The sequence below is a fragment of the Amblyraja radiata genome, chromosome 39, assembly GCF_010909765.2.
Source record: "Amblyraja radiata isolate CabotCenter1 chromosome 39, sAmbRad1.1.pri, whole genome shotgun sequence".
In the NCBI taxonomy this organism is placed as follows: domain Eukaryota; kingdom Metazoa; phylum Chordata; class Chondrichthyes; order Rajiformes; family Rajidae; genus Amblyraja; species Amblyraja radiata.
The window spans coordinates 8,239,808-8,311,309 of record NC_045994.1 but is presented as its reverse complement, the minus strand read 5'-3'; the positions used below and the strand labels follow the sequence as shown (position 1 = coordinate 8,311,309).

The 71,502-nt window shown below is 44.4% G+C and overlaps 3 protein-coding genes across 5 annotated transcripts in view; 1 reads left to right on the top strand and 2 right to left on the bottom strand.

The window, feature by feature from the left end:
- The window catches only part of LOC116967361 (nodal homolog), a 12,910-nt gene extending 6,870 nt beyond the window's left edge, over positions 1-6,040 (bottom strand). Inside the window, exon 1 of the mRNA XM_033013869.1 lies at positions 5,716-6,040. Coding sequence (XP_032869760.1) covers positions 5,716-6,001 — 286 coding nt within the window. The 5' untranslated portion in view covers positions 6,002-6,040. The remainder of the gene's footprint in view (positions 1-5,715) is intronic.
- Positions 6,041-15,184: 9,144 nt separating this feature from the next.
- ash2l (ASH2 like, histone lysine methyltransferase complex subunit) lies at positions 15,185-45,912 on the top strand. Of its 3 annotated transcripts, XM_033014000.1 has the most exons (18): positions 15,189-15,259; positions 16,510-16,573; positions 17,994-18,142; positions 20,850-20,938; positions 22,563-22,657; positions 24,450-24,545; positions 26,193-26,288; positions 27,466-27,541; positions 29,734-29,751; positions 31,090-31,152; positions 34,056-34,143; positions 36,461-36,678; positions 38,098-38,265; positions 39,030-39,223; positions 40,925-41,017; positions 41,696-41,794; positions 42,930-42,989; positions 44,145-45,912. In XM_033014000.1, exons 1-18 carry the CDS (start codon positions 15,204-15,206, stop codon positions 44,250-44,252), a joined length of 1,830 nt encoding a protein of 609 aa, XP_032869891.1. In that variant the 5' UTR covers positions 15,189-15,203; the 3' UTR covers positions 44,253-45,912. The 3 variants fall into 3 exon arrangements, with proteins under 3 accessions (XP_032869892.1, XP_032869891.1, XP_032869893.1); XM_033014001.1 differs by lacking the exon at positions 29,734-29,751 and having other exon boundaries at positions 15,185-15,259; XM_033014002.1 differs by lacking the exons at positions 29,734-29,751; positions 31,090-31,152.
- A 3,051-nt stretch (positions 45,913-48,963) lies between these two features.
- star (steroidogenic acute regulatory protein) lies at positions 48,964-61,111 on the bottom strand. Its single transcript, XM_033013816.1, has 7 exons — positions 61,012-61,111; positions 58,586-58,699; positions 56,612-56,739; positions 53,813-53,971; positions 52,717-52,901; positions 50,608-50,701; positions 48,964-49,074 (listed from the first exon to the last, which is right to left on the bottom strand). Exons 1-7 carry the CDS (start codon positions 61,073-61,075, stop codon positions 48,964-48,966), a joined length of 855 nt encoding a protein of 284 aa, XP_032869707.1. The 5' UTR covers positions 61,076-61,111.
- Positions 61,112-71,502: the final 10,391 nt, after the last annotated feature.

Sequence of the window (71,502 nt, the reverse complement as noted above, 5' to 3'; positions counted from 1 at the left end):
TCAATTCAATTCAACTTTAATGTCATTGCACAAATACTGAGTATGGGTACAACGAAATGCAGTTTTGCGTCAGTCTGTAGTAGTTCAATATAGAAATTTAAAAAAAAAGAGGATACAGAATAATAAAAAAATACAGAATAATTAAACAATGGGGACGGAGGGACCGGAGGAATCTATCGGCGGGACTCCGAGTTCAGCAATGCGACGGTATGATTGTAGAAGCTGTTCCTCATCCTACTGGTACGAGACCTGAGGCTCCTGTACCGCCTCCCTGATGGGAGGAGGGCAAACAGTCCATGGTTGGGGTGGGAGGGGTCTTTAATGATCTTCCCAGCCCGTTTCAGACACCGTTTTCGGTGGAGGGCATCCATGGCAGGGAGCGGGGCACCGATGATGTGCCCACTTCCTCCATGCCAACTTATGTGGCGTTTTAGGCAAAATTTGCCCACATTTTGGCACATGTCTCTGTTGCAAACCCTTCCCATCCACATTGCTGTCCAAATGTCTTTAGACATTTGAAGTACAGGCCCTTCGGCCCACCAAGTCCATGCCGATCAGCGATCACCCCATACATTCGCACTATCCCACACACAGGGTTACAATTTACAATTTTACCAAAGCCAATTAACCAACAAATCTTTAGCGTGTGAGAGAAAGCCGGAGCACCCGGAGAAAACCCACGTGGTCACAGGGAAAAGGTACAAACTCCATACAGACAGCACCCATAGTGAGGATTGAACCCGGGCCTGTGGTGCTGTGAGGCACCAACTCTACCACTACGCCACCCTTGTCTTTTTGAAATCGGAATTGTATCTACTTCTATAGCTTCCTCTAGCAGGTTATTCTAGGTTTGGAATGAAAAGGGTCTGTCTTAAGTCTCTCCCGTATCACTTTAAGCCATAGAGGGAGTACAGAGAAGGTTCACCAGATTGATTCCTGGGATGTCAGGACTTTCATATGAAGAAAGACTGGATAGACTCGACGTACTCGATAGAATTTAGAAGATTGAGGGGGGATCTTATAGAAACTTACAAAATTCTTAAAGGGTTGGACAGGCTAGATGCAGGAAGATTGTTCCCGATGTTGGGGAAGTCCAGAACAAGGGGTCACAGTTTAAGGATAAGGGGGAAATCTTTTGGGACCGAGATGAGAAAAACATTTTTCACACAGAGAATGGTGAATCTCTGGAATTCTCTGCCACAGAAGGTAGTTGAGGCCAGTTCATTGGCTATATTTAAGAGGGAGTTAGATGTGGCCCTTGTGGCTAAAGCGATCATGGGGTATAGAGAGAAGGCAGGTACAGGATACTGAGTTGGATGATCATATTGAATGGCGGTGCAGGCTCGAAGGGCCGAATGGCCTACACCTGCACCTATTTTCTATGTTTCTATGTAAGCCTATCCTCTTTAATTTTACAATACACTACACTGGGGAAAAGACTGTGAGCATTCACTTTATCAGCCAAGTGACATAATCTACATCACCTCGTCCTCACCACACCTGCAATGACAATACACTACATTTACTAAAACCATCATCATTCAGGACAAGAGATTTGGGGAAGATTTGGACATAAACTATAAATCCATGAGGTCATTTATCATTGTGTTTAAGAAGGAACTGCAGATGCTGGAAAATCGAAGGTAGACAAAAGTGCTGAAGAAACTCAGCGGGTGCATCAGCATCTATTGAGCGAAGGAAATAGGCGACGTTTTGGGCCGAAACCCTTATCATGATCAGAGGGAGTTAGATGTGGCCTTTGTGGCTAAAGGGATCAGGGGGTATGGAGAGAAGGCAGGTACAGGATACTGAGTTGGATGATCAGCCATGATCATATTGAATGACGATGCAGGCTCGAAGGGCTGAATGGCCTACTCCTGCACCTATTTTCAATGTTTCTATGAGGCCAGGTGTAGTGAGCTGTGCCTCACAGTGACCGGTACCAGGGCCTCTTTACAATTTATATGATGACTTGGCCGAGAATAACATAGTTAATTAATTTGTTGATGATAGAAGAATAGGTAAGGACAAAGGTGGGTGGGAAAGCAATAATGATGATGATACAAGAAATGATGGTAGATTAGATCAGTGGGTAGCGATCTGGCCTGTTTCATTGATCATTTGAGGGAAAGCATGGAAACAGGCCCTTCAGCCCATCAAGTCCATGCTGACCATCGATCAACTAAAATTGTCCATTTTGGCATGAGTTTTTTAACGCATATAGTCAGGCAATAAACAAAACCAGACAGGATTTTTGAAGCTCAGAGCGGAGGGAAGAACTGCGGATGCTGGTTTAAACCGAAGATAGACACAAAAAGCTGGAGTAACTCAGCACCTCTGGACTTTTTTTTGCATATCTTTCATTCATTTTGTTCCATATCTCTCTTTATCACCGTCTACACCTCTCGTTTCCCTTTCCCCTGACTCTCAGTCTGAAGAAGGGTCTCGACATATTCATTTTCTCCAGAGATGTGGTCTGACCCGCTGAGTTACGCCAGCTTTTTTTTTGTCTATCTTTCCTTTTTTTTAAACTCAGTCTGCTTCCTAATAATACTCGGCCCATGGACACAGCCGTCTGGGCTGAGGGGGAGAGGTGGGCGAAATTTCCCACTCTGATCACTCTGTTACAACCAGCTCTCGATACAAGAACAGGGTCGCCGTGCGGCGGGTGTTGTGGGTCATTCGCAGGCTGCTGGGGGTGTTTCAACTGTTTATTCGTCCCTCTCGTCTTTGTCCCCACCTCTCCCAGCAAATACGCTCAGACATGCCCAAAGATCTTCGAGCAGAGCTCTGCTCTAAGATCTTTGGACATGCCCACCCTCCGGTTTTCTTCGGGGGAGAGTGGCTCTACGGATTTTAACGGCATGTCTCTCCCTCTTCTTGGAACCAAACTTTTTGTTGTCCCCGCTCCCTCTCATCCCGAGGAGGACTCGATCAGGGACTGATGTCTGTCCTGTGAAATCTTGTTCCCATGAATGAAAACTAGTGTAAAACTTGGGGGTGACTCAGCGGGTCAGGCAGCATCTGTGAAGGGAAATTGAAAGGCGAGCGTTTCCAGCCCCTGCCCTTCTTCAGACCCCCCCCCCCCACCCCCCACATATGCTGCCTGACCCAGCCGAGTTCCTCCAGCACTTTGTACTTTTTACTCAAAATTCCAACACCTGCAGTTCACTGGGAACACTGAATGAAAATTGTTGCGTTTCATTCAAGATCTCGCCAGCCAATTGTATACATCGATATATTTATAATTATTCAATATATATTTGTTGTCTACACACATACATAGATTTAGCAATTTGTACCCGAACTCCCGTGGGGATGAGAGTCCAGTTAGAAACAGAAAATAGGTGCAGGAGTATGCCATTCGACCCCTCGAGCCAGCAACCGCCATTCAATATGATCACGGCTGATCATCCAAAATCAGTACCCCGTTCCTGCTTTCTCCCCATATCCCTTGATTCCGTTAGCCCTTTGAGTTATATCTAACTCTCTCTTGAAACCATCCAGTGAAGTGGCCTCCACTGCCTTCTGTGGCAGATAATTCCACAGATTTACAACTCTCTGGGTGAAAAGGTTTTTACTCATCTCAGTCCTAAATGACCTGCCCCTTATTCTTAAACTTGTTCTGGACTCCCCCAACATTGGGAACATTTAGCCTGTCCAATCCCTTAAGTACAAGACTTTACCCTCGTCCCTTATGAGTAAGTTTGTGTACTTCGTTAAAAGGACGCACATAGCACCGAGAGCGTTGATCTCACCTCAAACTGGATCCGGATTTCAAGCCGCCTAATCATGGGTCAGAGGGAATATTAAAATAAACCTTCTCAAGAGGGATCAAAATGCGTCCCAAACTTTAGCGCGGGTGTCAATAGCTATGGGGAGAAGGCAGGAGAATGGGGTTGAGCGGGAAAGATAGATCAGACACGATTGAATGGCGGAGTAGACTCGATGGGCAGAAATGGGCTAATTCTTCTCCTATGATTTATGAACTTTTAAGCCCATTTCTCTGTGCAGATGCTGCCTGTCCCGCTCTATTATTCCCTTGAAGACATGTTCTGAAGCAGGGTCCCGGCCCGAAATGTCACGTATCCATGTTCTCCAGAGACGCTGCCTGATCCGCTGAGTTACTCCAGCATTTTGTGTCTTACTTGGAAGAGGTACGTGGATAGGGACCAAACGCGGGCAAATTAGATGATCTAGGATGGGGCATCATGGATTGGGTGGGCAGAAGGGCCTGTTTCCGTGCTGTATAGACTATGCGAACCGATGGAAGAGTCCAGACCCGAAACGTCATCTATCCATTCCCTCCACAGATGCTGCCTGACCCGCTGCGTTCCTCCAGCACTTTGTGTTTTGCTGAATACACCAGCATCTGCAGTTTCTCGTCCTAGAGTCATACAGCGTGAAAACAGGCCATTCGGCTTCAATGCCGACCTGCATGCCTCACCTACACTAATCCCACCCGCCTGTGTTTGGCATATATCCCTTTAAACTTCACCTACGATCTTCTCCAGAGACGCTGTCTGGCCCGCTGAGTCACTCCAGCTTTTTGCCTCTATCTTCCCTTTAAACCTATCCTATCCCTCCATGTAACTTGTCGAATTTCTCTCTCCCCCCGCTTAAACCTATGCCCTCTGGTTCTTGATTCTTCTATTGTGGGTAAAAGACTCGGTGTATCTACCCTGTCTATTCCCCTCATGGTCTTATACACCTCTATAAGACCACCCCGCATTCTCCTGCATTCCAAGAAATAGTCCCAGCCTACTCAAACTCTCCGTTCAGCTCAAGCTCTCGAGTCCTGGCAAAATCCTCGTAAATCTTCTCTGCACACTTCCCCAACATTAACTGAGTTTGTTACCGGCTTCCAGCAACTGCAGGGTTTATTATATCGAGTTTCAGAAAGGGAAGTACTGAAAAAGACAGACACAAAATGCTGGAGTAACTCGGTGGGACAGGCAGCATCTCTGGAGAGAAGGAATGGGTGACGTTTCAGGTCGAGGCCCTTCTTCAGACCTGACATGCCTTACTTAGCTCGAGAGATGCTGCCTGACCCGTTGAGTTACTCCAGCATTTTGTGCCTATTTTTGGTATAAACCAGCATCTGCAGTTCTTTGTTTCTACGCTTGACCTGTTGCTGTTTGCAGGTGGTAACAATGCACTAATGTGACCACAGTTTAACAAGCCAGCTTCTGCAGTAGGGGATCCTATAGAAACATACAATATTCTGAAGGTACACAAAAATGCTGGAGAAACTCAGCTGGTGCAGCAGCATCTATGGGGCGAAGGAAATAGGCAACGTTTCGGGCCGAAACCCTTCTTCAGACTGCTGAATATTCTGAAGGGATTGGACAGGCTAGATGCAAGAAAAATGGTCCCGATGTTGGGGCAGTCCTGAACCAGGGGCCAGTTTAAGAGTACGGGGTCGGCCATTTAGGACTGAGATGAGGAAAGACTTTTTCACCCAGAGAGTAGTGAATCTGTGGAATTATCTGCCACAGAAGGCAGTGGAGGCCAATTCACTGGATGTTTTCAAGAGTTAGATTTAACTCTTAGGGCTAATGCAATCAAGGGATATGGGGAAAAAGCAGGAACGGGGTACTGATTTTGGATGATCATATTGAATGGCGGTGCTGGTTCGAAGGGCCGAATGGCCTACCCCAGCACATATTTTCTATGTTTTTCCCTACCCATTTAAAATGAGAAGTTTACACTCACCCTTGGCCACCAGACTGATCACCTCGTCTGCTTCTTGAACCGCCGTTTGGTCCTGGGCAGATAGGTCTCTGCCGCCTCTGCCCGTCACCGCCTTGTACAGTTGGATCATGTAGAAGGGATAGAGGGGTCTGATGGCCGGGCTCGCTGGCCCTCGCTCAGCGGGGACGGCCTGAGCTCTGTCCAGGAAGCGGCGGAGGGTGTCCCGCTCCTGCCCCGGCACCCCGGGCCAAACGGCGGCCTCAAGAAGTGGGGCGGAGATCAGGAGGAGGACGAGGAGGGAAACCATCTGGAACGGATCGTGGAGCCGCTGTCAGTGCCGGCTGCTGGGGAGTTGGAGAAACTGGCGACTCAGAGTATCCGCCCGCCTCTTATAGCCCGGCACGGGGAGTTTGATCTCGCCGCCTCTGTCAATGACAGACTTAAGATCCTTCACCCCCAATACACAAGGTTCACAGCTCAACCCAGCCTGAAGGGGCGACTACTCGCCTCTACATTGAACCACAAGCAACACTATCTCTGCAATAAATACCGAAGTTGGGGGAAATGTGAATGAGTGAAAATTAATCAGTGTGTGTGTGTGTGTGTGTGTGTGTGTGTGTGTGTGTGTGTGTGTGTGTGTGTGTGTGTGTGTGTGTGTGTGTGTGTGTGTGTGTGTGTGTGTGTGCGTGTGCGTGTGCGTGTGTGTGTAACTGCAGATGCTGATTTAAACCGAAGATAGATACAGAATGCTGGAGTAACTCAGCGGGTCAGGCAGCATCTCTGGAGAGGAGGAATGGGTGACGTTTCGGGTCGAGACCTTTCTTCAGTAGAAGTCACCCATTCCTTCTCTCTAGAGATGCTGCCTGTCCCGCTGAATTACTCCAGCATTTTGTGTGTCTGTCTATATATATGTGTGTGTGTGTGTGTGTGTGTGTGTGGGTGTGTGGGTGTGTGGGTGTGTGTGTGTGTGTGTGTGTGTGTGTGTGTGTGTGTGTGTGTGTGTGTGTGTGTGTGTGTGTGTGTGTGTGTGTGTGTGTGTGTGTGTGACTGCAGATGCTGATTTAAACCGAAGATAGATACAGAATGCTGGAGTAACTCAGCGGGTCAGGCAGCATCTCTGGAGAGGAGGAATGGGTGACGTTTCGGGTCGAGACGGTGTGTGTGTGTGTGTGTGTGTGTGTGTGTGTGTGTGTGTGTGTGTGTGTGTGTGTGTGTGTGTGTGTGTGTGGGTGTGTGCATATATTTACATACACACACACACATATAAACACACACACACAGATAAATAAATTAATATATTGATTATTTGTCTGCCTAGTTATATATGTGTGTATAAAAATAAATATATATACAGTATATACATATCATTAAAAAGCCAAAATCTGTAGCCTCCCTTTGATCTGGTATTTTGTTGGTTCACATGCTTGATCAATGGTGTTTTATTATTATTAATGTTTAGTGTTTTCTGAGTCATTCGTAAGTCACTATATGTCATGTTGTTACTTGCGGGCGGAGCACCAAGGCAAATTCCTTGTATGTGAATACTTGGCCAATAAACTGACTTACTTACTCACATTATACATGTACTATATGCATATGCAGAATGCTAAATAGATGGATGAATAAATGGATAAATCTATGTATACGTTATATAACGGTTTATTATGCGTAATTGTGCATATACATTTATTAATGTACACATATACCTGTGCATTCATATACATATATAATATATTGATTTAAGATATGAACACGATGTGATTTGGGGGAGAGATTTAGAGTTTTAAAGAAGGAATGCGCCGTCTATCCATTCCCCCCACCGATGCTGCCTGACTCCAAAAACTCTTCGGTTTAGACCAGCATCTGCAGTTCCTTCCTACACCAAAAACTCACTTCGTGTTTTGCTCCAGATTCCGGGTCGGTGACTACTTGTGACCCTGGAAAGTAGTTGTGACTCTGGAAAGCCTTTTTGGAAACTGTTTCGTGCTGCTTTTGGGGGGTGGGGTTAGGAGTTGGAGTTGAATGCCCATGTCTCAAAACCCCTCAATAATCAGCCGACCAGACAGACCCCTTGGACACAAGAGCATTGGCGAGTAGCGACCCCCATCTCTCTCTATCCCTCTCTCTCGGGTTCAGTGTTGGAATGATCACATCACCTTGCCACAAACGAGATCAGCTTTTCAGAAATAAAAGCCTATTCAATTGCCAATCCCGCCTTTAATCCATCTCAATTTACTCACCTCTCTCTAATCCCGATATAACCCGTCTGATTGTGTGCTTTTGTGACAATGTATCTAACCCACGCACAGGGCTGAAAGAGACATGACTCAAACCTTTCTCTCCTGAATAATGGAGTTATTTACAAATCTATCCATGCAAACTGTGTGGTGGAAATAACTCTATAAAGTGAAATCTACAAGGAGGCAGGAGGGGTTTCGGGGCTAGTTTCAGTCGGCGAGGTGTGAGCTGCCGGCTTCTTTGAATGTGTGTGCGACAACGAGTTGCTAATGGACCAGGTATGGGAATAGATCATTTAATTATCCGCTCATTTCTCTCCCTTACTGCAGAGCTCACCGCGTTATCGGATCCAAGAGCTCAGATCTCAGGCACACAATGCGGTGGAGGGTCTTGTTTAGATTTAGTTTGGACTTGTCCATCGTTCAGGGAACATTTCGCCAGCGAGTTACCGCGCTCCCCGGGGTCTGTGTTATTGCTTCAGTTGTGACCAATCTCTCGGGGGGGTTAATTCCTGGTTCTCAATCTGCCGAACCCCCCCCCCCTCCCCCTCACCCACCTACTAGCCCCACCCTCTCCCCATTCCCCTTCATCCTCACCCACTTCACCCTTCCTCTCCCTCTCCTTGCAACTCTCCCCCACCCTCCCTCTCCATGCAATCCCTCTCTCTCCAACTCACTCCCCTTCCTCTCCAACTCCTCCCCTCCCTCACCAACCCCTCCCCTCCCCCCCCCCCCCCCCCCCCCCCCCCCCTCTCCTTGCAACTCTCTCCTCCCCACTCTCTCCTTGTGGGGAGGAGAGAGTGGTGAGTCTGTGGAATTCTCTGCCTCAGAGGGCGGTGGAGGCAGGTTCTCTGGATACTTTCAAGAGAGAGCTAGATAGGGCTCTTAAAGATAGCGGAGTCAGGGGCTATGGGGAGAAGGCAGGAACGGGATACTGATTGGGGATGATCAGCCATGATCACATTGAATGGTAGTGCTGGCTCGAAGGGCCGAATGGTCTACTCCTGCACTTATTGTCTATTGTCTATTGTCTCTCTTCCTCAGCCACCCCCGCTGACCCTCTTGGCTTAGCCCACCAGCCCGAGACTCTGCCTGTTTCCCCACCGCCCACTTTTTTGCCCCCCCTCTGCCCACTGTCCAGACCCTCCCCCTGCTGACCACGGTCTTTATTTGCCCAACCCACATTGATCACATTGAATGGCGGTGCTGGCTCGAAGGGCCGAATGGACAACTCCTGCACCTATTGTCTATTATCTATTGTCACCCACCAACCTCTCCCTGCTCTTCACTCCCTTTCCATCCCACTCCATGTAGAATCGGTACAGGCCACTCGGCCCCTCTGGTCCCTGCTGGTGTTTCTGCTCCTTGTGCTCCCTCACATCCCTCTAACAACACCCTCTGACCCCTCTCTTACTGACAACCTCCCCATGGCTCAAACAGTTTCTCCTCAACACACAGTTGTCATTTGCCCCACCATCCTGTTGGGCTGGGATCCACTTTCAGGTTGAAATAGTTCCTCCTGAATCTCTACTAAATTTAACAGCGACTCAGTAACACCAGTGGACCCTCTAACTTTGTAGGAAGGAACTGCAGATGCTGGTTTAAACCGAAGATAGACACAAAATGCTGGAGTAACTCAGCGGGTCAGGCAGCATCTCTGGAGAGAAGGACTGGTGACGTTTCGGGTGGTGACCTTCCTTCAGACTGGAGAAGGGTCTGAAGAAGGGTCTCGACCTGAAATGTCACCTATTCCTTTTCTCCAGGGATGCTGCCTGTCCCGCTGAGTTACTGCAGCATTTTGTGGCTATATTCAACCCTCTAACTTTTATTTCTCCTTTGGCCTTGACCTGTCTAACTGAGATTGTTTCTAAATTTAGGAATGGACAAACACCTGATGCAAGAATTTATTCCCAAAAACTGGAATAGCTCAGTGGTTTACAGAAACGATGGAATTCTGTGTCGCCACAGAAGTAATAAAAATCATGTAGGGACTGGAAAATTACTAAGTAATACTAATTATTATTTTAATTTATGATTACTTATTAAATCCCCCAGCCTTGTAATATAAATTTGGAGATGGGCAGTCTGAAGAAGGGTCCCAACCCCAAGGGTCACCCATCCAAGTTCTCCTGAGATGCTGCCTGACCTGTAGAGTTACTCCAGCACTTTGTTCAAAAGGGAACTGCAGATGCTGGAACATCGAAGGTACACAAAATTGCTGGGGAAACTCAGCGGGTGCAGCAGCATCCATGGAACGAAGGAAACAGGTGACGTTTCGGGCCGAAACCCTTCTTCTGAAGAAGGGTTTCGGCCCGAAACGTCGCCTGTTTCCTTCGCTCCATGGATGCTGCTGCACCCGCTGAGTTTCCCCAGCAATTTTGTGTACTCCAGCACTTTGTTCCTTTTGTGTAAGAAGGAACTGCAGATGCTGGTTTACACTGAAGAGAGACAAAAAATGCTGTATAACTCAGTGGGTTAGGCAGCATCTCTGGAGAAAAGGGATAGGTGACGTTTCGGATTGAGACCCTACATCAGACTTTGTCCCTTTTGTTGTAAACCAGCATCTGCAGTTCCTTGTTTCCACCGAGGTTTAGTCTTTGGTTTTAGTTTCTAATGACCTTTCATCTGGAGGTCAGAGAGGGCGAGGACAGGATGGGAGGGCGTGGATTTAATCTATGCAGTCGGGCCTGGGCTGGATGTGGCTCAGTTCTTTTCCCCAGAGAGTAATGCGTTCCTTCAATCATTGCTGGCTGATGCAGACAATGCTGACTGTTTGTACTGGCTTCAGAAGCAAGCTGGGATTTGAACTGAGGTAGCGATCGTCTGCTGAACTTAGGTGGATGAATTTAACATGGTGATCTCTGAGGATAGTGTTTGATTATCTCAGTGGGAGGGCCAGTACATTTCACCCTCATTGAATCTGTGCCTTTTTATCTCCACCCCCCTCCACTGCCCCACCCCAAACATCCTCAGACAAGATAAGGGCACTAGGATGTATGGAAGGTGTTGGGATATTTCCTGATCTTATCTTGTTCCTGAGTTCCACCTACTATCAATCATCTTCCGAATATAGACACAAAAAGCTGGAGTAAACCACGTTTTGGGTTGAGACCATTCAGTCTCTGCAGAGATGCTGCCTGACCCACTGAGTTACTCCAGCTTTTTGTGTCTATCTTCGGTTTAAACAGCATCTGTAGAAACAGGCAGTGATGAAAGCAAATGGTATGTTAGCATTCATAGCAAAAGGATTTGAGTATACATAGAAAATAGGTGCAGGAGTAGGCCATTCGGCCCTTGATCATCCAACTCAGTATCCCGTACCTGCCTTCTCTCCATACCCCCTGATCCCTTTAGCCACAAGGGCCACATCTAACTCCCTCTTAAATATAGCCAATGAACTGGCCTCAACTACACTCTGTGGCAGAGAGTTCCAGAGATTCACCACTCTCTGTGTGAAAAAGTTTCTTCTCATCTCGGTCCTAAAGGATTTCCCCCTTATCCTTAAGCTGTGACCCCTTGTCCTGGACATATAAGCTGTGACCCCTTGTCCTGGAGTATAAGAGCAGGGAGGTTCTACTGCAGTTGTACAGGGTCTTGGTGAGACCACACCTGGAGTATTGCGTACAGTTTTGGTCTCCTAATCTGAGGAAGGACATTCTTGCCATAGAGGGAGTACACAGAAGGTTCACCAGACTGATTCCTGGGATGGCAGGACTTTCATATGAAGAAAGACTGGATAGACTCGGCTTGTACACGCTGGAATTCAGAAGATTGAGGGGGGATCTTATAGAAACTTACAAAATTCTTAAGGGGTTGGACAGGCTAGATGCAGGAAGATTATTCCCGATGTTGGGGAAGTCCAGAACTAGGGGTCACAGTTTAAGGATAAGAGGGAAGTCTTTTAGGACCGAGATGAGAAAATCATTTTTTACACAGAGAGTGGTGAATCTGTGGAATTCTCTGTCACAGAAGGTAGTTGAGGCCAGTTCATTGGCTATATTTAAGAGGGTTAGATGTGGCCCTTGTGGCTAAAGGGATCAGGGGGAATGGAGATAAGGCAGGTACAGGATACTGAGTTGGATGATCAGCCATGATCATATTGAATGGCGGTGCAGGCTCGAAGGGCCGAGGCCTACTCCTGCACCTATTTTCTATGTTTCTATCTGCAATTCCTTCCTACATCAATCATCTTCCCACCCATCTCCTTGCCACACTTCCTCTCTGCCTTGTTAGCTTATCTTGTGAATGATTCCCTCTTTTGTGAGATGGTTTCACCTTCCAAACCCACCAAAGAGCAAAGATCCTATAGCAAGCAAGATAGACCACTCCTTCTTAATGCAATGGGCTGACGTGCAGTACGCAACGGAGCAGAACGTGGGCCTTTTTTCATTCCATTTCAGTAACCCGACCCGACTCGCAGTGTAATCAACGTTGCGGGGGAACAGTTTGTGTTAATAAATTATAATTCTGAAAATGAGGAGAAGATTTTTTCCAAATAACTTTTATTTTTACGAGGATGTTTCCGTAACCGATTTCCGTCTCCGCACTAGTATCCTATGGGATCTTTGGTGCGGAGACGGAAGCCGGTTACGGAAATGGGGCCAAAAATTACCCATGAATCTGCCCATGACCGCACTACATCTTTTTCGTCGAGTGATCTATCTTGCTCGCTATAGGATCTTTGCCAAAGACTATCTACGTCTCAAAGAAGGCTGATCTGTGATCCCTCTGACCACTGTTTATGCCCCCAGCCTTTCCTCAAAGTTGTAGAAATAAATGAAAATAAAACACTCTTGACTCTTGAGGGATGGAGAGAAAACGATGTCGTGAGTCGCAGTCCTGTTGGCGCAGTGGTGGAAGGAGCCGATGGCATCGCGCTGGGCCAGTTTGACCAGCACTACTTTGATCCAGTGCTGCCAGGACTCCAGGCCTTCATGTGAGAAATATAAGAAACTGCACATCTCCTTGGAGGTTCCAGAGACTTGGAAGTTGTAAGATGGCGTCAGAACACAGCGAATCTGTACATGCTGTTCCAGAAAAAGATCTATTGTAGTCATATATATTATAGAATCTGATGGATAGCATGCAGAGCAAGCTTTTTCACTGTGACTATACACATTGAAATAAATAAATATTAAATCAATGATATATTGCAATGTACCTTTGGATGCTGCTGCCATCGTGTGGAGAGTGGAATGTTGACATGAACTGTTCAATGGGATCTGCTACTGCATTGTTCCAAGGCTCTTGGTATTTGGAGAAAAGGAATTGGTGGTTTGCGGTCGAGAACGTTTGAAGAAGGGTCCAGATCCGACATGTCATTTACTCCTTTTCATCAGAGATGCTGTCTGACCTGCTGAATTACTCCAGCTGTTTGTGGTATGTGCAGTATATATATATATAATGCATATATATATATATATATATATATAGGGAGGTTTCACGGTAGTTGGGTCACGACCCATGACCCATGACCCGTACTGTTGCTACGCTACTCCAAGTGGAGTACACGCGATGAACTGCAGGTAAACACTTACCATTGTTTCCAGCGTAGCGGGCCCGTTACAACCCGCCGAAATTGTCAATTTTTGTGCTGTAAATAATTATGGAAATCAGGATAAGCGTGAGAGACATTTAGCCTACTTCAGAATTCCAAAAGTGAGGAGAAATGATGGTCGATAGAAGCGAGAGCTGAAGGGACAACAACAGCCAGAGTGCTTGGCGAACATTGGCCGTTTGCTCACTGCATTTCATCAACTAAGGCATTATTTGTGTTTTTTTCTTGATTCCTTTTGCATCTAGAAAGTTTCAGAAGTGATAAATCTGGCTGTAAAATTTTAAAATCGCCAATGGTCCTCAAGTGGGTTTTTACATACAAAAAGAAAATGCCTCTGAAGCAAAATTTACAGCCAGATTTATCACTTCTGAGACTTTTTAGATACCAAAGGAATCAAGAAAAACCACAATAATGCCTTATGGTTGATGAAATGCAGTGAGAAAACGCGATAATTCACAATATTTCCAATTCCGATATCTGCACGGCCAATGTTCGCCAAGCATTTTAGCTGTTTTTGTCCCTTCAGTTATGCTTCTCTTTACCTTCATTTCGCTTCACTTTTGGAATTCTGAAGTTGGGTACATGTCTCTCACACTTACCCCAACTTCCACAATTTTTTTCAGCGCAAAAATTCAACATTTTGGCGGTTTTTAACAGGTAGGAAAGTACGCGTTTCTTGCATTAATAACATATACCTGAAGTTACGGATGTCCTCCAGATGGATTTAGCGGCTCCGTGCGTCAAGCCCTATGACCCAGTGACCTTACGTGCAACCCCCCTATATATAGACTGACTCAACCAAGATGTAGGACAATACGATAGAACTTTACTTATCGCAGGAGGGCAATTAATCTGCCAACAGTCATAAAACCACGAAATACATGAAACATGAAATTAGAGTGATGAGTAGAAAGGCTTTGGGGATGTGCAAAGATTGAGGAAGTGGGGGGGGGGGGTCAGTCTACCCCACGACAGAAGGGGGAGGAGTTGTACAGTTTGATAGACACAGGGAAGAAGGATCACCTTATGTCCTACATCGTGGTGGAACCAGTCTGTGGCTGAAGGGACTCCTCAGGTTGACCAGAGTGTCATGGAGGGGGTGAGCTGTATTGTACAGGGTGCTCCGCAGTTTGAGGAGCATCCTCCCCTCCAAGACCAACCTCCCAAGTGTATATGTGTGTCTGAAGAAGGGTTTCGACCCGATACGTCACCCTTCTCTCCAGAGCCTGTCCCGCTGAGTTACTCCTGCATTTTGTGTCTACCTTCGATTTAAACCAGCATCTGCAGTTCTTTCCTACACGCCTATGTATTTGTGAGGTGCACAAAAAAGCTGGAGTAACTCAGCGGGTGCAGCAGCATCTATGGAGCGAAGGAAATAGGCAACGTTTTGGGCCGAAACCCTTCTTCATACCCTTCTATGTATTTGTGAGTATGTGTATATATATATATTTATACATACACACACTGAACTTTTGTTTCTCATTTATTATATTGTTTACAGTGTGCTATGTTTACATATTCTGTTGTGCTGCTGCAAGTAAGAATGTCATTGTTCTGTCTGGGACACATGACAATAAAACACTCTTGACAATCGAAGGGGGTCATTTCGATTTAAGATCGGCTCACTCTCTCCCCCCCTTCCCCCCTTTAAGAGTCAGCGCGCCTTTAAGAAGCCGGGGCGGGAGCGGTCACGTGATAGTGGGGCGGACGGCAAGATGGCGGCGGTGGCAGAGGCACCCTCTGGGCCCGGCACACCCGCGGCCTGCGGCAGGTAAACACATGGAGATGGAGATGGGGGAGAGGGAGAGGGGGGGAGAGGGGAGAGGGAGAGGGAGAGGGAGAGGGAGAGAGGAGGGAGGAGGGGAGGAGGAGAGGAGGAGGAGGAGGAGGGGGAGAGGGAGGAGGAGGAGGAGGAGGAGAGGAGGAGAGGGAGAGAGGGAGAGGGAGGAGGGGGAGAGGAGGAGAGGAGGAGAGGGAGGAGGAGAGGGAGAGGGAGGAGGAGAGGGAGAGGAGGAGGGGAGAGGGAGGGGAGGGAGAGGAGGAGGAGGAGGGGGAGGGAGGAGGAGAGGGAGGGGGAGAGGGAGAGGGAGGAGGAGGGGGAGAGGGAGAGGGGGGAGAGGGAGGAGGAGAGGGAGAGGGAGGGGGAGGAGGCGAGGGAGGGAGAAGGAGGGGGAGGAGGAGATAGAGATGGAGATGGAAGCTGAGATGTGGCGGTGGCCGTGTTGTCGGGGTGTGGGTGATTTGAATGGGGAGAGCAGGCGGCGCTGCGTCCGTATTAATGGGGGGGGGGGGAAGGACTGGGGCAAATAGTCAGGGGGACATGGGAGCACAAGGGGCAACTGGTTTCAGGGTCCACAAGAATACTACAAGAGGCAACAGTGGGGTATATGCGAGTGGGGAGCAAGTGGGGCAACAAGATTTGGGGTACAGAGAGTGTGTATTGAGGGGCATCAAGGGTCAGAGGGAGGGGAATATGATAGGACAGGAGTAGAGCATGAGGGGTTAGAGGGAGGGGAATCTTATTGTTTTCTTAGCATTTTTCTACGATTGGGCTGCTCGTTATGTTGAAAATAGACACAAAATGCTGGAGTAACTCAGCGGACAAGCAGCATCTATGGAGAGAAGGAATGGGTGATGTTTTGGGTCGAGACTCTTCTTCAGACTGATCAGTCTGAAAAGGGATCTCGACCCAAAACGTTACCCATTCCTTCTCCGGAGGTGCTGCCTGTCCCGCTGAGTTACTCCAGCATCTTGTCAAGTCACATTTATTTATATAGCACATTTAAAAAACAACTCTCATTGGCCAAAGTGCTTGACATTTGTTATAAGAATAGTATAAATAATTTACATTTGTTATAAGAATAGTATAAACAAACTAATTACATATATACATATACCCCTCGCTCAGAGGACGTCTATCTTTGTTTTAAACCAGCATCTGCAGTTCCCCCCTACACAGTTCATTATGTTATTGGTTGAACTAAGTTCAGCTGCGTTTAATTTGAATATGTCTAATTCCAGCGATTCTGCAATGGCCGATGTAGCTGTTAACGTGGATTCAGAGTCTTCTGGTTGTAAAGATATTGTAAGTATTATGGTGTTTTTGTGTGAATGAGGCTAGCTCTCCTCAGGTTGAACAGTGATCTTTTGGCAGTGGTTAGTGTGCTTTTTATAGTCTGAAAGGATTTACTGTCCTGATTGTAAAATCGCCATCCTGCATTCCTTTCAGGTAATGCACAAAGCAATCTGTTAGGACACATCTTAAACTGACCTGCAGCAATGTGTTTTGAAAGTAATGACGATCTGTTTTTCCCCTCACATCTTTACTTCATATGGGCCTTGCCTGTAAAACTGACATTCAATTGAAGGAATGGGTGGTATATTTACACAGAAGTGTGGTGAACAATTCAGAGGGGAGTTTGGTGGCTGTGACGCTCTCTTACACCTACTGTCCTAGATGCTAGAGGTCACTGGCTTGGATCCTGCATCGGGTAAAGGATTGAGTTATAGAGATTCATAGAATGATAGTGGATACAGGCCCTTCAGCCCATCTTGCCCACATCGGCCAACATGTCTCAGCTACACTAGTCCTATCTGCCTGCGTTTGGCCCATATCCCTCCAAACCTGTCCTACCCATCTAACTGTCGAGACCCCTCTTCAGACTGAAGAAGGGTCTCGACCCGAAACGTCGCCCATTCCTTCTCTCTGGAGATGCTGAGTTACTCCAGCATTTTGTGTCTACCTTCGATTTAAACCAGCATCTGCAGTTCTTACTTGCATACTTTATTGTCACTAGTACTAGGTACAGTGAAATGCTTTGTTTTGCATACAACCTCACCTAGGCAGTACACGTGAGTCGCCACGTTTTGGCGCTGACAAAGTTGCGAACGTTCACTGAACTGCCCTTTGTACTGCCTGCTTGAGTGTTAATAGCTCTTGCCACATTCCTGGTACTCAGTTTGTTAAATCCACCTTTGTATGTCGAAATGCAATGTATTAGGGGTGGTGCAGCAGTAGAGTTGCTGCCTTACAGCACTGGAGACCTGGGTTCAATCCTGACTTACGGGGTGCTGTCTGTATGTAGTTTGTATGCTCTACATGTGACCGCGTGGTTTTTCTCTGCAGGCTCCTGTTTCCTCCCGTACTGCAAAGACATAGAGGTTTGTAGGTCAATTGGCTTCTGAAAATTATAAATTGTCCTAGTGTGTAGAATGGTGCAAATGTACAGGGTGATTGCTGGTCGGCATAAACTCGGTGGGCTGAAAGGCCTGTTTCCGCTCTGTATCTCTAAAGTCTAAAGTTCTGCACTCAATAATTGAGACATATGCAACACACAAAGTGCTGGAGTAATTCAGCCGATTAGGCAGCATCTGTGGAGGGAATGGATAAACGACAATTTCAGATTGGGACCATTCTTCAGACTGAATGCACTTTGTGTTTTGATCAAGATTCCAGCATCTGCAGTTCCCTGTATCTCCAATTGAACCATGCGTTACTTTTCCAGGAGGTCTCCGCTGACAGCACTGAAGCCACCGATGCCCAGCAGGCAGGGGCAATGGAGGAGGAATCTGTGCGGCACCTTGGTGGAGTGGAGCTTCAGTGTGGCATCTGTGTGAAATGGTTTTCAGCAGACACATTTGGCCTTGATACAACGTACGTAATTCTCCTTGGTTCTTCCCTGCGTCAGGGGTGCGGTCTGAGCGGCCACTGGCCCTGCATATTGAAATTGGTTCATTACTTTTCTCTCAGCTTAATCCGACCATTAATTTCAATTTGAGTCCATGATGTGAACTCACTACATTGTAGGTGGGTGGATTTGGTCAGGATAGCCACCAAATGTCTTGTTCTAAACAATAGAATTGAAAAGCAGAGAAGTCCTGTTAAACTAGTTTCAAGCATTAATTTGGCCGCACTGACAATGTTTAGTTTCCCTAAAATTAAAACATTCTGGGGAAGATTTGTTACATTTCGGGGCAGGGACATGGTCTCCTTCTCTGCACAAAAGAGATCAGAGGAACTTAAAACAGCAGAAGTGTTTGAAGAGCAGATCATTTTAACTGGGGCGGCACAGTGGTGCAACGGGTAGAGCTACTGGCCTGCAACGTTCGATCCTGACCTTGGGTGCTGCCTGTGTGAAGTTTGCATGTTCTCCCTGTAATCTCGTAGGCTTCCTCTGGGTGTTTCAGTTGGCCCCCCACATCTCAAAGACGTGCAGGTGTGTAGGTTAATTGGCCGTCTGTAATTTGCCTGTGGTGTGCAGGGGGTGGATGCAAAAGTGGGATAAGATAGAAGTTGTGTGAACGGGCGATCAGTGGTCGGCATAGACACGGTGGGCTGTAGGGCCTGTTTTCATGCTATATCGATAAACTCTAAACAACAGAGCTCCAGGGCAGAAATGCAAAAGAGTATTTGGAAGAAAACATCACTGGCTGTGACAATGGAATATGAAACGTGCTACCGCAGTGAGTTGAGGTGAATTGCATAGATGCATTTAAGAAGGAGCTAGATAAATATTAGTTTGGAATGGTAATGGTTGCACAGGAAGGATGATTGGGTTGGGGCAAGGGGGGCAGGAAAAACTGTCGTGGGACATAAACATAGCCATCAGACTATTAAACTCAACTCAAACAAAAATCTGAACTTTAATAGCCTATTGCACTTTATCTGCTTATTTGTGTGTGTGTGTGTGTGTGTATATATATATATATATATATATATATATATATTCTGTGGTATATGGACACACTGATCTGTTCTGTATTTATTTATGCCTACAATATTCTGTTGTGCAGAAGCAAAGCAAGAATTTCATTGTCCTATCTGGGACACATGACAATGAACTCTCTTGAATCTTGACATTGGCATTGAACAGTTGGGCAGAATGGCATTTTGCTGTTCGGGAGATAATAAAGCTGCGCAGAGAAGAGTGTTTATGGTGGTTTAAATAGAAAACAATTCTTTCCCTCTGTCCCAAATTGGCCTTTCTTCCTCTTTTTCTTGGCAATGTTGTCGGGTCTTTTATACCTCTTGCCCACTGGCTATGATTGACAGCTGACAGGAAGTATAGGCCGCATCTTGGCCAGTAGATGGCAACACCACCGAGAGATTACTTCCAAGGTTGCAGTCAGCTGGTGGTTCAGTTGGTCATCCTTCCTCCTTCTTCCGCTTTATCCCCCATTATCATCGGGTCAATGGGGTGGGAGATTGCAACCTTCACGTGGTCCGCCCTGTTTCGACGAATGCAATCAACCCGGCGTGCACAATCAAATAAGATCAAATAGAACAAGTTGTCCTACAACTTTAGATTGTGCACGGCATACGCAAGAAGAAGTAGAAGATCGGATCAATATTAGCAGATCAGAGAAGTTTCAGATTGCCGTTGGATTTAACGGGTCTATACACATAAGACGGGCTCACAAGCATGATGTCTATGTGTAGGAAGGAACTGCAGATGCTGGTTTAAACCCAAGATCGACACAAAGCTAGAGTAACTCAGCGGGTCAGACAACTTCTCTGTAGAAAGGGAATGGGTGACGTTTTGGGTTGAGACCCTTCAGATATCCTCCTTGTGTCTATCCCCTTTAAGAGGGTCTGAAGAAGGGTCTCGACCTGAAACGTCACATATTCCCTTTCTCCAGAGATGCTATCTGACCCGTTGAAGTACTCCAGCTTTTTGTGCTTCAACATGATGTCTTTAATCTTTACAGGATTTATTGTTTGAACCTCATGGGTTGCTCCTGAGCTCTTCACCACCAAACGTACAACAAAATGCCATTGGTTTTTTTATTTGTCGCTAGCAGGATTGGATTTGCTGTCTCCCCTCGTTGTTTGTCCTTTCAGTGGGTAGTTACACTAGGTTAACTGTGGGAACAAAGTTGCATATTGACAGCACTGGGGAAAGCTTTCTCCTTTGGGGAAAAAAACCATTGAGGTTTACGACTTAAACGCTAGTTTTTGAGTAACAGATTGTGTTTGCATGTTTAAACAAAAAGAAATGCAAATTCAGAAGGTGGTTTGACAGGTTTTTAAGCAGGAATTCCACTTATGTCTTATTTTCAGTGATTGAAATAAGCTTATGCTGAAATGTTTAGTATCTGGTGATTAATGGATTGTAACTAATTCTGATTAAAAACAGAACATACTGAGTTACTCAGCAGGTCAGATAGCTTCTGTGGAGTGAGAAACAGTTAATGTTTCCGGTTCATTGTTTCATCAACATGAAATGCTAACCATGTTGTTGTCATTGTAGATGCTGCTGCCTCGTTGAATATTTCTAGCACTTTGTTTTATCTTATATTTCCCATATCTACAGTATTTTGCCTTTCAATTGTTGTCTAATTCTGACTTTTCTTTTTAACAGCTCGTGTCTTCCGTTCATGACGAACTATATTTTCCACTGCAACCTGTGCCACCACAGTGGGAATACGTACTTCCTCCGAAAACAAGCAAGTAAGTTAAAAACAATCATTTTATTTGATTGTTATCAGGGCGGCACAGTGGCGTAGCAGTAGAGTTGCTGTCTTACAGCACCAGAGACTTGGGTTCGATCCTAATTACGGGTGCTGTCTGTACGGAGTTTGTATGTTCTCCCTGTGAGTGCGTGGAATTCTCCATGTGCTCCGGTTACCTCCCACACTCTAAAGACATACAGGTTTGTCGGTTAATTGGCTTCGGTAAAATTGTAAATTGTTCCCAGTGTGTAGGACAACGTTAGTGTACGGGGTGATCGCTGGTCGCCGCCTACTCGGTGGGCTGAAGGGCCTGTTTCTCGAAAGTCTAAATCTTAATCCCACTTTCTTGTCCTCTCCCTACACATTGGTGGCAATTTTACAGAGGCCAATTAACCTACAAACCTTTGGGTTGTGGGAGGAAACCGGAGCACCCGAAAGAAACCCATGCAGTCACAGGGAGAACAGGCAAACTCCACACAGATAACACCCGAGGTCCGGATCTAACCCGTGTCCCTACCAGCTGTGCCATTAAATGTCTCATCCGTCACCCTAAATCTGTTCTCTTACTTTTCCCTACGTCTGATGGGGGAGGGGGCAGGCAAGGTTTCCCACAGTTTACCCAATTTATACCCTTCATAATGTTATATACCTCATTCCTGTTCCTTCTTATCCCCCTCCACAGCATGGAAATAGACCTTGATCCTCTAGCCTCCACTCATAACTGAAATGCCCCATTGCAGACAATACACTGGTGAATCTCCTCTGTACTATTGCATCCTTTGTACAGTATAGCGACCAGAACTGCATGCAATATTCCAGCTGAAGTCTGACCAATGCTTTTATGAAGTTGGAACATAATCTCCCTGCTCTTGTTCCCTGTTGGAATATAATCTCCCTGTTCAAGCACCCCAACTGCAGAAGGCAAATAATCCACGTGCTTCCTTAATCACATTATCTACGTGTGTTGTCATCTTTAAGGATCAGTGCTCCCTGTGACTCCACCATTCAACAGGCCCAGCACAGATCCCTGTGGATTAGTATGGGAATGGTCTTTGGTGGCCGTCATAGACGTGATGTGCCAAAGGGCATTTCTCTATCCTCCGTCGGTCCAATTTCATTGTCACCCAAATGTTTGCTTACACCACCAAAGTCCTTGTCCCTCTCAGGCTACGATCATGAGCTGGGGAGTCAATTGTTCATTGACCCAAACATTACACCTGTTCTTAGGAGGCCTGAGTTAAGAAGTTCTTCTCCATGATTTGATAGGCATGTCTTCATAGAGCGTGATGCTGTACTAAGTTTTAATTATCTGGAATTTGTAATGAGTTACCAGGGCTTAGGGGATGCTGCACTGTTAGTGATAACAGCTTGCAGCTAAGATATTGAACCAAGGTCCCATCTGTTATATTACGTGCACTTATAAAGTTCCCCTGGGACCATTTGTAAGAGCTGGAAAATTCTCAAGTGTTTTGGAAAATATTTGTTCATTATCCTTGCACTGTTATTTTTGGGTCTTGCATCGATGACGGCATTTCACGCGTCTATGAGAGACCGTCGAGTGTTTCGGAACAGATTGTGAGAGATGCAGGACAAATGTAAGTTTATTATTTCCCCCCCTGTAGATTTGAAGGAAATGTGCCTCACGGGTCTCGCTAATTTGACCTGGCGTTCCCGAACTCAGGACGAGCATCCTAAGACCATGTTTTTAAAGGATAAGGTATGCTGTTCGGCTGCTGTGGAGTATCTCTCTCTGTAGATGCTGCCTGACCTGTGTATTTCTGTTGTCTTCTGTTTATATTTTAGTTTTTAACTAATTTGTGCCCAAAAGTGGTTTGCCTTCCTAGAACTAGGAAAACAAAGCTTGTTACAGTTCTCTCTTCCAGAATCCAAAGTTTGCAGAGAAACAACTCCCTCTTTTGAGTTGTTTAACTTTGCTAAATTCTTAAAGGGACAAGGGAACGCAGGAATGTTTAAGAAGGAACTGCAGATGCTGGAAAATCGAAGGTAGATAAAAATGCTGGAGAAACTCAGCGGGTGATGCAGCATCTATGGAGCAAAAAGGAAATAGGCGATGTTTCGGGTCGAGACCTTTCTTGTGTTTGTGAGGGGGAGATTTTGGGGAGGTTGTATGGTTCAGGATGAATCTCAGGGCCTTGCAGTGGACTCTCTATGTGCCACTTTGTCTGTAGTGTAGTCCAACAATGCAGATCATAAGATGTTCAAGAAGGAACTGCAGATGCTGGAAAATCGAAGGTAGACAAAAATGCTGGAGAAACTCAGCGAAGGCAACGTTTCGGTCCGAAACGTTACCTATTTCCTTAGCTCAATAGATGCTGCTGCACCCGCTCAGTTTCTCCAGCACTTTTGTCTACCGCAGATCATAAGGTCATAAGTGATAGGAGTAGAATTAGGCCATTCAGCCCATATCTCTTCCTCTTAACCACAGTCTCCTGCCATCTCCCCATAACATCTGACACCTGTACTAATCAAAAATCTATCTTTCTGGTTCCCTTCAACTATCTCAATGAAAATGTCAAACTCCTGATGGTGGTGACTTTTAAAAAGAGTATAATGCAGAGCATTTGATTTGGCATTGCAGATGCTGGAGGACATCTTTATTCCACGCAGGGTTGGGTGACTTTGAGGCGGTTAGGGGTGTTGAGGTTAGATTTGCACCTGGTTTGATTGGACATGTGTCCTCGGTATTGAGAGTTACTTCACTATTTTGCAATAAGAATTTCTTTTCCCCTTCCTCTTTTTTTCTCTCTGTGAAACTGTCGAAATGGCTTCCTGCTTGCACTTTCCCCAAACAACTGGTTTTCATTTCAGTATAGATGGTGATCGTCAGCCGGGTGTAACACAGTGGGTGGCACTGAGTTGCTCCAGTGCTTTGTGTTTTTTTTGTGTGAACCGGCATCTGCAGTTCCTTGCTTCTGCACAGAGCTGCCTTTTGTCATGATTACCCTTTCTAGGTGTCACTGTGCACTTGTGGGGAATTTTGGAGCTAATTAAGGTAGACTAATTAAGGTAGACATATTAAGATATTTGGAGCTAATTAAGGTAGACACAAAATGCTGGAGTAACTCAGCGGGTGATTCAACTCAGCATCTATGGCGAGAAGGAATGGGTGACGTTTCGGGTCGAGACCCTTCTTCAGACTGAAGAAAAACATCGGCCATTCCTTTTCTCCACGGATGCTGCCTCACCCGCTGAGTTACTCCTGCATTTTGTGTCAACCTTCGATTTAAATCAGCATCTGCAGTTCTTTCTTACAGGATTTGGAGCTAACCTTTAATCAAATGTTCCTGACTGTTGTGACACGTAAGCTCTAGAACAAATTCCTCTTGCACCGTAAACCACAAAGGGCAGGTTTCCCTGCAGACGTACAGGCAAGGGGAATTGAATTATAAACCGGCGCACCTATTTGAGGATTTTGAAATGTAATATTGAGTGTTTCCTTCCCTTAAATGCAGCTCTAATTTCTTGCATTTTGTTCTGTATTTCCGTAGGATATCATACCTTTTATCGACAAGTACTGGGAGTGTTTGACCACCCGACAAAGACCTAGCAAAATCACTTGGCCAAACAACATCGTGAAGACAATGGTGAGTGACGTCTCATTGGGTGAACATATTCCCCTGTGATCTTTGTTTTTTTTAATAGATGGTGATAATATTATCGTTAAACGTGCTTCTTCCTCTGCATTACACGTCCTCTCTCCAGTCACAAAGATGCTTTTTGTCTGTCTCACAGATGCCTTGTGCCTCAGATCTTGGAGGGATTTAATTTTATGGGTTGCCGCTGGATAGCGTTTCAAGAGCTTGTACTAATGGTCACAAAACTGGCTGTCAGCCTAAAGTAATTCACTTAAGCATTATCAAACAAAATTGAATAACAAACCATGTACCACAGATTTGTACCATGTACCACGCCAATCTTCATTCTATTTAGTCAACCCAAATTTCCACCAACCCTGGTTGTGTGGCAATAAATTATATCTATCTATCTCTATCTATATGCTACATATCTGTAGTAATGCCATGTGCATGGTCATTGCACGATGTTGACAGCTTGGTTTTGATAGCGTTTAAAAAGTAGGGAAACACAGTGGCACAGCGGTAGAGCTGCTGCCTCACAGCGCCAAAGACCCCGGTGTGAACCTGACTATGGGTGCTGTCTGTGTGGTGTTTGACCGCGTGAGTTTTCTCCGGGAGCTGGTTTCCTCCCATATCTCAAGGACGTGCAAGGTGTAGGTTAATTGGCTTCTGTAAATTGCCTCTCGTGTGTGTGTGGAAGAGCTATAAAAATAGAACCAGTGTATGGTGATCGATGGTCAACGTGGGCTGAAGTGCCTGTCTCCACACTGTGTCTCTAAAACTAAAAACATTTCTAATTTGCTCACGGCCAGCCTTTATTGCCCATGTTTAATTGTCCTTGGTCATTGTTGCCGGTTGAGGTCAAAGGTTTGGGTCTAGTTGTCACTGCGAATGGCTGCAGGGCAACGAGTGAAGGATTCTGATGTGCCTCAAGACCATATCAAAAAATGGTACCAAACCAGGAGAGGAGAGATCAAAAGTTTATATAAAGAGAGATTTCATGGGTTTTCATGATCATATCGAATGGCGGTGCAGGCTCGAAGGGCCGAATGGCCTACTCCTGCACCTATTTTCTATGTTTCTATGTAAACTGTTCCTGTCCATGTACCTGTCCTAATGCCTTTTAAATGTAAATAATGCCCCTGTCCCACTTGGGAAACCTGAACGGAAACCTCTGGAGACTTTGCGCCCCACCCAAGGTTTCCGTGCGGTTCCCGGAGGTTTTTGTCAGTCTCCCTACCTGCTTCCACTTCCTGCAACCTCCGGGAACCGCACGGAAACCTTGGGTGGGGCGCAAAGTCTCCAGAGGTTTCCGTTCAGGTTTCCTAAGTGGGACAGGGGCATATTATAGTACCTGTTTCAACTCCTCTGGAGATGGTGGTTGGAAGACTTGTCAACTAATGGTGTGATGAAAATATTGTAGGATGCACCTCATGTTTCCTTATTCTCGTCGCATGGGATTTTCAAGATTACACCTGCTGCGAGCATTGGTACAACAAGTGTGCTAGTTTGTCACCTCACTGGCAGAGCAACCAAACTGAATGACTATGTAAATGTGGTGTAGAGGCAGAACTGGCTCGAGTTACCATGGTTAAAGCCAGGTTACAATGAGGGTTGGTGGAACCCTTTACCAATTTCGTATGCCTGCTATTTCAGACCAAAGAACGGGATGTGTTTCTAGTGAAGGAGAACCCGGATCCTGGCAGCAAAGATTCACAGGAAGATTACCCAAAGTTTGGACTGCTAGACCAGGTAAGAACCATGATAAGATGTACTGCCATAGTGACAGAGAAAATATTATTCATTTTTATCATCAGTGAAATATCTACACATCCAATAAATTCACTCCACCCATGCATCAGCTGCTGAAAATCTGCTACAACATTTGCCTCTGGATTTGCCTGTCCAAATGCATTTGCATCTGTTAGGCATTACCTGCTGTCTGTGAACTTCACCTCTCTCTGATTGTGCTTCTTTTGTCCTACTGTGCATGGAGCTCTTGAGAATTACTGCTAAGCTTGGTAAAAAAAATGTAGAAAGAAGGAACTGCACATCCTAGTTTATACAAAAGGACACAAAGTGCTGGAGTAACTCAGCGGGTCAGGCAGCATTTCTGGGGAACATGGAAAAGTGAAATTTCGGGTCGGGTCCATAAAGGTTCTTTAGTAACTTGTCAGTTTCTTTGTTGAACTAAATTAAGGCGCATGTTGCAATCAAAAGCGCTTGAACAATTGGTTGGGAAGAAAGCCAAACTGTAAGAAAGACGACTGCGCCTCGGGTCTTAAATCAAGAGGTTGTGAGCTGACTTCGTTCCAAAAGAGCTTCCTTAATTACGGCTTAATAATGGCAAAAAAACTTAGACTTAAATTCTGGAAAAACGCTCCCTCACCAACGATAAAAATGTGGATTTCAAATGCATCCGAAATGTTACACCTGGAAGACATGAGATTCCTCCTAGCAGGCAAATCAGACCACTTCCAAAAGATTTGGTCTCCATTTATCGACTTATTACAAGTATAGGGTGCAACATAACTTTGAAAATAAATGGTTTCAGGACCTGGTGAGGGGTGTGTAAAGATACGAAGTAGGTATATCCCTTCTATCTTATTTTACTTTCTTATATCTTCTCTATTTTTCTCTTTCTTTTTCTTTGGTTTTCTTTTTATCTCTTTTTCGTGATTTACGTTTCTACGGGTCTCTCTTGATCACTCTTTCACGCACTTACTATCCAATATTTCTCTAACTCTCTCTACTTTCCTTCTTTTTAAAGTTTCAAACAAGAAGTGGTACAGGAAATGTATTATGTTATTTTTGGCTTGTATCACTGTAATGTACATTACTTCTAATAAATAAAATATTTAAAAAAAAATTAAGATGTTGTGACATGTTGATCCACTGAATCTGGTTGGTGCTTGATCTTCTTTTACAGGATCTTTCTAATATTGGCCCAGCATATGACACGCAGAAGCAAGGTGGTTCCTTAACTCCAGGAAGCACCCTCAATGGTATGTGGACGACTTCAGAATTGAACTCGTTTTGAATTTCTTGCCAGTCTCTGACTTGAATGTATCTTCTGGCTGAGTTCAAGTTCATTTTAAATGTATTCGCTTGTTTGTTCTGTGGCAACTACTCAACTCATCACTTGATACATTGACTTTCTAAATAAAAAAAATATCAGATAAACTAAGCCAGGGGAAAGGAACATGTGATTGCCTCCATGCAGGATAGGTCTTTTTATATCCCCCCCCCCCCACTAACAAATCATGCAAGCCCTTATTGTGGGAGGGCAAATTTCTGCACTGAACATGCGACTGGCAGTAAGTTTATCAACTTTGCTGGAAGGAAAGCCTATTTGAGAGGAAAAATAAAATTACTTTTGAACTTATTTACACCAGCTATTTTGGAATATGTCTTGTATAGAGCCCTGTGTGTTGACGTGATTTACAGTTCACAGATTATTGACAGCACATCTTGGAATACCTGGGAAACGAGTTAAACTTATCTACTTAAAGTGTGCAGGGTATAATCAAACAAAATCTACTTAAATGCAGTTAAATTTAATGATGGTCTGTCTAAGGGAGATTTTTCTTAGTTTGACGCCTGAATCATTGAAATAGGGCGGCACAGTGGCGCAGCTGGTGGAGCTGCTGCCTCATAGCGCCAGAGACCTGGTTTTGATCCTGACCTCGAGTGCAGTCTGACTGGAGTTTGCCCGTTCTCCCTGTAAGCGCCTGGGTTTCCTACGGGTGTTCCTCCCAAGTCCCATAGACATGCGGATTTGTGGGTTAATTCACCTCTGTAAATTGCCCCCCAGTGTTTAAGGAGTAGATGTGGATGCAGAAGTAGGATATCGGTGGGATAATTAACTTAATTGTCAGCCCTTCTGTGAAAATATAATGCTATTGTTGTCAAGGAATATATAGATGGTACCTTTAGATTTATAGTCCGGAAACAGGCCCACTGAGTCTGCGCCGACCAGCAATCACTCTGTCCACTAACACTATCCTACACACTGGGGACAATTTACTATTTTACCGAAGCTAATTAACCTACAAACCTGTACGTCATTGGAGTGTAGGAGGAAACCGGAGCACCCGGGTAAAGCGCACGCGGTCACAGGGAGAACGTGCAACGTCCGTACAGATAGCTCCCTTAGTCAGGATTGAACCCGGGTCTTTGGTGCTGTTAGGCAGCAGTTCTACCGCTACACCACTGTGCCATCTCTGTAATCAGAAGGAGCTAGAAGCAAACTTGATGGCACTCGGAGTGCTGTTCAAAGCCCTTTCCAACTCCATCCCATTTATTCGTTTATCAGTCCGCCCTTCACCTGCTGGTGCCTAAATATTGAAATAGTTGGACCTGCTTGTCTTCCATTTCAATTCCATGACGTAGAAACACACAGCTGTGTGTACCACATTCTGACTGTTCCCTGTTCTCCAGGCAAGGATAGGTTATTTCCTCATTGCTCTTTTTTCTCGAAAAGAATTAATGGAGAAAGTACAGAAAATTGGCCTTCTACCAGCTTGGATTTTGCATGCTGCAATATCAATGTCGTGGTTGAATAAAGAAGGCAATGAGTCTGCATCACTTTGCCTGCAACAGACATAGATATGATGTGAAGAAAATTCCATAGTTGGAAGAAGTCATAGGTGGAAAGTCAACTGTTCCTAAAAAACTACTTATAAAAATCCTGGTGCTATGCTTGATATTTGAAGTGAGATTGAAATGTAGTATGATTATTTATTTTATTTTCAGTATTTATTGTGTTAACATTCCTCGACCATCTACAAAGATGCTTTCTCTCCGATACAACCAGCATTGTTCAGTCATGGACTGTTCAAGCCACCATTGATTTAGTGCAAGGCCACTTGCCGAGCAAATTTGACAAGAGTCATACATTGCATTTAGCTGTGTGCGAGGCTCTGGTGGTCGAGGCTAGATCCCCGCCTATCTTGAGGTGGGTTTTCCTTCTTGGAAGTTGCAGCGGGAAGCTCGGCTGTTTGCTTGGGTGTCGTGCTACCCCTGGGGGCAGCAGGAAACCTTGATGAAGAAGAGCAATAATGACCGGCGACAGAGCTGAATGTGGGACAACTCCCGTCAAATTCGAACAAAAAAAATAAATTAAATACGTAATAATCCATAGTTGATGCTTCTGTTGACTTCAGACTTCAAATGCATGCTGTAACTTCTCTTCCAGGTGGACCTTCATTTGCAGGTGAAAGTTTGCGTCTTAAGACGTTCTGAAACTTAAGTATTTTGTACCTGCCTTAAAATGCTTGTTCAGCGATTTGCAGTGGCTTTTCAAAAAATATATATACTTTTCCTCTGATCTGAGCTGGGCAAATTACAGCACTTGTAAGCCATTATGAGACTTAGAAACAAGTGAGCCACTACCTTTAACCACATGTGATTTTTTTTCCAATTACAAATCTCAAATTGTGGAGTACAGAGGCAAGTAAATAAATGATGGGTCTTTGTCCCAAACATTATGGAGGGCACTGTATTTGAATTGGAACACCAGTTAACACCAAAAAAATAGAAAATGCAGGTGAGGGTGATGATTATGTTTCTGTTATGATGCATTTCTTGCACAGTTCAAATCAGATGATCCATTTAAATTTTGAGTGGGCGGTGGTGGTGGACATTTCCTTTTTTTTGTTGCCGTGTTGCGCTTTAGATGATGAGCATTCTAAAAGTTGTAAATTCAAGGGTTATAAGCTGCACCCATAGGCAGGGGAGGGGAGGGGAGGGGAGGTTGGCCGTGATGTGAGTTACCATAAAACTGTAGGTTGCACCATGGGCCCAGGTGAGTTACTGCAGTTCAGACCCAATCTGGGAATGGTTTCACGTTTAAGTGCACTGGATTTCTACGTGCAATGTCCTTTCGCCCCCACCCCTGCCCCTCCAGTTGAGTGCTTTCTCATTGCTCTTTTGATCATTATCTTTCCTCCTCCTGGCAACTCTTGCTGCTTTGTTTTGTGCCTCTCGCCCCTCGAGTGGGTAAATGGGTGGTCTAGATCCTGCTGAGTGTGCTGCTCTTGTCTAAGGGGCAGTGCGAGTTCTGCAACGTGGCTTCAGCCTTCCCTGAATGGAGGTTGCAGCTGGCATGGGAAGGAAGAATCCATTGTCAGCTTTAATCGATTGCCTGTTATTTTTTGTTTGTTATCACTGATCCCCGCAATTGCATAAGTGGGAGAGCTTGTTCGACATTGACATTGTGTCAAATAGCTGTTGATTACCAGGGCATTTGTGCAAGGCATGGCTACATCAGTTGGCAATGGAACATGGCCAATGTCTAGAGCCTATACCTTGGCGCAAGTTGGCATCATCTGGAGAGCAGATATCAATACTGGTCAGTGTCGAGGCTCCCCCCCCCCCCAGTCTTGTGGAGCTCTTGCTGTTTGTCCACGCAGAGCTTTTATTGAAGTGTTGGTCTCCATGTCCTGTGTTAAGCCAGGTCCATTGTATTCTGCTGGACACTGGCCTGCACTCTGCTGACTAAACCCGACAGGCTGACACGCGAGAATCGTGGCTTCACAATTTGTGTTTGCAGGGCAACTCAGCGGTGCGGCGGGCAGTGACGGGACTGGGGGTCGCACCCGTGACTCCACACAAGGTGAGTTGCCATTTCTGCTGGAAATGCCAAGGTCAATGGGTGGTTGGGTTGGGGAGAAGATCCGAGTTGTGCTGCAGGTGGGAGCCCTGTCCCCTTCACACCACCAGCGTAGCCGAGTTTAGAACATCCTCTGCATGGAGTCTTGGATGAACAATTCAGTAAAGAACTTCAGCTGATGTGTTTTCAGGTGACACACACGTTTATAATTGCCTAAAACTGTAAGTCTAGCTGTTTTGTGATGTTATTTCAGAACTGTGGTTAGATGTTCTACTGCAGAGAGTAGGGAGATAACTATAGATTTGTGCTATCTTCAACTTGCTTTTCATTTGCTACAATAGCAGCTCAGAATGTTGAATAAAGGTGATAACCCTGGGCATTTTAGCAATTGTCCTCTTTCAATGAGCTTGCAATTATCTTCCCACCTATGGATAGAATAGATCCTACATCGTACTTCGACCTTATTGATCTGACCCAATTAATCAATAAGAATGCAGTTAAATGTTATATACATTCGTGTGAAGTGCCTTTGAGTTAATTTAAGAATATGTTCTTTAATGTACGGATTGTCCTTTGTTTAATATACGTGTTGGGCAATGTATCGTTAAATTGTGCTTGTTTTCCAGTGTAATGCATAGTTAAGTGCATTAGTGGGGTTAAAGTGAAAGAGGCTTGAATGAGCTACAATCAATGAGAATTAGGTCTGGTGTTGGTCAGAAGATTTTCAAATCTAAAAACTTGGATAGATTAGCTTATTGGTACAATACACCTTCAAACGTTCCTTGTGTAATCAGTAAATTGTTGACGTTTACTAACCAAGCTGGGTGACTTTTGCGTAGGAAGGAACTGCAGATGCTGGTTTACACCAAAGATAGACACAAAATGCTGGAGTCATCGTTTCTGGAGAAAGGGAATAGGTGATATTTTGGGTCGAGACCCTTCTTCAGACTCTTGCTTAGTTTATGAAGTACTTGATACTTATTCTAGGTACAAAAAAAACCAAATATCTTCCTTGGTGAAAGATTGCTTTGAAGAAGTTCACAGATCATAATTTGGTGTCCTTAAAGTCAGATCATTTTCATGCTCTAAGTGGACCTTAAAGATTCTTTCTCCAGTGCATTTCATTCTTACAAAACAAAACTGCTGGGAAGGGATTTGGGGTGAACGGTAGCTATTGTTTGAAGTGGTGTTAATTTTTTTAAATCTTAATCCTAATGAACTACGAGCAGTTTGAAGTTGCTTACATTTTTGTACTTTCTCCTTCACTTCAGCTCCATATATTTTGCTCAGACATTATGCATTACTTAATTACTGGACCAAATGATTTATTCCTGGGCAATTTCCACTCCCTTCCTCTTTCACTGCCTTTTCTAAATTAATAGTTCTCCCACCCTGCTCTCCCCCTCCCCCAGTATCTCTCCTAACAAGGCAGAAAACTAATCTAAACCCAAGCACTAATTTGCCTTGCAGGGGATATGTAGAAATCAAGACGACCTTTGCACATAGACAAACTGGCTTTAACTTTGAAAGTTGCACAGTTTTAAAATGTGCCTTGTACAAACTGCAGCGTATATTTTCGCTCCCAACAGTTTTGTGAGAAGCAAGATATTGGAATGGAACAAAGTGGTATCAATCGTGTAAGCCAGTCAGTAACACACAGCGGCACACAGATTTAGTTAATGCAACTGGACTGGAACATCAACAGGAAATTACTTGACTTGTTCAGACCTTGCTAATGAATGTGCTGCTACGTGCTTCATTTAAATGGATTATTTAAGTAGGAGGTTGACAGATTCTCGATTGGTAAAGTGTCGGGTTATGGGCAGAACGCAGGAGAATGGAGTTGAGAGGGAAAGATAGATAAGCTGTGATTGAATGATGGAGTAGACTTGATGGTCTAATTCTGCTCCTATAACGTATTAACTTATGATACCCTCAGTGTTACCAGATTGCATAATGAAGCTGTAAATACTTCAGTGCCAGGGATTTCATTGGGTCTAAAGGCCAGACTTTTATTCAAATGTAAATTGTCGCTGTTTTGTTTGGGCACCATAATGAATTAAAAATGGAATTGGTGTCCATAATTTCAGGGGTATGAATGTGTACTATAAATACGTAGAGATGCTGCAGTAAGGTCAATTTTAGTTGTGAACTCTCTCAATGCCTGGTTATCTCCAATATGTGCATCTTAACTTGGAAAGTAGTTCTTGGTTTCAGTAGGCAAGTTGTCATTTATTTTTTGAAGTGTACCCTTTTGCTTGCATTGCAAAATGTAAGGCTGATAATTAGAACAAAGAGAGATAAAGGCTGCAGGCATTATCATGAGAAAGTTTCATTGGAAACTGAATGCTTTTGAGGGGGAGTAGATACGATTTGATGGAGGAGAGCTGGGATAACACGAGAGTACGTTACTAACCCAGGCCACTGCTGCCTCAACACTGTCCATCGAATTTCCAACTTGCATATTTAAAGGGAGATCCTTGTGCTTGGTACATTATGATAGAACTGATAATACAGTATGCTTGAATCTGAAATGGTTTTTCCTATAGTTGGATAGAACAGAAGCAAATCTTGTTTAAAAAATATCTAATTTTATTTATTTGTTCCCTGTGAGATTCTGACAGTAACACCTTTACTGGAGAAGGACAGCATAGTGAGTAACCTTGTGCAACTGTGCTGAAATTAGTTTTGGTGCTGCCAAAAAAAACAAAATCTTCTTTTGGGAGTCTTCCCCTACCTTGGGCATGTGAAGTAAATGAATGCTTGTGGGCTGGTCTGTTTTTTTTTTTTTTTAATAAATACTACTCAGAACCGTTACCTGCTTCTCCAAATGGCTGCTTAGCTCTGGGTTTTTGGGAGTAGTCTTGTTACTCCCAGATCACAGTCTTCAGTGTTTTCTTTTCAAGGTGGTGCTGTTGGAGGGAGTGGCAAAGGACGAGGAGCAAAACGTAAACAGGATGGGACTTCAGGAGGGGCTGCCAAACGGACCCGCAGGTGAGGGCCCACCTGTTGGTGGGACGATATGTAGAGGCAGATTATTATCTCGTTCAAGAGATTGCTCCCTCTAGCCACATAAGGGACAACATGAGGTTCGGAGAATGTCGTATTACGCATGTGAGCTCTCCAGAGCTTCTCAAAAGATAAATCTTCATAACACAGTCTTTTGATTAATAGTTTCTTTATTGTTGAAGAAACACAGTAAGATATTCATCCAACCTTCTTCTCTGACTCGCACACTTTAATCTTCATCAAACTCCAGCATATCGCTTTTAAACGTTAGAAAACTCCTCATGTCTCGGCATAGCTCCACATGGTCGAAGGATATTCCTTCTTGCCATGTTGAGCTCAAAAACTAAACTAACAAAGTAAGCTTCTGCGCAGGAGAACCCAGCAGCAAACACGCCCCCGACTACGTAATAAATCCCACCCATATAATTACGGGCAGACTCAAATTTAAAGGCAAATGCCATAATTAATTACACAAAATAAAGCCAAATGGCCACTACACGATGAACAAGGATAGCAGCAGCTTAGGCAGGAAGAGCAGAAACTGCACAAGTAGTGTCTTTTCTTGCAGAGTGTATTCTAGGCTTGCTATCTGCAATTTCCTGGGGGGAATAAACAGAATTCCATGTTTAGCATGGTAGATATCTGGAGAAGACTTGCAATTGACAACTAGTGATGGGTAATTGTTAGTTTTAACTCCAAGGATAATTTGGTAAATATATTAATAAGTTTGAGGAAGAACACATTTGTGGAGCTGAGGCACTATTTCATTGGGCAAACTCAAGGGGCTGAATTGACTATATGTTCGAGTCGATAATCAAAGATTATTAATCCAACTATTTAAGAAAGCTTAATATAATTGAACCAAGTCCTGCCTTTTTAAGACGGGTAAATCAAGTTTGACAAATTGGCCAGAGTTCTTTGTGTAAGTGATGGAGAGTCGATAAGAGGCAAACTTGTAGATGTGGTGTACTCAGATTTACAAAAGCTATTTGACCAGGTGTTGCATAAGGGGCTGGTGCATAACTTGGAGGAATTGTGTTACCATGGATTGAAAACTGGCTACCACATAGTAAACAGAACTGTAATACGGTTCTTTTCAGTTTGGCAGGATGTAACGAGTGGATGACACAAAATTAGATGAAAGGACATGTTACGATATTGTGAGCCTGCAACAGGATATATAGATAGTGAGCAATAATGAAATTTATTGTGGGCAAATGCGAGGTCAGGCATTTTGCGAAAGAGGAATGGAAAGACATTATCTAAATGGAGAGGGGCTGCAGCAGAGGGATCCAGGTGTATGAATCACAAGATGTCTGCAGGAAGGTGCAACAAGTAGTTAAGAAGGCAAATGACATTTTGGCTTTTACTGTAAGGAGGTTGGAGTTTAAAAATGGGGATATTTTGTTGCAGTTGTATCGGGTGTTGTTGAGGCCACAGCTGGAATGCAGTGTACGGGGTTGGTCCTAAAAGATATAGTGTTGGAGGCAGCCCAAGAGAGATTCACCATGTTTATACTATTCTTATAACAAATGTAAAGCACTTTGGCCAACGAGAGTTGTTTTTTAAATGTGCTATATAAATAAATGTGACTTGACTAATTGTTGGGTTTGAAAGGGTTGTCCTTCCAAGAGAGGCTAAACAATTTCAGGCTGAATTATTTAAAGTTTAGGGTATTGTACTGTAGGGACTTTATTGAAATCTGTAAGATCCTTAGGGGGTTTGACAGGATAGTGTTGTGATGTTTTCATGACTGGGAGAGTTTCAAGCAAAAGGACGTTATCATTTCAAATTAATGCCTGCACGCAAATTTCTGCATGGGGCAGTTAACCTATGGAATTCTTTACCTTGGAGGATTGTGGAGACTAGGTCATTGGAAGTATTGTTTGTGGAGATAGGTAAATATTGAAAGATCTGGGAATTTGAGGGCATTGAAGAACTGGTACGGATGAGTCCCGGGATGGATCAGCCATGATCGCATTGAATGGCAGGACAGACTTAAAGAGGCTATTTTCTTGTTTCCTTTTACCCTAATCCTCAGCAATAATGAAGTTGGTTACTGGCAGCTCTTCCAACCCAAAATGCATAAACCATTATGAAGATCCTAAAGCAGTTGATCGGTGGTATTGAGAAAGGCACAGGTTGACACCAACAGCTTATGATTGTGAACCGATTACTTCTATGCAAATCTAATTCCCAGGGGTTAGTTGGGGATTACATACTCTGGCATGTTGGTGCCAGCGACATTTGGACCAGAGGAATGGCTTTCAATGAACTGAATTCTTTATTTAATTGTCCTTAGTGACCCGCTGTTTGCTGCCCAACGACTGCCCCCACACGGCTATCCCTTGGAACATCCGTTCAATAAGGATGGATATCGCTATATTTTGGCTGAGCCTGACCCCCATGCTCCAGACCCGGAGAAACTTGAACTGGACTGCTGGGCTGGTAAACCCATTCCTGGGGATCTCTACAGGGCTTGCCTCTATGAGAAGGTCCTCTTGGCACTCCACGATCGAGGTTTGTACATTGGGGTTCTCAACATGTGCTTGCTTTTATCTCGAACACTGGGTGGGAGAGTGGGTGGCAGGAATCACATGTGATGGGTTTGGTGGCTTTTTCTCGAGGGGGGTGTTTGTGAATCAGTAGAGACCCCCAAATAAAAGTTCGTAGAGTGGGGAATCTACTTGGATTGCAGTAAGTTTGTCATTCGCATTGTCTCCAATAGCTGAACATAAGCTCAAGTATAGCCGTCTGCTCTCAACCTTGTGTTTGTAGAAAAAAAAGACACAAAATGCTGGAGTAACTCAGTTACGTCAGTGGGTCAGGCAGCATTCCTGGAGGACATGGATAGGTGAAGTTTTTGGTTGGGACTCCACTTCAGACTGATTGTGAGGGGGGAGGAGGAAGGAAAGCTGGAAGAGTGGAAGGGCAGGATGAACAAACAGAAGTTGTGAGACAAAAGGATTGAAGAGTTGCAAATTATGAAGCCAGAGGAAGGAATGGAGGGGCAGGGGAGCAATAGGTGCATCCAGCTGGGGCACAGTTGGGGGGGGGGGAGAAAGGGATGGGGGTGGAGGGTATTTGAGGTCACCCAAAATTGGAGAATATCAATGTTCATACTGTTGGGTTGTAAGCCATCCAAGTGTAGATGGGGTAGTTGAAATAGGGGTTAGGGTGGTCATGATACAAGGTGCAGTTAACGGTTCATTTTGCCGCCTCCAAGCAGTTCTGAATTCTTCTTTGACAGTTGTGTGCTCTCACTGCCCAGCTCTCATGGATTAGTGCTTCCTATGGAGGTATCCAACCCTTCTCATGCCAAGATTAGTCTCGATTTGCGATGAACTTGCCTTGGTTTTCCAGACTGGAAAAGGGATCGCACTTAGTTATTTCCTTGGATAGAGTGGATGTGAAGAGGATGTTTCCACTAGTGGGAGAGTCTAGAACTAGAGGTCATAGCCTCAGAATTAAAGAACGTTCTTTTAGGATGGAGATAAGAAACTTCTTTAGTGATGAACCTGTGGAATTCTTTGCCACAGAAGGCTGTGGAGGCCAAGTCAGTGAATGTTTTTAAGGCAGAGATAGATAGATTCTTGATTAGTACGGGTGTCAGATGTTATTGGGAGAAAGCAGGAGAATGGGGTTGGGAGGGAGAGATAGATCAGCCATGATTGAATGGCGGAGTAGACTTGATGGGCCGAATGGCCTAATTCTACTCCTATTCCTTATGACGTCAGAAGGCCCAGCACTGTATCAAAATATGGACTCCACATGGTCCAATTTCCAGAACCACCTTTTGCTCAGCTGGTCCCTAACAGTACGATTGGAAACATAAGTGCCACATATTGGCCTTCTCATTGAGTTTGAGTGCCTTGGTAAACATTTATTGGAAGTGGTGTGGAAAATGGGTTTGTGATTTGACACCTAAATCTTTTCCAGCCCCTCAGTTGAAGATCTCGGACGACAGGTTGACCGTGACAGGAGAGAAAGGTTACTCCATGGTGCGAGCATCGCACGGAATCCGGAAAGGCAGCTGGTACTTCGAGATCACAGTGGATGAGATGCCTGCAGAGACGGCAGCTAGACTTGGCTGGTCGCAGCCTTTAGGTACAGGGCTGTGAAAACCCAGGGGAGAGGGAGAAACAAGGGAAATGTCAATGGGGGGTTGGGCTGGGAGGGGTGTTGATCCTATTTCAGTTGGGCGTTCAGCACAGACTGAACAAATTTAAGTGGTGAAGGGGCTGAAGCAACAGTGACTATCAGTAAAATAGAACAGCCAGAATGTGTCGGAAGGAGCCGCAGATGTTGGCTTATACCGTAGACACAAAGTGCTGGAGTAACTCAGCAGGTCAGGCAGCATCTCTGGAGAAAAAGGATGGGTGACGTTTCCGGTCAGAAGAAGGATTCCGACCCAAAACATCACCTGACCTTTTTCTTCAGAGATGCTGCCTGACCCGCCGAGTAAAACAGAGCAAGTACACATTGGCAATGATCAGGAGTAATGCAACTGAGATGTGGGTAGCTGAATAAAGGGTAGGTCATTTAAGACTGAGGTGAGAAAAAACTTTTTCACCCAGAGAGTTGTGAATTTATGGAATTCCCTGCCACAGAGGTTAGTGGAGGCCAAGTCACTGGATGGATTTAAGAGAGAGTTAGATAGAGCTCTAGGGGCTAGTGGAGTCAAGGGATGTGGGGAGAAGGCAGGCACGGGTTATTCATAGGGGACGATCAGCCATGATCACAATGAATGGCGGCTGGCTCGAAGGGCCGAATGGCCTGTTCCTGCACCTATTTTCTATGTTTCTTTGAATGTGGGCTTAGAAACATAGAGGTTCAGAGACTATAACTTGTTCAAACTTTGATATTTCCAGGCAATCTCCAGGCTCCTTTGGGCTACGATAAGTTCAGTTACTCTTGGCGCAGTAAGAAGGGGACCAAGTTCCACCAGTCAATAGGCAGACACTTTTCTGAAGGCTACGGCCAAGGAGATGTTCTTGGGTTTTACCTTTACCTGCCCGAGGACACGGAGGCTGCCCGGGCACTGCCGGACACTTACAAAGACAAGGTAAATTGCACAGTTTTTAATGAATGTATTGAAGTATCAACCAATGTCTCTTCTGCCTTCCCCCCCCCCCCCTCCCTCTCCACCTTGCTTTTTAGTAGATATCCTCATATCAATTTATTTTTATTTTTATTTATTTCAAACAGAATAAAAAGCAAATGTGAAACAGCATACAAAAAACAAAACAAAAATATTTATAAAGTGTCATAAACAATATCTATAAATAAATGAAATCATATGTGTCCGAAAAGGAGCAGGAAGAAGCCAAAGCTTATTAATTCCCACCCCTTATTCAACTGCTTGTAATTATCTTATACAAATTTAGCAGCTATATGTACACCATATGTACACCAGCAGCTATATGTACACCAGCCACCAAATCATTTACATTTGAACACTAATCAAATATTTACAAAGCCATACAAAAAAGAAAAAAAGAAAAAGAAAAGAAAAACCCCACATATACTATACAGTATCTTAGTCATATATACAACCCATCACTCTATAATCACCCTTCCCAATACAATCAGTATAACAAATATCACAATCACCTATCCTCATCCCAATATCCTTTTAAACAAGTGTTTTTGTACATCTTTTTAAACTGAATTATGCTTGTGCTAAGTTTTATCTCCTGTTCCAGACCGTTCCACAAATTCACACAAATTTAAATTAGGCATTGTAGTCAATATTAGGGTAAGAAGTGGAGGAAGCGGAGACTCCACATGACCATGCCGATTTGAATCTGCCAGAAGGCAGCAGCAATGGGCTGTTCGAAATCATCTTGCAAGCAATTGGTGGTTATTGGTTTGAGGGAATGCTGCATCGTCAGAAGTGCAGGCTTGCTGATGAAATGTTTTTGTTTTTTTTAAATCTAAGGTCCCATCTGCTCACTCAAAGGAGCTGAAACAAACCCTGTGGCACTACTTTGAAGAAAAAGCATTGGAGCGTTGCAGGCACCCTGGCCAGCACTGTTCCCTTAACCCACATTGCTTTTTTATTAAAGAAAGTTCATCTGGTCATTAACAGATTTAAAGGGTTTTGAGCCTGCTCTATATTGGATGTTGCACCTCCCTACATAAAACAACCAGGGAATAGAGGGATCTGGAGCGCATGCAGGCAGAGGAAATTAGTTCAACTTGGCATCATGTTCGGCACAGACATTGTGGGCCGAAGGGCTTGATCCCGTGCTGTACTGAACTATGTTAACTGAGAAGATTTATAGAGTTAAGCAGGAGATTGGGACTGGCTGGATTCCTCTATTGAGACCCAGCATAAGGTCAGTGGACTGAATGGTGGCCTCCTATACTCTCATGACTTTTAAGATTCACCAACCTCGGTGGATGGTGAGTCTTTGTAATTCTTTACTGAGCTGTGGACACTGAATCCCTACATATTCAAGGCTGAAAGATTTTACACTATAGATAAATTGAGGGTTACGCAATGGGGCTGGAAAAAGCAGTTGAAGTCAACTTTATTTCCTTGTGGGGCATCCTGACATGTAGTGAAATGTAGATGAATATTATTTCATTAATTGAAGCTGGCGGATTAAAATATAGTGTATAGGTAACATCGCTGTGGTCAAATATACTGCCTGATTTATGTCGACACTTTAAAGTGCTTGTTTTGAAACCTCTGGCACATAAAATCTTGAAGTTAATAGAACTTGCTGCACCTAATACTCCAATTTTCCATTCAATGCAGGCTCTGATTAAATTCAAGAGCTACTTGTACTTTGAGGAGAAAGATTTTGTGGACAAAGCCGAGAAGAGTCTCAAACCAGCAGCAGGTAGTAAGGTGAGATCTTCCACGTATCACATGTCTTGCTCCTAACTTGCTGTCATCTCACAACTGCCTATGCTTGTGGTTCTCTCTGCCCCTTTCCTTCCACAATGGTTTCGAGATTCTGCCACATGCCTCAAGAGCCTGGAGTGTTCCAGATACATAAAAACATAGAAAATAGGTGCAGGAGTAGGCCATTCGGCCCTTCGAGCCTGCACCGCCATTCAATATGATCATGGCTGATCATCCAACTCAGTATCCTGTACCTGCCTTCTCTCCATACCCCCAGATCCCTGTAGCCACAAGGGCCACATCTAACTCCATCTTAAATATAGTCAATGAACTGGCCTCAACTACCTTCTGTGGCAGAGAATTCCACAGATTCACCAATCTCTGTGTGAAAAAGGTTTTTCTCATCTTGGTCCTAAAAGACTTCCCCCTTATCCTTAAACTGTGACCCCTTGTTCTGGACTTCCCCAACATCGGGAACAAACGTCCTGCATCTAGCCTGCCCAACCCCTTAAGAATTTTGTAAGTTTCTATAAGATCCCCCCTCCGCACGAGGGAGTAATCAAGGTGATAAAACAGCACATAGGAAGAACTGTCTTTTGCATGTCATTTCAGTTCAAACTTTGGATTGGATTTGTGATATTTATCTTGGATGAATCACGACGCATATTTTGTTTTGATCAGATGATATTTTACAAGAATGGGGAGATTGAGGGGACCGCCTTTGAAGAGGTGTATGCGGGTGTATATCATCCTGCAATTTCTTTGTACAAGAACTGCACAGTAAGTATGTTAGTGTACTATATAGACAGGGTTAAATGAGAGATTTGTGGTAAGATCTTATTAATATATCATCCATAGTGTTAGAGTTTAGTTCAGTGTTTAGAGATACAGTGCGGAAACAGATCATTCGGCTAACTGAGTCCGCGCCGACCAGCGATCCCCATACACTAGCACTATCCTACACACTAGGGACAATTTACTAATTCTACTGAAGCTAAATTATCCTGCAAACCTGTACATCTTTGGAGTGTGGGAGGAAACTAGAACATCGGAGGGGGACAAATCCACATGGTCACAGGGAGAATGTACAAACTCCGTACAGACAGCACCCGCAGTCAGGATTGAACCGGGTTTCTTATATTGTAGGGCAGCAACACTACAGCTGCTTCACCATGCAAGTCTATAACGTATCTTTCTGCCCGCGAGGACTGTGGCAGCACAAGGCGGTCCTCACTTTTCTCCAGGGCAGGTAGGGCTGAGAATAAAATCTTCTCGGCTGTGAATGAATCAATGGACAAACATTTGAATTATGTCGGGATGGCTAAAAAAACTCCAAGTCATCAATTGGTAAATTAAACCTAAGAAGTCCCTGTCTCACTGCTTAACACCGTGGAATGTCTTGGCTGAGTATCCATTGATTTTAATGGGTCATTTGGTACATCTGGACTGAAAGCCAAGAGAGAATGCCAGTGATTGTCAGCATCACAGAGGAGCCCCTTTCTTAATATCAGTAAAGGTGGGTACACCCCAAAGCTGAGTTACTGGTGGGCACCTACTTTTGGTGCCTGTCATATGTGCAGAGGTAGTGGGACTAAGATAAGGCTGGTGGTGGTAGTGGGGACCATTTATGTGTTTAAAAAAAATAAAAACAAGATGGATTTAATGGGTCTTTGCCAATGGATCCTTTTATCTGCAGGTTAATTTTTATTCTCTGACCTTAATTTGATTAATCATTAGAGTATTATTAGAGTAACAAATGCATCTTGGCGAATGAAATGGAATTTTGCATATGATATTTATGTTTTGAATCAATGTTCACGCTAGTCCGATAACTAAATTTAATCCAACAGGCAATTGACTGATCCCCAAACATTTAAAATGAGGCATGTAATTTACGTACCAATTATCTCTTTAGGTATCAATCAACTTTGGACCGAATTTCAAGTATCCTCCCAAAGACATTCCATTCAAACCAGTAAGTTGTGCAAATAAATTCTTGATTATGTTGTTCATTAAATGTTTTAGAAATAGATATGCACTTTAGTGATTGGCAGCGTTTTTGCATTGAGCTCCGCGCTCCTGACTTTCCCTTACTGATTTGCCTGTGTTTTGGAGAATTTGATGGGAGGGTTTTGGATTTCAACCGCAAAACTTTTTTTTTTTTTAAGATTGGAGATATTAGGTTGGTGCTATTTCCAACATTTGTAATGATAACACATCAGAAATTGAGGTTGAAAGGTCCTGCAAAATGCTGAGTAACTGGAATCCATTCTTCACCAGACTTGTGCCGTTTATAAAAAAACATAAACTTGCAGCATGGAGGATGGCCATTTGGTCCATCATGCCAGTGCTAGCCCATTTAAAATAGGAATTGTGCTTTGTCCTTAGGCATGCCTTGACTTTTCCCTTTGTTATTGAGTTACTGATAACTTTGAGAAATGCAATCATTCCTTGCGCTGTCCTAATGGATTGAAACAAATTTTGGGTTGGCAGCTTTGGCAGATGCTTGTTTTCCATTGTGAAAACTTTATTTCCAGTGACGCAGGAGATACACGTTTGCCATCTAGTTGACCTTTATGAGTTTCGTTGAATCAAGTTTATGTTTACAGAACTAATATTGTCTGTTTTCTGCCTTTTTTAGTCTATTATAGTCATGCTGCATTTTAACAGGCGCTTCGACCCAACTTGTCCATGCCAATCAAGATGCCCCATCTCCACTAGTCCCACCTGCCCACATTTGGTTCATATTCCCTCTAAACTTATGCTATCCATGTACTTGTCCAAACGTTTTTAAATGTTGTTATAGTACCTGTCCCATCTACTTCCTTTGGCACCTTGTTCCACATATCCACCATTCTCTTTGGGGATTGATTTATTATTAAACCATAGAGCACAGTGCTTTGTGTTTTAATAGTAATGTGGAAAATGTTACTCTTCAGGTTCTTATTAAATCTTTCCCCTCTCGCCTTAAATGTGTTCCCTCGGTCGAGATCCCCCGAGCCCGGGTAAAAGACTATTCATGCTATATATTCCCCTCATGATTACATACACAAATATTTTTACACATTAAAGTATCGCATTGCTTGAAGGGAGCAGCATTTTCAGGAACTTGTCTCTACTTGCTTTGCAGATCAGTGACATGGGCTGGTATGCTGTGGTTGAGCACACACTGGCGGATATACTTTACCACGCTGAAGGCGAGGTAGATGGCAGAAGAAGCCCTCCATGGGAGCCATAACTCTCGTGTGGAGAAGGAAAATCCTCAGACTTAAGAATTATTTAATGATGTGCTGCTCAGCTGGTGAATAGAAGTGGCTCATCAGCTACGAGCTATCGTATTTGGATCGTACATCAATGGTAAAATTCAGAACAGTTTCAGTGTGCGTGGATTTAGCTGAGCTGGTCCCAGTGTTAACATTTACCATCCTCCCTGATGTCAATGCTCTCCAGACATATGTAAGTTGTAAGGTCTACAGTTATCAATTCCATACCTGTTGATAAGCTCCTTACCCCCCTCAATAACCCAGTGCATCATCTGCTTACCCGGTTGCTTCCTTACGATGCATTTATTTTACATTGAGATGGAATCTCCCACTAAGTAACAAAGAAATGGTGGCATATCCTCAAGTTCAATGAGTCCTACGTTTGTGTATTTTGGTTCAACAACGTTGCTATTTAACCTGCAGAAGCTGCTGCTTCATAGGATCCTAGCCATCAACTGCAAAGCTTTAGTTCAGTACCGACCCAAAGTAAAGAAATGAAGAAAGGTCACACAATATTTAGTGAGATTGGATCCCATGGTGCAGAACGTAGCCTTGCCCTATGAGTTATAAAAAAGGGCAGAACGGTGGTGCAGCGGTAGAGGTTCTGCCTTACAGCGCCAGTGACCCGGATTCGATCATGACAACTGGCGCTGTCTATACCGAGTTTGTACGTTCTTCCCGTGACCTGCATGGGTTTTCTCCTAGATCTTCGGTTCCCTCCCACATGCCAAAGACGTACAGGTTTGTAGGTTAATTGGCTTGGTATCAATGTGAAATTGTCCCTATTGTGTGTAGGGTAGCGTTAATGTGCGGGGATCGCTGGTCGGTGTGGACTTGATGGGCCGAATGGCCTGTTTCCATGCTGTGTCTCAAAACTAAATGTCCAGGAACTGCAGGAATAATGGGTTCACGGAGAGATAGCCTCGCTAAAATTTGTACACAAAAATGTAGCCTGGTATGTCATTAATCTGTAATGATAAAATTGATCTTTATATATTTGGGCTTTGAGGTTATAGCACAAGGTTTCTCAATTTTGGCAGTTAGCTTTGTTCACTTTGGCCTCACTGTCCGATTATTTAAAAAAATGCCAACAATTTCTACTTTCAGTCATTGATTCATAGATTGAACTTTAGTTTTGCCTCTTTCCAGTAATATTTTCAGCTTCTAATATCACAACTTCCCCCCCAACTTCAACCTAAATTTATGCTCCGTTATAAAAGCCAACACAAGCTTTCAAATTGGATTATCGATTGATATTTGAGGATTCATTCCTTTTCATTTCATTTCATGTTTGGAGAAAAATAACTTCAATTTTCAGCTGTAATAAACAATTCTGATGTGACTCGTGGTTGGAATTGGATTTGTTAACATGCCATTCGTCAAATTTACTTGCAGCTTATTTTCTGGTTTGTCAGTATTTTACTGTCCGTTCATTCCCGGTACCACAACTCACTCTAGTGTTGTACTAAGAGATTTGGGGAATATCAGCGGGTTGGAGTTAATGATGGTGCAGAGAAATTGGTAACATGTATTGACTCAAAAGAAGGCAACTGTAAGTGTGAATGCTCAGATTCCAGTGCTGTTATGTTTTACATTGTGTATTTTAATTGTAAATAAATCTGACCTGTATTTTCAGTCCGTGGAGCGCTTTTCTGTGGGTATTTGGAGACACTTCACCTCACCGTTATTAATGGACTCAAAATATGTTTCACCATCATCGTTCAGATAGAGAATACATCAATGTAACCACATGTATAGTTTAGTTTATTGTCACGTGTACCGAGGAACAGTAACAAACTTTTGTTGCGTGCCAAACAGTACAGGAGGATTGCTGTGATGTTCAAGTGAGCTCTCGAATGTCCAAGCTCTTAGCTAGGGTGTCAGAAGCGGTGAAGATCTTGATTAGGGGAACAGACTGTAAGTCTATACAGGTTCCAGGGGGCAAATGATGATATCTGTTCGATATCTATCCAATGTGTACACCATCATATGTAGTGTCATGACCACCTTGAATATTGGTGGGAAGAAGTGGTCGATATGCTTTTGACATATTTAAACCTGCCCTTTCATCATCTTGTACCCCACCCAATCTTGCAGGTCTTTACAATGACCACCTGTCCCCCCAGCCCACACATAGAAACATAGAAAATAGGTGCAGGAGGAGGCCATTTGGCCCATCGAGCCAGCACCGCCATTCATTGTGATCATGGCTGATCGTCCCCAATCAATAACCCGTGCCTGTCTTCTCCCCATATCCCTTGATTCCACAAGCCCCTAGAGCTCTATCTAACTCGCTCTTAAATCAATCCAGTGATTTGGCCTCCACTGCCCTCTGTGGCAGGCAATTCCACAAATTCACAACTCTCTGGGTGAAAGAGTTTTTTCTCACCTCAGTCTTAAATGGCCTCCCCTTTATTCTAAGACTGTGGTCCGTGGTTGTGGACTCGCCCAACATTGGGAACATTTTTCCTGCATCTAACTTTTCTAGTCCTTTTATAATTTTATATGTTTCTATAAGATTCCCCCTCATCCTTCTAAACTCCAATGAATAAAAGCCTAGTCTTTTCAATCTTTCCTCATATGACAGTCCCGTCATCCCAGGGATCAATCTTGTGAACCTACGCTGCACTGCCTCAATCACAAGGATGTCCTTCCTCAAATTAGGAGACCAAAACTGTACGCAATACTCCAGATGTGGTCTCACCAGAGCCCTATACAACTGCAGAAGAACCTCTTTACTCCTATACTGAAATCCTCTTGTTATGAGGCCAACATTCCATTAGCTTTCTTCACTGCCTGCTGTACCTGCACACCAACATTCAGTGACCAGTGTACAAGGACACCCAGGTCTCGCTGTACCTCCCCCTTACCTAACCTAACTCCCTTAACAACATAGCAGTAATGTTGTTATGACTATAATTGTATCATGTTAAATGCATCTTTGCAATGCTTGAGAAGAAATGTCCAACTTGGTGCTAGAAGTTAACATTTATTTAAATATAATAAATAAAAATCCACGTGCAGCATTTTTCTGCAGACCTTTTACTAAATAATTTCAAAATTAATAAATAACCACATTAATTGTGCTATGCAATTACAGTTTTAAATACAAGAACTGGAATTCATATGTGCATATAGTGCAAACCTAGACACTGCATTGCGTTGCAAGGAAGTGTTTCTGGCAGAGTAACCTGACCTTTTCACAGCCAGTGTTTAAGAAGGAACTGCAGATGCTGGAAAATCGAAGGTAGACAAAAAGGCTGGAGAAACTCAGTGGGTGAGGCGGCATCTAGGGAGCGAAGGAAATAGGCGACGTTTCGGGTCGAGACCCTTCTTCAGTGTGAAGAAGGGTCTCGACCCGAAACGTCGCCTATTTCCTTCGCTCCCTAGATGCTGCCTCACCCGCTGAGTTTCTCCAGCGTTTTCACAGCCAGTAATCACTTATCAAAAATCCTCATGCATATCTCAAGTGCAGGCTTGGAATAAACCATAAACATTGGGTTCGGAAGGTGAGATACTATAAAATAAGAAGATATCTGTGTAAATAGTGATATAGTCCAGTTGATTCCTTATAGTTGATTCCACAAGAATTCCAACCCCCAGAATATTTTGTTCTCCTCATGTATTGAGCCACAATAGTGTGAGGCACCAGCTTCAGTGAGCTGAACATCTGCCTCGGAGGGCGGTGGAGGCAGGTTCTCTGGATGCTTTCAAGAGAGAGCGAGATGGGGCTCTTAAAAATAGCGGAGTCAGGGGATATGGGGAGAAGGCAGGAACGGGGTACTGATTGGGGATGATCAGCCATGATCACATTGAATGGCGGTGCTGGCTCGAAGGGCCAAATGGCCTGCTCCTGCACCTGTTGTCTATTGTCTATTGAACATTGGTAGTTCTGGCTACAACAAAACTTCACTGTGCCTCCGTTGGTTGCTCACCCAACTATGCTGCCGAGGTATGCTTGAAGGTGAAAGTGAAAGAAATGACAACATCCAGTGCATTTTGCCTCGACACGAGTGAGCAGGAGGATGGGACGTGTATCTTTGAGACAACAACACATCCCCCATGCAACCAAAGTCTTTTCTGGTTAGTTTGAAACGTCTGATGTGCAATCTTATCTGAGTTTGATCTGAAAGCCTGATGTGATTCATGGGGAAATTAATCAATGGATGGAATAGAAGATTTGAGATTTATGAAGGGTAATTTAAGACAAGTAAATAACATTCTTGAAGAGTAATCCCTTGGCTAAAGTGCCCCCTGTAATGCAGAAATGGCTGAGAAACGTCTTCGCTCAAGATTGTAATTCTTTACTGTGTTATTTGAGAACCGTCGGGGGAACTGTATGGGGATAAGGCAGGAGAGGGAATACAGTAGACATTCAGGCTTGATCTCATTGAATGACACAGAAGACCCTAAGCACTATATGGCTACTTGTTGTGAGATATAATATTGATAAATACCTAACCTCTTTTTGACTTGAGAGCACTGTAATCATCATAATACCATTCCCTTGGCTGAAATAAACATTATGGACACATGTTTTAACTAGAACCTCATAAATATAGATTTTCAACAAATGAAGGATCCTTTCTCTGAATGTTCATATTTGGATATTCATTCCAGTCAGTCACAAAAGTAGGTTCCAATCAGATGGGAGAGATCTTCCGCCTCTGGAGAATGCAGTGTGGTTCAGCAAGTGCTTGCAACAGCTTTGGAGTCCATGTGCTGGCGCAGATGTTGAGCAAAGTCTGCTTGGGTTTGGCAGAGAACTTGATTGATGAGAGACTTGGGCAGCCAGCCCTACACCAAACAAGGGAAAACATTTGGAAATGAAATATTTCTCAGATGCCACTTAGCTTTTTTTTTCATTAAAGAAATGCAAGAGCAGTAAATTTTGTGTATATCAGTAAATCTTGCCAGCTTGCAGTTTTCTATCGCATTAAAGTTACACAGCGCTAGAGCAGAGCATTTAACCCTATTCTGAACATCCCTGCTATTTGAGTTTAGTTTAGAGATACAGTGTGGAAACAGGCCCTTCGGCCCGCAGTTTGCCTGTACATCAGTTCCATGTAATCCCAGTTTTGCATCATATATATGTTAGGGTTAGGGTTATATATATATACATACACACATATACACATACACATATATACTTGGGCAATTAACGAAAGCCAATTAACATAAAAATATGGAAGTCTTTGGAATATGGAAGGAAACCTATGTGGTCATAGGGAGAACATGCAAACTCCACATTGACAGCACCTGTAGTCAGGATCTTTGAAAGACCTGTCCTTTATATCCCCTACTCCGTCAGCCCCATAGGTTGTCAGACAATTGGATTTGGGATGTTTTCTGAATGTTAGTGACGATTTTCTTTCCTTTGCTGTAGGTCAACCTATGGGTGCCGCCTTAGAGATTTGTAGGTTACTTGGTGTTGGTAAGTTTGAAAATTGTCCCTAGTGTATATAGGTTAGTGTATGGGGTGATCGCTGGTCAGCGTGGACCCAGTTGGCCGAAGGGTCTGTTCACTGGATCTCTAAACTCTAAAGTCAAGTCTACAGATTATCTTGTTTACAGCTCATCCAGTATCACCTGTTTTTACCCTGAGAGACATCCTCCCCATCTCCTGCAGCTGAACAAAGGTTTCCCTCATTCCCAGTTCTGATGAAGGGTCTTCAACTTGAAACATTAATTCTGTTTCACTTCCCACAGGTACAGCCTCACCTGTCGAGTATTTCCACTATTTTCTGTTTGTATTCAATCTCTCACATGCCTATCAATTGACCTTCTACTTTCTTCCATGAGCTCAACTCAGTTACAGTACTAATTTAACTACCAGAGGAACTTTGGGATGTGGAAGGCAGCTCACCGAATGACAGGGAGAACTTGTAAGCTTCACACATACACCTCAGATTGAGATCAATTCTGGGTACCTGAAGCTTTGATACTGCAGCAATAGACAATAGGTGCAGGAGTAGGCCATTCGGCCCTTCGAGCCAGCACTGCCATTCAATGTGATCATGGCTGATCATCCCTAATCAGTACCCCGTTCCTGCCTTCTCCCCATATCCCCTGACTCCGCTATTTTTAAGAGCCCTATCTAGCTCTCTCTTAAACCATTGCGCTACCAAACCATCCTTGTATTGGAATCATACAGCCAAGACGATCTCCACAAGGAACTGATCCGACTGATTAAACTTTCACACAGAAAATAGTGACTTTTACCTCGGGCTGCTCTCTGCCTCCTGATCCTGAACTTTGGAAATGACCAAATTCTTGTGTATTTGAATCAACACACAGACGTGTTGACCCTTCATCCAACAAATGACTTGCCTTTAGATCAATGCTCAGAAGCCACGTGAACTTGGTCTTGTTCGGATCGTCTGCAGACGGACGGAGGACAATGCAGGTTGGTCCATTTTCACCCCTGGAATCAGAACAACGTATGTCAAACAGAGAGACAAAACACTGCACATGCTGGAATCTTGAGCAAAAAACAAACTCCTGGAGGAACTCAACAGCTTGTGATGAAGGATCTCGACCTGAAACGTTGCTTGTCCATTTCCCTCCACATGCTGCCTGACCCGCTGAGTTCATCCAGCATTTTATTCTTTGCTTAATGGATGTCAACATGTACAACTGGAGTTAATAGAGCAACTAATGCAGATCTGGAAGCCAAACTGCTTGAGAAGGGACAAAAGAATTGTAGAAGTTGGAACGAATCTCTTTGTGTGTTACTCCAGCTCTCTGTGTATTACTTGGTGTGGGAAATCTGTGGTGATAAATTGTATGAGAATTGCCATTGTTATGGTATTTCAACGTTTATGCTCCCTGATGATCAAACTCGACATCCTGCCTTAGTACAGTATAACATTCTAAACTTAGCAAAATGTCCGCAGGAGCTTGATGGTAATGTAATCAGACAAACGGGACAGCAAGTTCTAGAGATAATGTACGTTCGACAATAGACAATAGGTGCAGGAGTAGGCCATTCGGCCCTTACCACCATTCAATGTGATCATGGCCGATCATCCCCAATCAGTACCCCGTTCCTGCCTTTTCCCCTTCTCCCCATACCCCCTGACTCCGCTATTTTTAAGAGCCCTATCAAGCTCTCTCTTGAAAGCATCCAGAGAACCTGCCTTCACTGCCCTCTGAGGCAGAGAATTCCACATACTCACCACTCTCTGTGAGAAAAAGTGTTTCCTCGTCTCCGTTCTAAATGGCTTACTCCTTATTCTTAAACTGTGGCCCCTGGTTCTAGACACCCCCCCCCCCCCCCCCCCCCCCAACATCGGGAACATGTTTCCTGCCTCTAGCGTGTCCAAACCCTTAACAATCTTACATGTTTCAATGAGATCACCTCTCATCCTAAACTCCAGAGTGTACAAACCCAGCTGCTCCATTCTCTCTGCATATGACAGTCCCGCCATCCCGGGAATTTACCTTGTAAACCTACGCTGCACTCCCTCAATAGCAAGAATGTTCTTCCTCAAATTAGGGGACCAAAACTGCACACAATACTCCAGGTGTGGTCTCACTAGGGCCCTGTACAACTGCAGAAGGACCTCTTTGCTCCTATTGATGGAATTAAATTGTTCGGTGGAAGATAGCTGATGAGAGCATAATCATTTTTAGATCACAGAGTCAACTGACTTTTTACTGAATAGCTAGACACCATTTAGCCACCTCTACCATAAGACATGGGGGGGGGGTCTTGCATTCTGTGCCCTTGAGGTCGGCAACCCCCCCCCCCCCCCAAGAATGTCCTTCCTCAAATTAGGGGACCAAAAACTTTCAATCTTTGTGATGACAGGGCAGAGAAGTTTTGACTGTACATGTTATTTGGGCAGTACGAGGGGGATGAAGGATAAAAGAGGTCAGAATGGGAAAAGGGGAGGGGTCGACAAACAGTGGGAATTTAAAAGCTGAATCTTAGTAGTGCTGGTCACCAAACACAGGATGGTTGGACTTAGTATAAGTTCGAACATTAGCAATGGAAACTAGAGAGACACTCGGGGAGGTAATGTGGTCAAAAGTAATTGTGGACCCAAAACAGGACTACTAAGTATCCAACTGCATTAGTTTGTACCTGGATGAGGAATCGAATCATGTCTCTTCAATATGATCTCTAATATCTTGGGCAAATTCAATACCTAGGTTTTGTAGGTAGACATAAATGCTGGAGAAACTCAGCGGTTGAGGCAGAATCTATGGAGCAAAGTAAACTCAGAGGGTGAGGCAGCATCTATGGAGCAAAGGAAATAGGTGACGTTTCGGGTCGAGACCCTTGGGTGACGTCTCGACCCAAAACGTCACCTATTTCCTTCGTTCCGTAGATGCTGCCTCACCCGCTGAGTTTCTCCAGCATTTTTGTCTACGTTCGATTTTTTTTCAGCATCTGCAGTTCTTTCTTAAACCTAGATGTTTGTGGTAGGTTACCTTATGAAACCGTTCTGCTGAGGCATCATGTCGCAGTGTGTGGACATCCCTGCGAGGAAGCAGGTCGACCCTCGTCTCTTGGCGTAACGCACGCTCACAAAGTCCCGTGGGCTAACCACGTTGCCCACTGTCTCCCCGGAAGCCTCGTAGGTGACCATCGTATCCTTGTCGATCTTTTTCAATATCTTCAACAAATTTAAATACATACATTTATAAAAAACGATGAGAACCCAAGGAACCGCAAATGCCACTTTACCAAAAAATAGACAAAGTGCTGGAGTAACTCGGCTGGTGAGGCAGCATCTCTGGAGAACATGGACAGGCTCAGGTGGTATCTCTTTTCCCTGTTATCCAGAAATGCTGCCCGACCCACTGAGTTACTCCACTTTTTGTCATAAGACAATGAACTGCTGTGGCGAGTTTGAATCTGAGCTGGAGTATTTACAAAGATGAGAGGTGCAAGGAACTGCAGATGCTGGAATCTTGAGCCAAACAAAGTGCTGGAGTAACTCAGTGGGTCGGGTGGCATGTGTGGAGGGAATGGATAGGTAACGTTTCGGGTTGGATTCCTTCTTCAGTCGCCTTCCATTCCCGCCACAGAGGAGGGTGGTGCAGCAGTAGAGCTGCTGTCTTACAGCGCCAGACACATAGTTTGATCCTAACTACGGATGCTGTCTATACAGAGTCTCCCTGTGACCTTGTGGGTTTTCTCCGGGTTCTCTGATTTCCTCTCACACTACAAAGACGTGGGAGGTCAGGTTTGTAGGTTAATTGGCTTCTGCAAATTGTAAATTGTCCCTAGTGTGTAGGATAGTATTAAACCCCTTAAAAGAAGGGTCTCGACCCGAACCGTCACCTATCCATGTTCTCCAGTCTGAAGAAGGGTCTCGATTTGAAACGTTACCTATCCATGCTCTCCAGAGATACTACCTGACCCACTGAGTTACTCCGGCACTTTGTGTTCTCCTAGCTGCCTTGTAAGTCACTGGGGAATTAATTGTGCTATTCAATATTTACTATTGAAATTAAATGTACCTCAGGTTTGCTCGCCTGATTTTAACATGGGCTTTGATCATACAACCACCAAATGTCCTACCTTCACTTGTTTAACGTTCGGGTTCCATTCTCCCATTTGTTCAACTTTGTCAAACAACTCATTGTAGAGCAGATCCGTGGGCTTATCCATCACAACCTCGAGCTTGAAGACCTTGCCAACATCCGGAAGCATTTTACTCACCACCTTGTCGCCATTTTCCTGTTAAAAGTTCAAAATGTTACATTCTTCACTCAGTTTGGGTCCTGGAGCTTGCTTGCTGCCCCTCGAGCTTCCTCCATCATTCCAATATTTATTTACCCCCATCACTTACAGCTTATCTGCACCATCGACTCCATTTACCCATTTGCCATCCTGATTTGTGGAGAGAACTCCAAATCTATACTATGTGTGAATTAAATCCATGGCCTTGGCTCTAAGTCCTTAAATGTAATTTCAGTGGTTTCATTATCAGGTACAATGAAACACATTTTTGGCAGACAGGTCAGCAAGACTATCCCTATATGTAATAAGCACAATCCCCAGTTAGGACAGAGTGTACAGCCCAAAGAGTCTAATGCAAGAGGTGTCATTTTACAGTCCTAGCTCCAGCTGGCCACAAAGGCCTGTCACCTCCATGTGCCAGAAACCGATGTGCCTCTCCACGCCTGGCCCTCTTCAGCTCTTGTTCCCGGGGGGGGGGGGGGGTTGCCGACCTCAAGGGTACAGAATGCAAGACCCCCCCCCCCCATGTCTTATGGTAGAGGTGGCTAAATGGTGTCCAGCTATTCAGTAAAAAGTCAGTTGACTCTGTGATCTAAAAATGATAATGCTCTCATCAGCTATCTTCCACCGAACAATTTAATTCCACCAATAGGAGCAACGAGGCCCTTCTGCAGTTGTACAGAGCCCTAGTGAGACCACACCTGGAGTATTGTGTGCAGTTTTGGTCCCCTAATTTGAGGAAGAACATTCTTGCTATTGAGGGAGTGCAGCATAGGTTTACAAGGTTAATTCCCGAGATGGCGGGACTGCCATATGCTGAGAGAATGGAGCAGCTGGGCTTGTACACTCTGGAGTTTAGAAGGATGAGAGGATATCTCATTGAAACATATAAGATTGTTAAGGGCTTGGACACGCTAGAGGCAGGAAACATGTTCCCGATGTTGGGGGAGTCCAGAACCAGGGGCCACAGTTTAAGAATAAGGAGTAAGCCATTTAGAACAGAGATGAGGAAACACTTTTTCTCACAGAGAGTGGTGAGTCTGTGGAATTCTCTGCCTCAGAGGGCGGTGGAGGCAGGTTCTCTGGATGCTTTCAAGCTAGATAGGGCTCTTAAAAATAGCGGAGTCAGGGGATATGGGGAGAAGGCAGGAACGGGGTACTGATTGGGGATGATCAGCCATGATCATATTGAATGACGGTGCTGGCTCGAAGGGCCAAATGGCCTACTCCTGTTGTCTATTGTCTATAATATCTCCCTTTTCAACCAAGAATGCAAGATCCATTTATGATGTGTAATCTGGCCTAAGATCATTGAATAAGTTGAGACACAAGATACTGCTGAAGCTGGAATCTGGAGCACAAACAATCTCCTGGAAGAACTCGGCAGATTGAGCAGCATCTGTGGGGAGGGGAGTGGAATGGTCGTCGTTTGGGATCAAAACCCTGCTAGCCAACTTGTCCATTGGAAAGCACTAGTTGACACTTTGATTTGGACACCCTGTAGAATCACTTGCATCAGGGCTGTCATCGATGTGATTCTAGAGGGTTTCAAAACAAAGTGTCAACTATTGCTTTCCATTGAACAAGTTGGCTTTGCTTCTTTGACACCATGTCTATATTTTTGCCAGTTTATGGTCCAGGACCATGAAACATTGGAGCAGAATTAAGCCACATGGCCAGTCGAGACTGCTTCGCTACTTGGTCGTGGCTCATATCTCTTTCCCCTCTCAACGCCATTCTCCTGCCTTCTCCCCGTAACCTTCTGACACACTTCTAATCAAGAATTAGGGTAGTTGCTGCCTTACAGTGGCAGAGTTGCTGCCTTACAGTGCTTGCAGCGCCGAAGACCAGTCACAAGTCAAGTCACAAGTCACATTTATTTAGATAGCACATTTAAAAAACAACTCTCGTTGGCCAAAGTGCTTTACATTTGTTATAAGAATAATATAAACAAACTACATACATATATACATGTAGCCCTCACTCAGTGGACATCAGGAAAGGCTTGGGAGTATAGGTACGTTTTTAGTCTTGACTTAAAGGAGTGGATGGAGGGGGCCGTTCTGATGGGAAGGGGATGCTGTTCCACAGTCTAGGAGCTACAACCGCAAAGGCGCGGTCGCCCCTAAGCGTATGCCTAGACCGCGGGATATTCAGCAGCCCCAAGTCGGCCGATCTGAGGGACCTGGAGGTGGAGTGGTGGGTGAGAAGTTCAGGGTTCGATCCCGACTACGGGTGCTGTCTGTATGGAGTTTGTATGTTCTTCCCGTGACCGTGTGGGTTTTCTCTGAGAGCTTCAATTTCCACCCACGCTCCAAAGACGTACAGGTATGTAGGTCCATTAGCTTGGTGTATGTGTAAATTGTCCCCAGTGTGTGTAGGATAGTGTTAATGTGCAGGGATCGCTGGTCGGCACGGACTCGGTGGGCCGAAGGGCCTGTTTCCGTGCTGTATCTCTAAACTAAAACTAAACCAAATTCCAGTCCAGTAAAAATTGCAAACCAGCCGACTTGATTTACGATGATTTCTTAGAATTTGTTAGTAATTTGAGCATATTCCAAAGTTAAACCAAGGCAGTGCTATCTGGGGGATGTGAACGATGTCAATCTTTAATTGATTGGGAATATTGCGACTTACTGCTTCGATCTCGGATTTCCATCCACTTGTATCTTGGAGAATGGAGAGGGACTTGTGCAGGGCTTCTTGACCTTGCTTAACATAGGCCATTTCTGTCTCAGAGAAAGGGTGCTCTTCAAGCCTGCAACCTGATGGGAAATGGGAAGAGATGGAGAGAGAAGGCGTTTGGGTTCATTATTGTCACGTGTAGCGAGGTGCAGTGAAAAACTTTGTTTCGACTGCCATCCCAACAGATCAGATAGATCATGCATAAATACAATCAAGTCAAACTCAAGTACAATAGATGAGAACATACAGAGTGCAGAATATAGTTATCAGCATCATAGTGCACCAGTTCCAGAGACAAACTACAATGTCCACAAAGGGGAAGAAGGAACTGGACAGTACCCCAGCTTATGGAAGCACCGTTCAGAAGCCTGATAACAGAGGTTGGTGATTTATGAATGTTAAGCATTTTTAGTCAGAGATAGATTACCAAGGTGATAACAATGAATCTTTCTGCAGCATGGATCGAGCAAGCATGGTATTAATTATCATGGCTCTGTTTTTTGGTATGTCCACCATTGGATCGTTACACTTGACTTTTTATTCTTGGACATTTACAGTGATGAATACAAATTATAATAGGATCAAATAATTCTGCACATTTGATAATATTAAACAGTTTAAACACATTTTGTAGAAGTTATCTTGCAGTGAAACACAGCAGATGTTGCCCTTTGCTTTGAGTATTTTTAATGCAATCAGGCTGTCTTTCCCTGGGGCAATGTAATTACAACTGGCAATGCCCAAGCAATACAATTTGACTTACAAAAATGCTGGAGTAACTCCGCGGGTGCAGCAGCATCTATGGAGCGAAGGAGATAGGCAACGTTTCGGGCCGAAACCCTTCTTCAGACTGAAGCGAGGTTTGAAGAAGGGTTTCGGCGCGAAATGTTGCCTATCTCCTTCGCTCCATAGATGCTGCTGCACCCGCTGAGTTTCTCCAGCATTTTTGTGTACCATCGATTTTCCAGCATCTGCAGTTCCTTCTTAAATTCAATTTGACCTGATGATCAATCTGCTATACATTGGAGATTGTGGTGGTTTTGGAGAGAGTGCTGGAGGTTTACCAGGATACTGCCTGGAGGATTGGAGGGTATTAACCAGGAAGGAGTGGTTGGCCACAGATTTGCCACAATGCCATTAATAACATTTTACCAATGCTTTTATTTTGTAGGCAATAAGGTGCCAGTACACATATAATTTAACATTTACCAACAATTTCATTCCATCAATATAATCCCTCTTTTATTTTGATTTTACGACTAATCAGCTTCTCATTTCATAAATGAATAAAAAAACGCATGTTAAACGTTTAAACTTTTTTAGCGGTGCTGGTCTGCAGCACTGGTGTGTACCATCACAAAACAATCACTGCATCTTACTAGGCCACATATCTGTGTGTTGTATTGATGAGGAACCACAGTCTGACTCTTCCCACACTGACCTTCCATCCTGGAATACATTGTGAATGTTGCGACAAATGTAGAAGATAGAACAGCACAGCAGATGGACAGGCCCTTCGGCCCACAATGTCTGTGATGTACATGATGCCCACTTCAACTCATCCCTTCTGCCTGCACGTGTTCTATATCCCTCCATTATATACCTATTACAAAGCCTCAAATATCGTATCTGCTTCCAGCACCACCCTAGGCAGTGCGGTCCAGCTACCCACCACACTGTGTGTGTAAATAAATAACTTGCCCCGCACATCTCTCGAACCTTTTCTCTCTGATCTTATAGCTATACACTCTAGTATTTGACTTCTCCACCCTGGGGAACAAGCCTACCCATGGGCCTATTATAAAGCCCCTTCTGGCTGTACACCCTATCTGTGCTTTTCATAATTTTATAAAGTTCTATCAACCTCTGGCACTCCAGAGCAAACTATCCAAGTTAATGTATGAGCATGTAAAGATCTGCACTTACCGACCAGGGAGCTTCTCCTCCAGACCAGGTTCACCCACGAGCTGGGCCCTTGATTCTGAAGCCTGAGGTGATTCAGCTGGTGCCCTAGAGCAACCACTGCCGTGTGCCGCAAGCCTGGAGCGCAGAAGAAACGTGTTAAACTGTCAGCTGAGTGTCTCAAACACAGACTTGTTTGCAATGTAAAACAAATCAAAAACCTTCATTTATCAATCCACCTTTTTCAAAACGCATAAAAATCTTTTGAAACTGATTATATCCTGTATTTACTACAGTGCAGGAAACGCACGTTGATTTAGATGTGTTTGGCGAGAACTAACAAACAGCAATACCTATATGACATAGGAGCAGAATTAGGGCATTTGACCCATCGAGTCTGCTCCGCCATTTGATCATTGCTGATCTACACTTCTCTCTCCATTCTCCTGCCTTCTCCATGATGTGATAATGGGGGCCCAAGGATCCGCAGGTGCTGGGAATCTTTAACAAAGTGCTGGAGGAACTAAGTGGGTCAGGCAGCTTCTGTGGAGGAAGATGTTCCTGATTGAGACCCTTCCACAGACTGGTCAAAATGACTGGATTAATCTACTTTCAAGGGATGAGTGCCAGCAGGACTGTTGCAAAGCCTCCTGTTCCATCCCCAAATGGGGATCTGGAGACTCTTTCTGATTTGAGATGGTGGAGATTTCACATCTCATCAAGAGACAGTTCTTTGGACATGCAGGAGGCCCAAGCAATTACTTGTTTTTGACCCTTGTTCAAGTCTGAAGAAGGGTCTCGACCTGAAATGTTGCCTATTCCCTTCGCTCCATAGATGCTGCCTCACCCGCTGAGTTTCTCCAACATTTTTGTCTACCTTCAATTTTCCAGTATCTGCAGTTCCTTCTTAAACACTTGTTTTTGACCAGTAAGCAAGAACAGGAAAATATATTAAAGATCAAGAGATGGTTTGGCAATTGCAACATAGAAACATAGAAAATAGGTGCAGGAATAGGCCATTCGGCCCTTCGAGCCATTCAATATGATCATGGCTGATCATCCAACTCAGGTTCCAACCGCAGGTTCTGTTGGTTCATTCTGCAGATCAACATCTTGTTGGTTGATTCTTGAACAGGATGGAGGCAGCGATAGACTTGGTGAAACTCCTTTTGGTATCTTCCATTAAAGATCAACATCTTTAAAGCATAACAGATCCCAAAGCTCATCACAGACGCATTGTTAACAAAGATTGACCCTGCGTCATGGGCAGCCACATGCGCAGTCACAGATGTGCAGGGTCTTGAAGGAGGAAAAAGATTGAAGAGTTACACAAGGGAAATCCAAAACCACAGCCCCAGGCATCTGTGGGAGGGCACAGCTTCCTCGGTGGAAGGATTGAACTCTGCAATTACCAAGAAGCTAAGGTTGCACATATCTTGGAAAGATTTAGGATGTAGGGTGGTTTCGCTGAACACTTGCGCCCGGTCTGCCAAGGCCTCTAATAGATCTCTCGGTTGCTATCCCCATTAACTCCTCTTCCCATTCCCACACTGACCTCTCTGTCCTGGGCCTCCTCCATTCCCAAAGGTTTACGGGGAGAAGGCAGTGGAATGGGGTTGAGAGGGAAAAATAGATCGAATGGTGGAGTAGCGTGGCCAAATTCTGCTCCTATGTCTTTGCTTCACACGGATGGAGGGAGGGAGGGAGGGAGAGAGGGAGGAATGAGACCATAGAGGCAATTGAAACAAGGGTAAGGATTTCCAATGCTTCACTTGTAGACATAATAGGCACCAGTACGAATGAAACAATTATTGACTGCTGTGCATCAATCTGGTTAACTTTTTATTGGTGTCGAAACGTTGTAACTGACACGTACTGTCATTTTAAAAAAAGCACCGAGGATTTCAAAATTGTTGTTGGCAAACTCAGAAGCAAATGTAGATCAGGGAGAAAAGGAAGTGTGCCAATGGCAATAAACCTTTCCTGTTGTAAAGATAAATGTTTTGCTGTCGACATCTATAGAAAATTGAGATTCCTGTGAAAACACAAAGCACATCCTATTACCAGAACTTCATTGGCACTTATTGTCCTTGCATTCGGACATGTGAAGGACGCCATTGTGAGTCCAAATGTTTGTAACATTCTTAGCGGCAAATACTGAACTTCAAGAATATCCGTCAGTTTAATGGATCAGCGTCTTCTGCTAATGGCAGAAAGATCAATGAGGTTAATCACATGCATCCATTTGAAGCCATTTACAATTCTACTGATCTTCATGTCACTGAAACATCTAAACAACATAGAAGCCAATTCATATTCTCCCCTCTGTTCCTCTGCTCCATCCTTGGCATTTATATCTACGGTGGTCGAACTACCATTGATTTGGACGTCAAAGTATTACCAGTTAATTACCACAAAGCAAACGGATAGAATGAGTTGTTTGGAGTTACCTGTTAGTGTCCGGACGTGCTGATAGGAGATTGCCGCACAGAGTTTAAAAGTGGCTGGAATCATCTTGTGTGTGGTGTACGTTCACTCAGACACTCTTCTGCCTTTCGCCCTCCGTGCTAGTTTATTTATACTCTCTGTGAAGGACAAGTTGACATCTGGCATGAAATTTATGGCGGTGGCAAGCACAATGTCAAGTACACTTGCAACAGTTACATCCAAATGCCAGGAATATTCATCGAACTTGACTTGCACAATGCACCAAGAAGCGATAACGTTTTACTGGTGTTGTTAAATCATGTCTTCCCATATTTCAAGATCGGATTTTTTATTTTCATGCAAGAAGTGAAATCAACAAGTTTTTCCCTTAGCACTTTGCATGCACCAGGAAGATGGACAGGATGGAAGGTGACAATGTTCCGTTCCAGGCAGGTGGGACTAGTGTAGATGGTACATGTTGGTCGGTGTGGGCATGTCGGGCCGATGGGCCTGTTTCCACGCCCTATGACTCGGACACCAGGAGGAAACCCACAGGGTCAAAGAGAGAACGTGCAAACTCCACGCAGCCAGTACCCGAGGTCAGGATCTAACCCAGTTAGCAACTCTACCAGCTGCGCCACTGTGCTGGCCCGCTGCGCCACATCACTGTTTTGGGTCACCTTGCACCTTCCCTGTCTTTGCACATCCTTCACCTGCCCAGATTACCTGTCACTTTACAACTGGGCAAAATATTGACCTTCAGATAACTTTTGATAAATGCCCTTAGTGTTAGCCAGCGGTACAGAATGAATCTTGTTATTAATCTTGTTATTGAAGTGCAGCTGTATAAAGGCCAAATACGGGAATTCAGCTAAGGAAGGAATATTCAATTGGGGCAGTGCCAGTCACTTGTACATTACCATCTCTGAGTGCCCCATAACCTTCATCAGTGTTCACCTCTCCTGGTTAAGAGTAATCCTCTACACCTCCATAACCCTCCCCATTGTTTTTGGCCCGATCACTTCTGTGCTAAATGGTCCTGAAAGTGAGCTCTGTATATTACCTGTTTTTTGGAGAACGTTTATGCTGGAAATATCTTTTAAATATTTCATTCTATGCCATTACTGTGGGCAGTGATAGAGTACGTATGGAAACACAGAGAGTGGACAGGTAACATCGGTGTAGTGCTGATTTGATGCTAGTGCAGATATTCTTGACCAACCTCTGGTGTGAGACTTTATGAATGGACTCTCTGAAAATCTAAACACATTCTGAATGAGTCTGAAAACTGTGACATCCAGGTTCAGGAACTGCTTCCTCCCAACAACTGTCAGGCTATTGAACACTACAAGCTCCAACTAAATTGCAAACAGCCTCGAGTTAGGGCTATATTTTGTTTTTTGCACTATATTGTTTGTTTCCACATGAACTCAAGAATCTATTCAGTGTGGATGGAGAGTGAGCTAGTGGGGTGTTAGATTATGGAAATTACACTTGAAGTGTACCTGTGCAAATATAATCAATTCGATGATATATGTACCTAATATAACTAATTCGATGATATATGTACCACCAGGCTTACTAAAGTAAAGTAAGCCTGGTGGTACATATATCATCTAATTAGTTGAAGACTAAAGGAAGTATTATAACAATATTCAAATTATATTTGCACAGATAAACCTCAAGTGTAATTTCCATTTGAAGAAGAACCAACCTGCTGAATATTTTCAGTATTTTCTGCCTTTAATCTGGTTTTCCAGCACCTGCAGTTTTTTTCGGTTTTCATGGAACAGAATCTTATCATTTATAAAATACTGTTTCTTCTACTCTTCCAATCTCACACTTCAGCACATCATAATGTCATGTGATACGAGCAGAATTAGGCCATTTGACCCATCAAGTCTACAGATCTATCTCTCCCCCCTAACCCCATTCCCCTGCCTTCCCCCCATAACCCCTGACACTTGTAGTAATATAGACACACTGAACGTTTGGTAAATGGTATGGTATGGTATATAGACACACTGAACTTTTATCTCCTGCTCCGTATTATGTTTACATATTCTGTTCTGCTGCAGCAAGAATTTCATTGCCCTATCTGGGACACAAAACTCTCTTGACTTGACTCTTGACTCGAATCAAGAATCTATCTATCTTTGCCTTAAATATATATATATTGCCAGCCTCCATTCTGTGGCAAAGAATTCCACAGATTCACCACCCTCTGACTAAAGAAATTTCTGAAGAAGGGTCTCGACCCGAAACGGCACCCATTCCTTCTCTCCAGAGACGCTGCCTGTCCCGCTGAGTTACTCCAGCATTTTGTGTCTGTCTTCCTCTTGAACTTAGGTTTTCATGAAACCTCGATCAGAACCATTAACTGTGTTTCTCTTTCTCTGGCGTGGCCTGCTGCTTACTTTCTAATCCTTCCTCCTCTTAAACTGCATTGTTGCCGTTTGCTGACTTTATTCAACAAGCTGGAAACAGTTGCATTGGAGCGACGCAGTGCAGTATGCGGAAAATAATTGTCCTGCATCAACCAATGCAAGATGTTCAATCAATGGGCTCTTGCAAAAGTAGACCCTTCAATGACCCTCAAAGGCTTGATCTTTGCTTTGTCACAGATTATCAATATCACAGTCAGTGCAACAACAGTTCGAAAATAGTAGATCTTCTCTGTAAACCAACATTTCAAACAATTTCATGAATAAAGTTAATCATCAGGCTTTGCTAGACTTACCGATATTATTTCCAAGATTAGTTGGAGGTTTTTAAGTTCAAAGTAGCAGTCACAAACTTTCGGGATACTAGTTTATACAATTTCTTTCCAATCGATAGCTGAAATATTGGATAGTTTGGGATGATTTGGAGTCTTTGAATACTTTGTAGCCGTTCAGTAGCAAGTTTGCAATTAAAGCCTCACCCCCTCTCCTGACTCTGTCTGATGTAATATGATCAACTTTTAAATAGCTAGATAACTAGTTGAACGTCAGTCTCGACTACCTCAACCAATCGTAGCAAACAAAACTGCTTTTCGTCAGACGTTTAAATGATACAAAGCCACCGTACAAACGGGCCTTTGAAAGTGTAGCAGTAAAGACAATTGCATCTGTGTCCTCTCCTCATCCGCACATATTCTTGAGGATACTGAGGAGCTGGCATCGTTTTTACTGAGGGGTGAACTTGACTTCAAGGATTTAGCTGTAATAATGTTTCCAGATGTGGGAGCTGGTGATCCATTGTATCTCTCCCAACCAGCATCTGTTGGGGGATTGTATCGAAGCGGACAGGATGATTACAACAGAGGAGAGATTAAAATGCCAAGGCGCTATTGTTGTCTGCTCCACGGGAGTGAGCACCGTCCCTTCTAGGGTGGGATGTTTGTTGGTCTGAGCCGCACGTCAGACACCTGGACAGATAATCTGGTCTGACGCCCACGACCGATACAGGAGATTGACACTGTGAGAGGAGGGTTTTTAAATTGACATCCTGATGGCTTTCACAGGTGGATGGGATAGTTTGCATGGTGCGGGAGGAGTGGTGGCTCCTTCTACTGTCTTATTCAACCAATATTACTAACACTGTTTCCCAGCCCATCACATATTACTCTGAGCGGCTGGGTGCTGTGTTGAATTTCCTGCAGGGTTAACTCCATCATGACCATACTTCACCAGCACGTCACTTCCTGGGGGCAGTGTAAGGTTGCGAAAGGTGCTAAAGGAAAACAAGTTCTCTGTTACTTTGCATGCCCTGCATGGTTTTTGCAGGCATTGATATAACTATTTGCATGGGATAGACACAAAGTACTGGAGGAACTCAGTGGGTCAGGCAGCATCTCTGGAGAAAATCAATGGGTGACTTCAGACTCACTTTTGGCAAAGTAGACTCCTTGAACATCATAGAAACATAGAAAATAGGTGCAGGAGTAGGCCACTCGGCCCTTCGAGCATGTTCAATATGATCATGGTTGATCATCAAACTCAGTATCCCGTACCTGCCCTCTCTCCATACCCCCTGATCCCTTTAGCCACAAGGGCCACATCTAACTCCCTCTTAAATATAGCCATATAGAACTGGCCTCAATTACCTTCTGTGGCAGAGAATTCCAGAGATTCACCACTCTCTGTGTGAAAAATGTTTTCCTCATCTCGGTCCTAAAAGATTTCCCCCTTATCCTTAAACTGTGACCCCTTATTCTGGACTTCCCCAACATCGGGAATAATCTTCCTGCATCTAGCCTGTCCAACCCCTTAAGAATTTTGTAAGTTTCTATAAGATCCCCCCTCAATCTTCTAAATTCTAGCGAGTACAAACCGAGTCTATCCAGCCTTTCTTCATATGAAAGTCCTGACATCCCAGGAATCAGTCTGGTGAACCTTCTCTGTACTCCCTCTATGGCAAGAATGTCTTTCCTCAGATTAGGAGACCAAAACTGTATGCAAGAATGGCTGACGTTTGGGGTCGAGACCCTTCTTCAGACTGAGAGCCAGGGGAGGGGAGGGGGGGTTCTAGAGATAGACACAACATGCTGGAGGAACTCAGTGGGACAGGCAGCATCGGAATGGGTGACTTTTCGGGTCGGGACCCTTCTTCGGACTCTTGTTCTGCAAGCCTGGATGGAAGGTTTACTCTGGCTAGCCCACTGCACATCCGTACCTAAACACATAAGTTACAGTCCTGAGAGGCCATTCGGCCCAACTAGTTCACCCTCCACATCTCCAAATGAACAAATAGACCTAATTGCACCCATCCTCCCTTCCTCCTAACCCTTTCATCCTTCTTTCTAATCCAACATGGGATCACAGCAATCGATTCTGTCTCAATGACTAATTCTAGAAATGACTTCCACTGCCTTTCAATGTGCGAGCACATGCCCCCAATCCCTTGCCCACACGTGCCCCCAATCTTGTGTCAATGACTCCTGCCTGAAAATGCTTTAAATATAGAAGTGGCCTGTACACTCTGTCCTTTACATATAAATATATATTAAAACATTGTGACTCTGTTAATAGATATTTAAACATTGTCACCATATTAACAGTTAACCTGCATCCTAACAATGAAAATGTTGGATTTTTCAGCTTGTTTTTGTTTTCCCTTCAGAAGCTTTCTGCGGCCTCTTTACAAGCTTAAAAGTTGCAGCAGCATAATGCTTCAGTTACTGGACATGTATCCACAACCCTGAACCTTTGCTCCAGAGACATGTTTGAATCCAGTAATTAAGTAAATTGAAAGGAATCAAACAAAAGTCTGTATCAGTAACATTGATTATTAAACGATCAAATTGTCCCAAATTCATGAGTCCGTAATGGGGACGCGAGGAACTGCAGATGCTGGAATCGTCATCAAAACACAAAGTGCTGGAGGAACTCAGCGGGTCAAGCAGCATCGGGCTGGACAGAATGGACTGATAACAATTAGGATCAGGACCCTTATTAAGGCCCTCATCATGGACGTCCAGTCACTCTACACCTCCATCCCCCACCAGGATGGTCTCAAAGTCCTCCGGTTCTTCCTCGACCAGAGAAGCAACCTATACCCAGCCACTGACACTCTCCTCCGCCTAGCGGAGCTGGTCCTTACCCTCAATAACTTCACGTTTGACTCCTCCCATTTCCCCCCTTATTAAGGCTGATTGTAGGGGGAAGAAAACAGGAAACAGAACGTGGGGATGGGGAGGCAAGGCCTGGCAAGTGATGGGTGGATACAGCTGAGAGCAGTTTGATTGACAGATGGATGGAGATTGCGACAAAGGCTCGAGGTGAAAAGGAGACAAAAGGGTGAGATGAGGAGAGAAGAGGAGGCGTGAAATATAAACCAAGAGGAAAGGTTATGTGTGGATTCAGTGATGCATTTCAGAAGAGAGGTCAGTCCATACCCAGTCTGGTTTGTATGTGACTCCAGCCCCAATAATGTGATTAACTCTTAACTGTTCTCCGAAATGACCTTGGGAGATGATTAAAGATGGTCAATAAAAGCTTCCTGGACAATGACAGCCACTTCCTATGAAGGAGGGACAGAATTAGTCCATTTCCCAAGATGAAACCCAATATTGCATCCCTTTTTACATTGCCCTCATCAACTGACCCGCTACCTTTTATAGTCTGGTGAACAGTTGCCCTTAGGTCCTCTAGTTGACCATGGCACTGGCTATTTATAGAAGCACCCAATATTAGAATCACAGCCGTCTTCCTGAGAGCATCACTTTGCACTTCCTGACATTGAATTGCATCTTCAGTTTCAAACACTGTTTCACTACAACTAGTTTCCTTTGCTCTTGTGAGGAATTAGTTTTACAAGGTAGACAAGCAGTGGAGGAACTCAGCGGGTGAGACAGCATCTATGGTGTGAAGGAATGGATGATGTTTTGGGTTGAGACCCTTCTTCAGACTGATGTGATGTTCAATGGCAGTTTACACCCCAGCGGTATGAACATTGACTTCTCCAATTTCAGGTAGTCCTTGCTTTCTCCCTCCTTCCCCTCCCCTTCCCAGCTCTCCCACAGCCCACTGTCTCCGCCTCTTCCTTACTCCTTCCCGCCACCCCACCCCCACATCAGTCTGAAGAAGGGTCATGGGTGCTGTCTGTACAGAGTTTGTATGTTCTTCCCGTGACCCGCGTGGGTTTTCTCCGGGTGCTCCGGGTTCCTCCCACACTCCAAAGACGTGCCGATGTGTGGGCTAATTGGCTTGGTAAAATTGTAAATTGGCCCCTGTGTGTGTAGGATAGCGTTAGTGTGCCGGGATCACTGTGCGGCACGGTGGGCCAAAGGGCTTGTTTCCATGCTGTAACTCTAACCTAAAGTAAACTAATCTCCTTGACCAACATCTGGCTGCACTTTTGAACAAATATTTTCCTTCAGTATAATTCTTGCAGGCTGCTTATACTTTCCTGTCCACTCCCATCTGCGCTGAAGACATTTCCTGGCAATATCCGAATGTTGCAACCCATATACGTCAACGCAAACATGACATGTCCTTCGTTGCTGCTTAATGTGGGGCCCGTAATAGTGCTGTCCATTAACCTTGCTTTATCTCTTGGTTCAATGATTTGTGTGCCCTTGAGAGATAGAACTTGATGTACTGGACTGACAAATGGTGACAGGTTCTAAAGACGGGGCGCCATTGTTTACGCAGGGAGGGAATACTGGGGCAAGGTTACTGCTACAGCAGTGCAAAACAGACTCAAGGCCACCCTTGTTTAGAAACATAGCATAGAAAATAGGTGCAGGAGTAGGCCATTCAGCCCTTCGAGCCAGCACCGCCATTCAATATGATCATGGCTGACCATCCAAAATCAGTAGTACTCCGTTCCTGCTTTCTCCCAATATCCCTTGATTCCGTTAGATCTAAGAGCTAAATCTAACTCTCTCTTGAAAACAGTACGATGGGCTAACGTGACTGATGGCGGTGGAATGACTGGTGGTACTGGTGGCACCCCAGCCTCAGCTCATTTGATACTGACAAAGTACTGGAGTAGCTCAGCAGGTCAGTCAGCATCTCTGGACGGCATGGTGGATGACATATGTAGGAAGAAACGACAGATGCTGGTTTAAACCGAAGATAGACACAAAAAGCTGGGGTAACTCAGCGGGACAGGCAGCATATCTGGAGAGAAGGAATGGGCGATATTTCAGGTTGAGACCCTTCTTCAGTCTGAAGTCTGGAGTAAATCAGAGGGACAGGCAGCATCTCTGGAGAGAAGGAATTGGTGATGGAACTGGACCCTTTTCTAGTCAGAAGAATGGTCCCAACCTGAAATGTCATCTACCATAGATAGACACAAAAAACTGGAGTAACTCAGTTGGACAGGCAGCATCTCTGGAAAGAAGGGATGGGTGACGTTTCGGGTCAAACATCCATGTCCTCCAGAGATGCTGCCTGACCCGCTGAAATACTGAAGCCTTCTGTTTTATTTTGATAAACCGGCATCTGCAGTTCCTTGTGTCTTCAGTTAATTTGATGTTGAATGTCTCATCCATACTCTGGGGCGCTCATCACAATCAGTCTGAAGAAAGGTCCTGACCCAATCCATCACCTATCCATTTTCTCCAGAGATGCTGCCTGACCCGCTGAGTTACTTCAGCATTTTGTGTCCATTTCTCCTTTTAGCTGTGCCCTCTAAGGTAGCATTCTGGACGTGGTTCTGAAGAGCAGTCACTTGTGAAGTCTGAAATGCAACATCCAATTGATACACCGCAAGTTCCCACAAAGCAGATCATAAGGTCATCAGGGATAGGGGTAGAATTAGGCCATTCTGCCCATCAAGTCCCTGCCATGGCTGATCTATCTCTCCCTCCTAACCCCATTCTCCTGCCTTTTCCCCATAACCTCTGACACCTGTACGAGGGTGGTACGATGGCGCAGCGGTAGAGTCAATGCCTTCCAGCGCCAGAGATCCAGGTTCGATGCTGACCACGGGTGCTATCAGTATGGAGTTTGTACGTTCTCCATGTGACCATGCGGGTTTTCTCCGGGTGCTCCGGCTTCCCCCCACATCCCAAAGATGTACATGTTTGTGGGGTTAATTGGTTCCTGTCAGATGCCTCCCTAGTGTATTAGATAGAATAAGTGTACAGGCGATCGCTGGTCAGCTGTGACTCGATGGGCTGAAGGGCCTGTTTCCACGCTGTATGTCTAAAACCAAAGAACACTAAACTAAAGAACAATGTGCCAATGATCATTTTTGGCGGTGTCTTGGCCTACTTTGTATTTGCTGTTCCCTATTGTGATGGATTCACGGGTAGGCTCTGACATCACGGTGTTCCCCTCACTGTGACCTCACCCTGATGCAGCACCCTCGGGCAGAGGGATGAGCAGAGTTTGAGGTGCAGAATTTCATGTTGTATTTTCATTTGTTTTCCTGTTTCAAGAACTTGATCGTTCTCTTTTCCTTCCTGAAATGCATCCTCGGTGTCCCTCTCTCAGCTTCATCTGTGATTTAATTTCCCATCCCAATGTCTTTCTCCCTTTCTCCTCTCAGACCTCTGCAGCTGCAGTGAAAGTGTCCCATGGCAAGGGTTTCGACCCGAAACATTGCCTATTTCCTTCGCTCCATAGATGCTGCCTCACCCGCTGAGTTTCTCCAGCATTTTTGTCTACCTTCATTCCCTAGGGAGGTCATTTGGCCCATCGATCCTATGCTGACTCTTAGAATAATCCCATGAATGTCTTTCCCCACTTTCTGTCTCAAATGCCCCCTCTCCACTGTTCCGACAATCCAAGGTGCAATTTCCTTGGCTAATTAACCTACCCATTTACATGTCAGCACAACGTGGGAGGCAGACAGCCTACCTGGGTGCAATCTATGGGGTCATGCAAACTCCACACAGACAGCACCAGACGTCAGGATCGAACTCAGGTCACAGCTCTGCCCAGATCTTGGTTTTGACTATGTGCCTGGTTGATAGACTTTCTAAGCATTTTCTTTCTCAGCCCAAAAGAGTCAAGCCAAAGAGGCCGGGAGGTAGGCATGGAAGGGGGTGGAAAGGCTCCAAGAAACATGGATACAAGGGTGAGACTCCCAGTAGACATATCTCTATCTATCTATCTATCTATCTATCTATCTATCTATCTATCTATCTATCTATCTATCTATCTATCTATCTATCTATCTATCTATCTATCTATCTATCTATCTATCTATCTATCTATCTATCTATCTATCTATCTCCATCTCTCTCCCTCCCCCCCTCTCTCTCCACTTCTCTGTCCCCTTCTTCCCTCCCCCTATCCCATTCTCTCTCTCACTCTCCATCCCCCTCTCCCTACCTCTCGCCCTCCCCTTTCCCACCCAATGTCCCACTCTTTCTCCCTCTTTTCCACCCCTCCCTCTCCCTTTCATAGAAATGCTTAATGACGAACCCAGGCTCCAGAGCATGGAGCAAGTAAAGGAAATATCAGCAGGCACGCTTACATCTTTGTACGCCGCAGGGTACAAAGCTCCCCGTGCACAGGGAGTTTACCTTGTGACCTACACGGATCATCCAAGTAATTTGTTATTCTTCACTAAACTGCGCCTGATTTGTGCACCAGATCGTGGGCTATGAAGAGCATTCAACAGCAGGTGGAAAAACCCAGAAGCACAAAGAAGTGATGAAGAAGAACACGAGATGGTCACAGGAAACTTGGGGCAAAGTGAAGCAGACACAGAATGAGTGATGAGGTCCCTCACGACACAGTGATGTTTGAACAGGCAACAATGGTTGGTAACTTTCCAATTTTGTCGCCTCTTTCTTCTTCTCATTTAAGAGAAGATGTTTTCAAGAGAGTTAGATTTGGCTCTTAGGTTTAACGGAATCAAGGGATATGGGGAGAAAGCAGGAACGGGGTACTGATTTTGGATGATTAGCTATAATCATATTGAATGGCAGTGCGGGTTCAAAGGGCCGAATGGCCTACTGCACCTATTTTCTATGTTTCTTGGGCAATCCCTTGGTTTTGAGGATGTATATATCCACCCTGGTCCATATAACCATATTACAATTACAGCACGGAAACAGGCCATCTCGGCCC

What these genes read in the sequence shown, in the direction of transcription:
- ash2l (XM_033014000.1), top strand. Translation starts at nt 15,204, where the DNA reads ATGGCGGCGGTGGCAGAGGCACCCTCTGGGCCCGGCACACCCGCGGCC. An exon ending in CTTCTGGTTGTAAAGATATT is followed by an intron (nt 16,574 to 17,993) that starts GTAAGTATTATG and finishes TTACTTTTCCAG; the next exon opens with GAGGTCTCCGCTGACAGCAC. An exon ending in AAGACATTCCATTCAAACCA is followed by an intron (nt 42,990 to 44,144) that starts GTAAGTTGTGCA and finishes CTTGCTTTGCAG; the next exon opens with ATCAGTGACATGGGCTGGTA.
- star (XM_033013816.1), bottom strand. Translation starts at nt 61,075, where the DNA reads ATGATTCCAGCCACTTTTAAACTCTGTGCGGCAATCTCCTATCAGCAC. An exon ending in GGAAATCCGAGATCGAAGCA is followed by an intron (nt 53,972 to 56,611) that starts GTAAGTCGCAAT and finishes AACTTTTAACAG; the next exon opens with GAAAATGGCGACAAGGTGGT. An exon ending in CGAACGTTAAACAAGTGAAG is followed by an intron (nt 52,902 to 53,812) that starts GTAGGACATTTG and finishes AATTTGTTGAAG; the next exon opens with ATATTGAAAAAGATCGACAA.